Source organism: Pinus tabuliformis, chromosome Q, assembly GCF_031772625.1.
Source record: "Pinus tabuliformis cultivar Carrire ecotype Pingquan chromosome Q, CPIR1, whole genome shotgun sequence".
Classification (NCBI taxonomy): Eukaryota; Viridiplantae; Streptophyta; class Pinopsida; order Pinales; family Pinaceae; genus Pinus; species Pinus tabuliformis.
In genome coordinates this window covers 925380424-925452512 of record NC_142296.1, presented here as the reverse complement: position 1 = coordinate 925452512, position 72089 = coordinate 925380424, and positions in this window count along the sequence as shown.

The following is a 72089-nucleotide window of genomic DNA, read 5'->3' as shown; positions in this document are numbered from 1 at the left end:
CTCCTCTTCTTCTTTCCTATTTTGTAGGTTTTAACCCTGTACAGAAATTACCTGCATACGAATTCTTAAACAAAGAAAATAAACAATGCGAGAGCATAACCCATAAAACACATATGCACAGAGATTTTTCCCTGGATCCCAAAACCGGGACTACCAGCTTGATTTTTCATTATGTTCCTTTCAATGTTACAATACATATTTATACATGCCGAAGCATCCAATACCATGGACCGAAAACCATCGCGTCCAATACCATGGACCGAAAACCATCGCGTCCAAAAAACATGTGCGAAAATCATGCACAAAACCATAGGTGGGTCCGCCCAACCTAACATATGGTCCAAAACCAAAGTGGGGTTACGGGTGCCCTTCAAACCCCCTATTAACTACGTGGAAAGAATATAACACAACCCAACATATTTTCCCTATATATTTCCCAAAATATTTCCTTCTCTCTTAGATGCTCTTGCTTGCTTTCTTCTTTGTTTTCTTTTTCAACTTGCATTCTGTCCATTTTCTGTTGTAACTCTTTCCTCTTTTCCCTTTTTTTTAAATTCATTTGCTCTTTCCCATTCCTTAATTTGTTTCTTGTAGTTTTTAATTTTGTTTCCCAAATATATTGTGGTGATCCTGTTACTCTTGTCTCCCATGGTTGCTTGACTAAATCGTTGATTTCTCCGTTGTTGTCCCAAATTGAGCTATATCTAAATAGGAGCAGACCCTGATTTTCCATTTTTCCCATGACTATTATCACCGGTTCATGATCAGATGCTGTGGTATGTAAAATTTTTGATTTTATGGAGTTGTGCACTGCTGCTATATTTTCTTGTATAAAAATTCTATCCAGCCTTTCTTTTATGTTACTTTTGCCCACTCTTTTATTGCTCCAAGTGTATTTCCCATTGTTTGGTGGGTTATCAATCAAGTTGTGTTGTTCCATTAATTCTTCTAGAGTATCCCTAGATGGGTCTGTGTGATATGTTCCTCCAAAATTTTTTTCTATGCTTCTTACCAAATTTAAATCTCCTCCTAGTATTATTTTCCCATCTTGCACTTCTTTTAGTGCTTCTTTTAAGGTGTCCCGTCATTGCTCTTTTTCCTTGTGATGATTTAGGGCATACATATTTATGACACTGTACTTCTCTTTTGTATTGATTTGCATTAGATCCATTTGGATCCAGTGCTGATCTTTTTTGTATTTTATTAATTCCCAAGTTCTTTTTTTCCATATTATGCATATGCCTCCTGATGCTCCTATTGCCTGCATTGCTTCCCCTTCATAATTTTTGGATTTTTTTTTATATTTTCAATTTCTTGGCTATTTGTTTTTGTCTCTTGAATCATAAGGATGTCTGGGTTTTCTTTTGCCAGAATGTCTCTTGTGGCATTTTCCTTAATGGGCGATCCCATTCCTCTACAATTCCAGGAGACCACTATCATTATTTACTTGTTGGGTGGTTCATGGATCCTTTCCCTCTTGGCTGAATTTTTTTCGTTGTTCCCTAAATTCCTTCCTAAGAAGGTTTCCATAGGTTGTTGTGTTCCTAATGCCATTTCCTTTGCTGTTGCTTCATCCCTAATTTCTTTGTTTGTCTTTCTTCCTGATTTTTTTTGGTATTCTACATTTGGGGTACTTCCTTTGACTGCTTTCTGGTTAGGATTTTGTCTACTAGGGGGGGAGGGGTATGAGTGTTTGAAACCAGAGGGGATGAGGGGGGGTTTGGGGTATGTTGTGGGGATCTGGATTTGGATCTGGATCTTGGTCTAGGGGATGGGGGGACTGAAGGATCCATAGGTTCAAAAGGGTTAGGGCTAGCAAGAAGGTTATTAAATTTTGGTTATGGAGGATGGCGGTCATAGGATGTGGAGGGTTGTGAGGAAGAGATATTTGGTTGTTTGTAGACTGTCTTCTTTCTTTTTACCTGTTCCCATTTGTTTTTGGATCTTCACTCTTTTCATTTTCATTTTCTTTTTTTTTTGTACATCTATTACAAAATGATCGTATTCATGACATACCTCGCATTTGAAGGGGATTTGTTCATAATCCAGCTGTTGTATGTGCGTCCACTAGTCCACTTTGATTTTGATGGCTTCTGGTAGCCCTTTCCCAAGATCCACTTCTACACATATTCTGGTGCATGCGTGCATATTTTCCTTTTTCTCACACCTGTCTATATATTTCCCAACTACATTTCATATTTCTTTTAATTGAATCGTCCCCCCAGCAGTGAAGGGGAAGGTGTGGCAGTCTGACCCAAACAGGGACAACATTGGGAACATCCATTTCTACATCGAAATCCAGCATCCATCTGTTTAGATACAAACCCTTAGTATCCATAAAATAAGGTCCATTCCTAAATATCAGATCCCGATCCTCCTTGGTTTCAAAGTGGAAGGTGAAGTAACCTCTTCCACAAAAACTGATTGAGATTTTCCCATCTATTGACGTAGTCCAGTTCCTTCCTACCCATTTTTGCACAGTTTTGGGTGATGGCCATAACCCAGTGAATTGCCCCACTAATCCATGCTCTGCCAGAGAAAGTGCTGCTCTGTGGGGAAGGGCAGGAGGGAGTGAGATTTCAGGAATATCTTCCAGTCGTTTAACAAACTTGGTGACTGATGGTCTGTTCTTTGTCAGGCCCATTGTAGAAATGAGAGAGGCAAAAGCTTTTGTTGTTCCTTCATTTTCTTGCTGTTGATCTGAAGGAAGCTCTCCATCCTCTAATGCATCCATGGAGCTCAAGCCCCAGTAGCAGGAGGCCACTAGGGGTAGCTGTGTGCAGCTGTGTACTTCTTGCTACGATCATTGGCTAGGGTGCACAGCTCCTTCAGCAAGCGCACTCTCTATTTTTTTTTTTGGCAATGAAAAACTATGAACTATAATACTTATAATATGAAGATTGAATTAATTGTAATCCTCCTCCAAACTAAGAACATAATTGAAGAATTGTTATGGTTGTATCCTTAGAGAAAGAGAATTGAACAAGGTTTTTGTATGCTTCAAATATTTGACTAAAGTGTGTTCCTGATTGATCACCATTATTTTATTGATTACTTCAATATGAATGATAAAAATATTAGATATATTTCATGGTAAGATGAAAGAGATTTTTTTTTATTGTCATATTTTTTATAATTTGAGAAAATTGTGTTATATGGAAAAGGGTATTTGTCAGGGACCTCATCCGTTTGGGGTTATTCACTTGCGAGGTCAATAATATTGTATTCATATATGTATTTTATTAATGAAGTGAATTCAATGCTTATCCTACAATTCAATTGTTCTAACAGTGATATTAGAGCATGTGTATTCTTGCCTTGCTTTATTGTTTAAACTATTAGTTTCATGGCCTTAAATTGGGCACTCTCACCAATATCATCCCCTTTTTCTATCATCCATACCAGTTGATCCATAAACTACCCGTGGATATTCTACTAGATAGTTTGTCACCACATATATACTAAAATATATTAGAAAAATTGAAATCTACACTATGGGGGTTAATTTCTTAGATCTTTAGATTTGTTAATTACTATTTATTTTGTATACATACAATTTATAATTATGTATATAATAAGTAAAAAATAGGAAAACCACTCATAAACTATAATAACATAACATATGACCTAAGAAACGTTTTCAGGAGAAAACCCAGTTGGAAGGTGAGACTGTTCTGTTCTTTCTTTCCATGAATAGAAATGGATGAAAGTACAAAAGAATGAGACATGTGGTTAGTGGATGTTACAATATACAAACCCTCTATGTTTTCTCTCTCTCTATCCACTCTCAACTAGTCTTTTCATCTATGAAACATAATTCCCTCCAATAGAATGGAACTCATTTTCCTCGTAGTGGTTCAGTTATAATACATCCCAATAGCCTACTAGTGGTTAAGTTTGACTCCTTCAACTTTTAACTAGAATTACAATATGGAATCTTATAGCATATTTTTCATCATGATCACATGGTTAGCCCATTTTCCATGAATAATGAGGGCTGACATGGAATTCTCTAGAATCATGGTTGTCAAAATAGGAAGGTCAACTTTTGGGTGGCATAACTTTTTCATATGATCTCTAATTGAGGTTGTTCTTGTATTGTTGGAAATATATTTATGTGTAGAATAGTGCTATGGGGCGAAGCACTTAAGAAACAAAGTTTTAACCCCAAAAAATTCCATATAATACCTCAAATTTCTTTTGGAAGGTTTTAGATCCCAATTCACCAAATTGGGACCCACTGGTAAAAATAGTCATATGAGGTGATTTCTCCACTTTTTCCACTCTAAAAGCATAAATATGGATGAAAAATAATATAATGATCCAATCAAGATCATCAATTATCTCAAACGCTTGTTCTCTACTCATGAACCCACTTGATAACTCCTTTGGCATTATTTACTTACTAGTTATCTACCCTTTGCCAAGAATTTTCACAGCATATAATGTGCTATGGGTGGTTCCTTTCTTCCCTCTCCCTCACATGCATACATCTAGAGTTTTTCCAATTGGGTTCTGTCTTCGACTATTCATCCTGATTGTTGTCAAAAATATTCTGGTAGTCATTTCTACTTCTCCTGCCTTGCATTATCCTATTCCTTATGAATTATCCTTCCATTCTTGCATGATGAAAACCCTAAACATGCATGCTCAACAAACCTTGGAACACTTGTTTTTGTCGGATTTCACTTAGTTGTGGCTTGGGAAATTCATAGCATTTTTATTTTCTATCTTTTCTGAATATGTGAAAACCCAATCACAATTTTCAGCTAGAAGGCCCTATTAGAGATTTTGAACCGCTGATTCTCAAATCACTTTACCATTTGATTGATTTTTTCCTTAAGTCGATCCACAAGGAAAAAGAAGAAGAAGAAGAAGAAGAAGAAGAAGAAGAAGAAAAGATAAATTGAACTTTGATATAGAGATATGACAGAACTAGTTTTACTTCTCAGGTCGTAGATGGTAGGACGAGGGCATTCACAATTCAATTTCCCTTCCAATGGTTTGTATTAGTCCTTGAATCTACAAAGGAGTTCTATTCAACATGGGAATCCAAGGCTATGGGAAATATAATAGGAATCTGAACATGGATTACACTGAATAGAATTTAATAAATTGGGAAACAAATAGACCTTTTCCCTACTCGACAATTTTCACAGTGGCGATTTTCACTGTGCAATTTTGATGGATGCGCAATTCTGCTTTCCTTTTCATATTTATATTTTTCCAGAAGCATGGGGACTCCACAGGATTTTCGACATTTGACAGCTTACAGAGCTGAGGGAATCACTTTTATAGTGGTAATTAGACAAATTTTGGCTGTTGGAGTTGATGAAAAGGAAATATTTGCACTACAACAAGCGTGAAGATCATGAGACTTAGATCAAAACTAGACACTTTTTATACAATGGAGAGTGTTTGAATGACACTTGAGTGCGTTCAAGGTGTGTGAATCATGTGGGAGATATTTGGCACCATAAACTAGGTGCATCTGCAAATATTTGTTGTAACATGCCAGGGCCATTTGAAAATCTTCATGCACAAAATCCCAAGCCTACATATAAACTCGGATTGGGATATCTAGAGTCAGAGCTAGAAAAACTTGAGGAAGCAAGTTGAGCTGACTATGATTATTTCATATCACATTATATTAGCAGGTTATTTTATGTTATTTCATAATCTTAATTAGCTTTGTTTAATATATCGTATAATATGATATAGTAAGGTATATTATTAATTAACTATTTATTAATATAATTTATCATTAAATTATTATTTATAATTTGTGGTTTTCTACATATTTTAGGTGAATTTTCTTTTTTCTTTTCATTTTCTATTTAGCGTTGTGTATTTATGATTTCTTTTTTCCTTCTCATTCACTCTAATGCCTTGATGATGTATCCAATTTTTAGATTCAAAACATTGACTATTTAAAAATGTTTATTATGGAGGTAACTTCAGGCAATCCCAACATTCAATATTAATCCCATAGGAATCTCGAAACTACCATTACAAACCTGTATGCATGGGTTTTCTAGGTTAAAATATGACTTTTGGAGAAGCTAAGAGTTAATATACAAAGAAGGAAATTGAACCTGACATTTCTTATTAGATGTCAAAACCATGATCTAACCCCTACCTTTGCTACAATTGTTCATTGATTATGTAGAAAATGGAACCAATAAAGCCTTTACATAGTTCATTAGGGCTATTGTTCATGGATAAATTAGGAAAACCAAGTTGTTTTATGTAATATATCCAAAAATAATTTGACTAAATATTCCAGAAATTTTCTTTAGAAAAATATATCATGAACCTCTATAATAATCTTTTTAGAATATTTTATATTTTTTCATAAATTTTCTCTTCATATTTTCTTTGGAAATTTCCATACATAAATTTCACATAAAAGTGCCATAGAATATAAAATAAATCAACCAGAGCAAAAGTTATGCAACGATAAGCTCAACTAGTTACTTTATTTATTTTAATAAGAAATTACATGCTAACGATAGCCTCTACTAAATGAAAGATATAATTTATTGGAATTCTAGCTGGTTGATGGTGATGCGAGATGTTGCCAATATACTTCCTCGATACTCTTGGAAACTACTGCAATTGGAACTTCCTTCCTTCATTAAGTGCCAATGGAGAATATGAAATGATTCCTCCTTCAAACAAGCTAGGGTGGATGTTTCACCATTGAAACAAATTTTATTGTAATATCCCTAGGGAGGATAGTCTCATCTTCAAAGAAGATCTATATTAAGGTTACCAACCCTCATACAAATGCTCAGAGTGTCACACAAATAGTTCACCAAATCATTCACACACATCCATACCCTCTATGATATCATGCTTCTCTTTTTATTATAATGGATTATCGGAATACCGTGGAAAATACCATGGGTTGTCTGAATACCATGGATCACTTTTCCTTTATTAAATAAAGTGACTTTTTTTAATATTCTCTTTTCTTAGCCATTTTTAATCAATTAATTCTCTCATAGTCTGCAATAAATTTTTAATTTTTAGCCTAGGATATTGATATGCTCTCCATTCCTAATGCCTAGAAAAGGAACATTACAATCCTCCCTTCCTGATTTATCCCAAGCAATTCCAATGTCAATATCACAATCCCATACTAGTATGGAGAATGGATCCTTACACAATTGTTGTAATATCCTGATCCTACCACACTACCATATTACAATGATGTAGGTTTGACGCAGGGCAACCTGAAACAGGGATACTCGCATGTATCAATGGTTAAGGCCCTTTTCTTAATCCTCGTGGAATAATTCATTACAATAGCCCAGCCTTGAACAATTAGTGTTATCAAAACTTTCTAACACAACCCTTAACCTTACGCAATCCTTAAGCCGCATATAAAGAAAACCCCACTTTATAGCTATGGTAATGTTGGACTTACGCATAAATCCTTCATATTTGCGTTGTTCTTATTATATATCTTTTATAATAGAAATACACCATAAACATGTGTTTTTCGCTTTTAACGCGGACCCTGCACAACTATCGAGGCATACTTTTATCGCAATCGCAATCTCCCGTGGTCCTCTTTAACACTTTCCTCCTCCGCTTCCAATATGCAATAAACACAATCGGACTTCAAGCCATATATGTTGCATTTATAACTCTATCGGGTCCGCCACAACGCATGTCATATCCCTTTTCCGCCGATACAACACTGCTATGTTTTGCGATGCGATATTTTAAATCCCCGTCGTTGATCCTCTTCACAAATCCAACGGTCCTCGCTCTATCGCTTGATCGCAATCAAGCATCGATTAAGGTCAGGGTTATTCATGCCTCTGTTGTCATCCAATTCGATACTTATCTCCTTCGTTAATCTTCCGCCATTAGATCAACGGCTAGTGTCTTCTCCGAACAAACACAACTTGCCCGATAGTTCCCCACCGTAGATCTGCACTTAGTGGATCAGACGGTCTACAAAGATTTCGGGTGAGATACAAGCACGGAGAATACCCACTCGAAATGAGTGGTTTTCTCTCTCCACCCGACTGCTACGTGTCGAACGATAAGTGGAATCAGGTGAACTCCACTAAAAACCACTTACCATTTTTACTCTACCCGAAATTTCGCTTGTAATTTTAAATCCGCCCTTCGTCTTGATTTACACCCGAACTTGTTCAAGTTTTCTATGGTTTTGGGTTTTCTTCAGGGTTTCAGGTTCCTCAATGGTTCTAGCCTTCCACTATTTTGCCGTGCAACTCTTCTCTCCTGAACTGAAACTCTGTGATTCTTTAATCACGAATACTTCAAACATTTCTTTGGTTCTTCCTTCTAATGGATTCAATGATCCATCATGATCCTCTGCCCCGTTTCCATTCTTTCCTCTCTGTTTATTCACTCTCCTCTTTGTGTTCACTTAATTCGCCTGCACATATAAATATGTTGTACAGAAAACCTGACTCACATTACATTCAACATTCAATCACTCGAAACACACATTTATACTGGTTTGAATTAATCTCTGCATATAACAAATAAACAAAGGATTACATATCGATACTCTGTTTCTTTCTCTAGCCTGCTCTTCTAATATCAATGGCCTCTTTTATACTTTGCCCGTAGGCTTACAAACACATTCTAATCTGGCTAAAAAAAGAAGAACCCCTCCCTCTCTCTCTCTCCTTTCTTTTCAATACATTGTTAGCAGTTTCTTTTACAGTTGAGGAACTTTTCCTCATTTATTTTTCGGTTGCTCAACAGTTTCTTCAAACAGTTCTGAACTAATCCTAACTTAATCTGTTTGCCTAATTTAAGAACTAACAATGGCTGAGTGAGCCTTAATTTTAAATGAAACAAAATAAAATAGAAACAAAAATATTTCCCAGCTGTCACCTCTTCATTCGGATGCTCCTGCATTAAGCTCCCGTGGTAAATTAAATTCATGGCTCCTATCCATGAGCTCTTCAATAGAGTACGCGGTGCTTTGAATCTAGCGAGCATCTAACCAAGAACTATCTTCAATAGGGTGACCCTTCCACTTGACTAGGTACTGCAAATATTCCTTCCTTCGAGTCCGTCTGGCCACCTGGGTATCTAGGATCTGTTCCATCTCTAGAGGCTTTGCTGGGGGCATTTGTTTAATCGACGAATCATTCTCTTTTTGGGTGTCCTGTGTTCGTCTTTCCGAACTATCTTCATCATCTACCACAATGTAGGGATAGAGATATGTCACATTGAAAATGGGTGAAATTCCAATACTTGGGGGTAACTGCACTCTCCTTGCATAGGTGAAATTCCAATCATAGGTATTGGAATTTCACCCATGGAAACCTCTCCTTGAATAGGTGTGCTAATACCATGTCTCCTACGTTGAATTGTACCTCCCGCCTTTTCAAATCTGCCTTTTGCTTGTATCTTTGGCTGTTGTTCTGTAATTTTAATTTCACCTATTCATGAAGATCGCTGATTGCCTTTGCGAAATCTTCACCATTAACACTCCTATGTTCCAACTATCCAAATCCTGTAACTCATGTACTCCATGTGGGTGCATTTCATATAGAATCTGGAAAGGACTACTGCCCGTTCTTTGGTTGGGCGAATCGTTATAAGAAAATTCTGCTTGTGCAAGCACATGATCCCACTGTCAAGAATTTTCTCCAACAAAACTCCTCAATAAATTTCCCAGACTTTAGTTCACCACTTCGATTTGACCATCAGTCTACGGATGATAAGCTGAGCTGAAGTTTAGTTTGGTGTCTAATTTTTTCCATAAGGTTCGCCAAAAATGTCCTATAAATTTAACGTCTCGATCCAAAACAATAGACTTTGGCAAGCCATGTAATTTGACTATCTCGGTAAAGAACAAATGAGCTACATGTGTGGCGTCACTGGTTTTCCTGCATGGAATGAAATTTTCCATTTTGGTGAAACGATCCACCACCACCATGATGGAATCGAATCCCCGTTGTGTCTTTGGCAGACCTAAGACAAAGTCTAAACTAACCGAGTCCCATGGTCTGTTCAGAATCGGTAAGGGCGTATACAACCCTGTGTTTTGGTTGTGTCCCTTTGCAAGCTGACACACTTTGCACCTAGTTACAAACCTTTGTACATCTCTGCGCATCTTCGGCCAATAGTAAAAGTGTCTCAATTGATCCAAGGTCTTGTTTATGCCAAAATGCCCAGCTAAACCTCCATTATGCTTTTCCTGGATTAATTTCTCTCTCATAGAACATTCTGGAATACACAACTGCCCTCCTTTGAACATCTATCCTTCCTGCATATTATAGTCCAGCCATGAACTGTTATCTCTCAACAATGGATTTAGGCAAGCTTCATAAGCTTCCTTAAAATTTTCATCTGCTTCATACAAGTCTTTAATATGTTCAAATCCTAGTACTTGTATTGTACTTTCCTATAGGATCAAATTCCTTTTGCTTAACGCATCTGCCACTTTGTTGGCCTGACCCCTGATGTGTTTCAACACAAACGTAAAACTCTGCAACTACTCCACCCACTTCACATGTTTATGGTTCAGCTTATGCTACTACATAATATACTGCAACACAGAATTGTCCGAAAATAAGACAGATTCATTGGCCAACAGATAGTGTCTCCAATGCTTTAGCGCTTGAACCACTGCATAAAATTCCTTGTCATAAGACGTGTATTTCTGCCTACTTTCATTTAGTTTCTCACTGAAATAGGCTACTGGCTTGTCCTCTTGACTGAGTACTGCACCAATGGCTATCCCACTGGCATCACAACGAACTTGGAAAAGTTTGTTAAAATCTGGTAACCTCAAAATTGGTTTTTCGGTAATTTTCCTTTTGAGCAGCTGAAAACTCTTCTCTACCATTTATGTCCAATGGAAAGGCTGATTTGTTTTCTTAATGGTGTCTAGCATGGGTGCACAAATCCCACTGAATTTTTTAATAAATTTCCGATAAAAACTCTCCAATCCATGGAAAATCTGTACCTCAAACAAACTTTCAGGAGACGGCCAGCTAACTATGGCTGCAACCTTTTCCGGATCCATTTTTAGTTCATTCTCAGAAATCACAAATCCCAAATAAATTAACTCTTTCTTGAAAAAAGAAAATTTCTTCAAATTTATCAGTAATTTATTTTGCTGCAATTTTTCCAATACATACCTCACGTGTCGAAAATGTTCTTCCTTCGTCTTGCTGAATATAAGTATATCATCCAAATATACAATTACAAATTTACTAATGAATTCCTTCAACATCTCGTTCATCAACCGCATGAACATGCTAGGGGCATTGCTTAACCCAAATGGCATAACCAACCATTCGTACAAGCCTTCATTAGTCTTGAAAGTTGTCTTCCACTCGTCACCTTCTCGAATTCTAATTTGGTGGTAGCCGCTTTTCAGGTCTATCTTTGAAAAGTACGCTGCTCCACTCAAATAATCCATCATATCATCCATCTAAGGTAAAGGGAATCTGTACCTGATGGTGACATTGTTAATGGCCTGGGAGTCCGTGCACATTCTCCACTCACCTCCTTTCTTGGGAGCTAAAACAGTCGGAACTGCACAAGGGCTTAAACTCTCCTGAATCAGTCCTTTGCCCAACAACTCTTGTACCTACTTCTAGATTTCTTCATTATCCTTTCGACTCATCCAGTAGGTAGCCTTTTTTGACAAACTGGCTCCTGGAATAAAATCAATATGGTGACTAATGCTCCTCTTCGGTGGTAATTTGTCCGGTAGATCGTCTACCACAATATCACTAAATTCTTGCAGCATGTTTTGTATCTCTTCAGGTAAGTCAGTGACTTTAGTATGGATCAATATTCATTTTGCCATTTTGGCCTTCGCATAACTACATACTTCACCTCATCATCCTCCATTTGTCATAGAAACTCCTTTCCGCCTAACAATAGTGCCTTTGTTCCACTGGTTTCTGCAGCATCCTCTTCCTTCATGGGCACTAGGGTATGCTTAATCCCATCTTTAACAAAATTGTAACAATTTGTTTCCCCATCATGGATGACCTTCCTATCATACTGCCATGGTCTGCCTAACAGAATATGGCACACGTCCATAGGCATGATATCACAAGTCACCTTGTCCTTGTATTTTCCAATATGATACTCTACTTCACACTGCTCATCGACCAACAATTGGTGACCTTTCTGCAACCAAGAAACCCTATATGGAGTTGGGTGCTTCAACTACTTCAAACCCAAATTTTCCACCATTTCAATAGCTACCATATTATCAGTACTTCCACTATCTATAATCAATTTGTGGCATTTCCCATGCAACTTGCATACAGTCCGGAACAATGCTTTCCTCCATGTCTGATTAGCTACTTCTTTAACTGATTTTAATAATACCTTGTTCAACACCAAGGCTTCCCCAGTTTCTGGTATATTCTCCAACTCTTGTGGTGGTGCCTCCGCTTCATCAGGCTAAGCAACATATGCTCCCCTCTTCCCAGTTTGTTCATTTTCAAGACATTCAAAGGACCTGTGTCCCCACTTGTGACACTTGTAACATTGATAGGCATCTCCTCTGCCTCTGCCATTACCTCTTCCTCGCTAGTATGACCTTCCTCCTCTAGTGTTACCTTCCCTTTCACTCTGTCCCAAAGTCTTCAAACTACTACCCTCTTCATTGTTGTTGGAAGTTCTACCTCTGCCAAAGGTCTGTCCTCGCCCTCTACCAGAACCATGTCCTCTTCTGGCATTCTGTTTCCTAGCAATATTTTCCTCTGCCTTCAAAGCACTCTGATAAGCTTCCTCCATGGTCGTAGGGGAAAGAATGCTAATCTCGTCTAGGATCTCCATTCGTAGACCATTTACAAACCTTGTTGTTTTCTCAAGGGTACCCTCTACATAACCAGCTCTCAGGTTAATTTAATAAAATTCTTCAGTATATTCCTTCACAGTCGTCATTCTCTGCTTCAGGTTTCGTACTTGTCTATAAATGGTAATTTGATAATCTTTAGGCAAAAACTTGCTCTTCATTTTAGCAACCATCCTGTCCCATTTTTTAATCAATGGTTTGTTTAATCTCCTCCTTTATGCCTGTACACTGTTCCACCATAATGTTGCATGTCCCTACAATTTGGTGATAGCAAACCTGACCCTCTTATTCTCGCTGATTTCTTCATACTCAAAATATTTATCTAATTCACTTATCTAGTCTAACAAGACCTCTGCAGACAAATTGCCATCATAATTAGAGAGCTCTGGTCTTGGCTTGCTACTAGCCAACAAAACTGACCTCAATAGCTTAATTTCCTGTCCTTCGTCATCTGACCCATCTGTCGTGGCTATGTTTTCCTCCTCGCTGTCATCCCCACCTTCCGGATCTCTACGCCTTCCTACTTCCACCGCTGCCAAACGTGCAGTTAAATTTCTAATCTCTTCTCGCAACCCTTCATCTGCTACTCTCTTGATGGCTCTTCCTCGACCCCTTCTTCCTACCTCCATCTTTATTGAGAGAAAGGAACAACCTCCTCTGATACCAAAATTGACGCAGGGCAACCTTAAACAGGGCTACTCATGTGTATCAATGGTTAAGGCCCTTTTCTTAATCCCTGTGGAATAATTCATTACAATAGCCCAGCCTTGAACATTTACTGTTATTGGAACTTTCTAACACAACCCTTAACCTTACACAATCCTTAAGCTGCATATAAGACAAACCCCACTTTATAGCTATGGTAATGTTGGACTTACACATAAATCCTTCATATTTGCTCTGTTCTTATTATATATCTTTTATAATAGAAATACGCCATAAACATGCGCTTTCCACTTTTAACGCGGACTCTGCACAACTATCGAGGCATACTTTTATCACAATCGCAATCTCCCACAGTCCTCTTTAATGCTTTCCTCCTCTGCTTTCGATATGCGATAAACGTAATCAGACTTCAAGCCATATACGCTGCGTTTATAACTCCAACGGGTCCGCCACAATGCATGTTGTATCCCTTTTATGCCGATACAACACTGCTATGTTTTACGATGCGATATTTTTGGGTGAGATACAATCACGGAGAGTACCCTCCCGAAATGAGTGGTTTTCTCTCTCCACCCGACTGCTACGTGTCAAACGATAAGTGGAATCGGGTGAGCTCCACTAAAAACCACTTACCATTTTTACTCCACCTGAAATTCCACTTGTAATTTTAAATCTGCCCTTCGTCTTGATTTATGCTCGAACTTGTTCAAGTTTTTTATGGTTTTGGGTTTTCTTTGGGGTTTCGGGTTCCTCAATGGTTCTGGCCTTCCACTATTCTGTCATGCAACTCTTCTCTCTTGAACTTAAACTCTATGATTCTTTAATCACGAATACTTCAAACATTTCTTTGGTTCTTCCTTCAAATGGATTCAATGATCCATCATGATCCTCTGCCTCATTTCCGTTCTTTCCTCTCTGTGTATCCACTCTCCTCTTTGTGTTCACCGAATTCGCCTGCACATATATATATTGTACAGAAACCCTGAGTCACATTACATTCAACATTTAATCACTCGAAACACACATTTATACTGATTTGAATTAATCTCTGCATATAACAAATAAACAAAGGATTACATATCGATACTCTATTTCTCTCTCCGGCTTGCTCTTCTAATATCAATGGCCTCTTTTCTACTTTGCCCGTAGGCTTACAAACACATTCTAATATGGCTAAAAAAAGAAGAACCCCTCCCTCTCTCTCTCTCCTTTCTTTTCAATACATTGTTAGCAGTTTCTTTTACAGTTGAGGAACTGTTCCTCAGTTATTTTTCGGTTGCTCAACAGTTTCTTCAAACAGTTCGGAACTAATCCTAACTTAATCTGTTTGCCTAATTTAAGAACTAACAATGGCTGAGTGAGCCTTAATTTTAAATGAAACAAAATAAAACAGAAACAAAAATATTTCCCAGTTGTCGCCTCTTCATTCGGGTGCTCCTGCATCAAGGTTATTCTCCCAGTTGTTCCTTCCTACTCAGTCAAGCCCTTACACGTGATGAGTTGATCCACCTAGATCCCACTATCATATGGGGTGGTCAAGCCCTGCCATAACATGGTATGACCCACCTGGACCCCACTATCAAATAGGGACCTTATCATTCCCAACATCCCAAGTTTTCTACTATGTTGTACCCCTGGCTAAAGGTGTCACCCACTCAGTTGGATACCAATTCATGACCTCCCTTCAATCCAACTATTAGGGACCTATGTCATAGTAGGTTTGAATTGCAACCATAACACCTTTGGATTCTGTGATTTCCCAGAGAGTGTCTCTCCCACTGAGCAGCAACAATCCTTGAAAAATACCACCATGTTGACATTGTACCTCTTTGACTATAATTGGGAAGTTGATATGCCAAAATTCTATCGCTTGATCCTTCATTGTGATATAATATCCATCATGCTCAAACAATCTGCAAGCTTGTATTCCTACTTCCTTGTACCATCCATCCATCCCATGCTTATGTGTCATCATTTTCTCTCTATGGGGGTTAAGCAATAATGTGCAAGGTTGCTCATTACTCTCACTTTTACCCCCCTGCAATGTGCTGCAATTCTTTCTTATGTACTTCTTAAGAGAGTTGATGCATGTCTAACCTCTTGTTCTTATTAAATACAACTCAAGAGCGTGTTTCCTTTGTTTTCCTATCAAGGGTTTTAACTACTCCTCAATATTAAGAATCTTTATAGCTTCACAACACTCCTAATCCTCCATTTCTAAAGCTCACTATCCTTATTTATATTGCTCCCTTTATCCTCCTAAGTTTCTCCTTCATTGCTAAGAGGTCTTCTGCAATATTATTAATCTTTCCTTGAATGTGCTCCCAGTGACCATCATTTGGAAGCCCTATAAAGATTAGAAGCTCTCATACCACTTTATTTACTTGAATTTAACCAATGGTTGGTCCATAATATGAATTCCCAACCATTTCACCAACCTCTATTATTGGAGCCTTTGATTAGTTCTTTGCAAGAGATGATTCATGATCCTTCTATTGCAAAGTATATCTCTCCTCAATCCCTTTCAAATCCATAGATTCTTTGTTCCCATTAAGCTTACCTGTCAAATCTTCAGTGTTAATGCTAATTTCATCCTCCTGAGTTATCATATGTAGATGATGAGGAATTTTCTTCACTAACTCGCTATTTTTTTACTAGTTCCTCATTAATTGAAATGTTCTCTTCTTGTGGTATGGAATTGTCTTCACGCTCTAGAGTTCCACCTGCTCCTTTGTCTTTAGCACCATTTGACTGCAAAAAATCCTTTCCTTTACCAATTCCAACCTAGTGACCGGTTGTACTCCTTTCATGTTGTGATGAACCATTTTTCATCCTTCACTTTTGGTTCTTACCCATGTTGGCATATCGTGTGGCCTGCAACCCCATTAAATTTAGCTCTCTTTAAATTAACTACCTTTTAAACCATTTAAGGTTAAGCTTAACCAACCTTTCTAAGAATTCACGAGCGACAAGTGAAAAAACCTACTCTTTCCTTGAAATATCCAACAATTTTGATTGTAGCTAATCGCAAATGGCATCATCATCACCAAAACTTAAACACAAAAACTTTGCTTGATGGTTTTTACAATGTGCAAATGATGTTCTTTGATGTTGGTGAAGAAACAATGAAATATTTGAACACTAAAATTAGTACATTCTAGATTGAGCATAATGACACAAATTCTAGTTCTTCCCACCATATCCAAGATCTTGAGTTTCTTACCAAAGGTAAGGTCCTCGATATCTTCCGTTCCTTGGAAACTTTCCACAATCAGCTGTAAACCCCTTCTTAGAATGTTGGCGTTGTAAGGGGGAACTTGACCAGTTATCCTTATGATCTCGCAAAGGCAAGAATCAACTGCAAGTCTTGCCTCCTGTTGTAGCTGCTACAACCCCCCTACAAAATGTTTCCTATGCCTTGATTTTGGAGCCTACCTTCTATTCATAAGAGATTATTTTTCACGTTCATCAAGTATTCCACTTGTTATTTGCTGTTGATTTAACTTTTCTTTTCATGCAGTGCTTGTGATGACTTGATTAGGTTGTCTTGATGATGACTAAGTCTTGTCGACAACAATTAAACAACTTCTAAACACAATCCAAACCCTGCCTTGATCTTGCACCAACTGGCGGTCTTCCATCTAGGAATTGTGCAATACATTACCACTAGAGACTGTGATATGCCTTGAGGATCAAAACTACACAATCCCAAAAGATAGGCAGTCACTGAGCATGCAAACTGTGATATCTCTCTCTCAGAGTCAAGACTGTGTAATCCATTGAGTTAGTGAATGACGCAATCCCTTATTGATGGGAATTTCACAGTTCCTTCCTCTAGTGTGATTGTGTAGTTTCTTGAAGTAATCTAATTCTTATCCCTGGAAAATATAGAGTGCAAAAATCATTGTTTGATAAGTGGCACACAGTTTCTATTTTTTATCTTAAGACAAGTGTTGCTTCCTCCTTGATTTTATGCATGCACATCATAAACCCTAACCTAACCACATGGGGGCTGGATCTATATAATAGGTGAACTTAGAGCTCATTTTCACACTCGAAATTGGAGCTCTAGCCTCCCCCATGAGATCAAGGAGCTTTCGACTTGGTTTGTAGCATATTTCCGGGTAAGATTTTCACGTGTCACTTTTTGTTTCTTTTTTTGTTTCTTTTGTCGCTTTTTCTTCTATGAGTTTTATTTTTCCCATTTATTTTCATGGTAGCTGGAATTTATATTATTATTAGCTTGTACAAGTATTGTTTCGGTCCGTCGTTTAGGTTTTATAAGTGTCACATCGCCTTCTTTCTTTTTTCCTACCAACAGTTGTTGTTACTGGGTCATTTTGTACATGCATGTTTCTCCTGTTGCATGATATTTTCTAGCCCATGTTATTGACTAATCTAACTTATCTTAATGTTGATATACACCTTTTTCGGCCCCAGAATCATACCTTGAAATTTTTCTATCTCTTTCCTGGTCAGAACTGTGCAATTCTTGAGCAGTTGTTGCCTCTCCAACTATGCAATTTGCATTTGCAAGGCTCAAGTCCATTCCTTGGCCTATGAGATTGCATAGTGCATAGTCACTAGCTTGCCCAACTGTGCATTTCACAGTCCCAAGCCTCAGTCCTTAGCCTTGACTTCTGAGATTGCGCAATGCGCAGTCTCTTCTCTCTCCTGCCCAACTAAGACTGCACATTGCACAATCTCAAGCCTCAAGTTTCTTCCTTGCTTGGTGACGCTACACAATGCACAGTTCAAGAGCCCAGTATGCCTCCCAAATCCCGAAAACTATTCTTCTCATTAGTTAGTATTTTGTTTCTTTAACTTTTCTTAATGAATTGATCTACTTGATCTAATCTGTTTTCACTATGAGAGCCTCTTTTGGTTATAGGTATTGCAAGTTTTGATCTCATCTATCTTTCATTAGTTTCCATCATCATGCCTTCCAAGAGATTAGCCTCAAAAGAAACAATAGAGAGTAGTACTGATTAAGTGGTTGAGAGAACTCCAGTTACCATGCCTATCCTATCTGATACTCAACTATTCGTTGAAAAAGACTCAGATATTACATGGCATACAGTAAAATATGCATTCACAACTATTGAATTCAAATCATATTTGTAGGGAAGATAGGTGTACATGAACATCCATTGGTTATGTTTTCATAGATTTGGTTGCAAGTTCCCAATCCGACCTTGTGAATATGTCATCAAGTGGATCCTGCCACACTTGGATACTAAGAGAATGACCCTCAGTAGTGTCAGTGGACAACAAATTGCTTCATATTTGGCCCATGATATTCACTTGATGTATCACTTTCCTAAGCCAGAGGCATATATGGATTCACATTTTTATGCAGTCACCAACTATTTGAACACCAACGATGTTATCAAAATATGGGTGAAATATTTGGCTAAGTTCTTCCAGACACCGAGTAATACTTACAAGACTAGATCTTTTAGAAAGGTGTTCCGGTACCCAATTGTGTTATGCTGCCAGACATATGGACAAAAGAGTACTGAAACCTTCCCTAGAGGTTGGGTTTACATGTTGCATCAGATTGTCAATGAGGGGAAGATATTCAAATGGTTGGATATTTTGGCTCAACATTTTAGGGTTAATGTGACCAATGAAACGAATCCACCTAAGGGAAAGAAATCTAGATTCTATATGTCTACATATCTATTAGATGGTATATGTGCTCAAAATGCTTTTCCTAGAATGAGCTAGACTTGGACACCCAAAGAGCCTACTATTCATATCTATTGCAAATTTATTGCAGAGTGTAGTTAGAAAGGAGTCATGGAAAAGTTGGTTGACCACTTCCTCAAAGTATTGCACCAAATGAGTTTTGAGGAGGAACCACCTTGCATGTCCTATGAGGCTATAAAATCAATAGAGAAACTTGTCGATTAATTTGTCTCACCAGAAGACACTTACCTCAGGGTGTTCGACTAAAAGAAGTCATCACATTTGTTACTAAGGTATGGCATAAATAAGTTGGTCCTGCATAAATAAGTTGCATATCATTTTTCCATAGGCTTATCAACAACATTGAAAAAGAAAAAGAAAGCACCCTATCCTAGTCTTCCTTTGCAGGTGGGATCCTATGAAATAAAGAACCTAAAGTTAGCAGAAGATTAAGGTAAAGAGTTGGAGAAATTTAAGTTTCATAGGATGGAGTATTATTCGTATGATCCTAAAAGCATTTTCAAGTAGCATTGTTCCAAGTTACATTTGAATGTCTTGTCTTGTGGGACCTACTCTAGACTAGAGGAGGAGAATATCAATAATTGCTATAATGCCTCTAGCTCCCACACACCATGCATCTAGAAAGGTCCTTCTCATGTGACTCCAAAACAAGATACTACTCCAGAAGAAAGGCAACCATAAAAGCACAACCAAGTGAGCATAAGAATAAAAGGAAGGTTGCTCACTATCTAGCAGAGGAGAAAAGCCTCAAGTTTAAAGTGATCCATCTATTCTGAAAGTAGCTATGGTAGCTGAGAGGAAGAAGAAGCAAAGGCGAGATGAGTAGAAGAGACAGGAAGATGAGAAAAGACAAAAGGAAGAACAAAAAAGAGAGAACATGAAGAAACGCAGATGCAAGAAGAGGAAATAAGAAGAAGGAGGGAGAAGAAGAAAGGTTGAAGAAAGAAGAAGAAGAAGGACATAATCAACTACAGGAAGAAGAAAGTAAACAACAGTAGGATCAACAAATTTCCCAAGAGATTGAAGAGTTAATAGTTATTCAAGACATGGAGGTAGAGCAAGAGCAAAAATTCAAGATATTGATCTTATGCATAGTACAATACAAATCATCATTCAGTCTCCACCTCCTCCTACAGATGGGAAAGCTCCAGGTGATGAAGAGGAAATTTCTCCTCTAGATGATAGTCCAATCATGGATATTTGTAGCTTAACTTTCAATGAGATTCAGAGAAAATTGTGCAAGTAAGAAAGAAGCATTTCCCCGATGACCTCACACATCCTTCTTTCATCAATACAAAATGGATAATTGTCATAGACACCAGAAAGAATCTTGAAACTATTGTCGTAACTAACTTTGCCTTTGCAGGAGCTTCAAAGGAAAATTTATAGTATCTCATGACAGAAAATAAACAAATGGCAAAGAACTTGGAAGCCACAAGACAACAAATAGAACAACTCCAGGCAGAAACTAAAAAGTTGGCTCCCACGCGTGTATTTGAAAGAGCTTCAGGAAAGCATATTTGGTCAAGTGAAAGCATTGGGAGACACTATGATGAACCTTTATGAGGAGTTGGCCATTGTGCATAAAAAAATTTCCCCTTGCATGATATGCAAAAGAAATCACGGGAGAATGTAAAATATATAAATGCCATTCATGCAGTTAACACTAGAGTTCATGAATGGGGGATGAAGTATAGAGGTGCATAATCGAAGTTGGTTAAGGAAGGAGAAAACAATCTGAGTTGGAGAAAGATGAAGTAAGAATGCTCATACAAAGCAATAAACAACTCAACACTTTCATAGCCAAAATCTTGTCTTCTTATGCATGGTTGTAGAATAGTGTGGATTCCCTGGTGAAATCTCATAAGATCCCTTTAGTTGGGACATTCACAAAAGAAAAGGGAAGAAATGTGGTATGGAAGGAAGTTTTTGAGTACTTGAACCAGCTGAAGTAGATTTCTACCAAAGAGGACTTGGAGATCAATAGACACACCATGCAAGAAATATATTGGTGGCCCTGCTAAGATCAATACTATGTTGTTCTTATTAAATAAGGAGACACAAACTAGTTCCAAAATTGTCTACCCAGATGCGATGGAAGCTAGTGTCCTCTTTTAGCCTAATATTGTTGCAAAGTTTGAGGAAACCATCACACAGTAAAAAAAGATGGCATCACTATGTGACTAAAGATCTACAAATTGAAGTTGATGAGCTAGAGTTTCCTCAAAATCAAGCTTGATATGTTTAGTTTGTCTTATTACACTTGTCTTATTAGGCTCTACCCATTTTTGTCTCATATGGGTTTTTGTAATATTGTATTTGACATCAATATGTAAGTGGAATTCCAAGTGTCAATTGTGGAATATTAAAGGTCATTAGTTATTAAAATACAAAGGATGTCAAAGAGTCACGAGGGCATCTCAAAGGTCACAAAGGCAGATGAAGATTCATCTCATATGTTATAAATACACCTTTATAACTCAAGAAAAGGGCTTGGAACTAAAGGCTTGGAAGCTTTGTTTTGAAACCTCAGATTCTCTAGTTTAGCATAGAAGGAATATCATTCTTTGGAGAAGCAAGTTTTGGCTTCATGTTCCACTATTGGGGTGAGTGTCTTGTCAATTATAAATGTATGTCTGGAACTTTCACTCTTTAATAAAATCTCAAAGTTGGCACGTCTTCATGCATATGTCGTGGATGTCCTAAGACTATTCTTCTTATATTTGTGATATGTGTTGTTTCATTTACGCTAATGCTCATGAAATAATGTGTTTGCTTTAGTATGAATCTTGTTGAATGTGTGTTATTATGTTATTATGATTGTTTTTACCTTGTGAACTATTTTGCAGGTCAAGTAATGATTCTCTTTTGTGGTTTGTGTGTCTCTTTTAAGATAAGTACAATTACATGCTTCTAAGGGGCTCACTCATTTCCCCTCTAGTTTGATGAAACCTTTCATGCATTACATTTAATACTACACAATGTTCATGCACATTCTTTCATGAAAGCCATTCATATCTCATTCTATGTATTTATCGCAGCTAAGGCACACCTTTGAAACCACCACTTTGGAAACCGATAATTTTCCAATTGGGGCTCCTACTCCAAATGATGTGGGATGTAATTGGGACTTCACATTGGGGGGACCCCCTCCCATGTTGGTGGCTTCCAGCATCATCAACAAGTTTTTGGCACTAGAAGGAGGGTTGAATGACAAGCTAAGCCTGTGAAGTCTGTTTGAAAATTTCTCATCTCAATATGGCTTCTTCCCAAATATTAACACAAACACGTTTTTCCACAGTTGCAAATCTAAAAGTGCCCTTGGGGACTTATTCACGACTTGTTGAATCTTAAATTTGACAACGAGGGTGGACAACCATTCTTGAGCACACCTCTTGTTGTCTTGAATTTTGCACTCATCATGAAATTAATTGTGAGGATATTGGTTGTACCTTGTTCATCCTTACATTTGAAGAACACATTAAACAATGGTGTTATACATCATCAACCACCTCTATTCATTCTTTCAAACATCTTGTCAAGGAGCTTCATCACACCTTCAACATGTATGATTATGAAAGTGTTTATGATAAAATCATTCATCTTAGAAAAGAACCTGATGAATTTCTTGAAGATTTTCATGATTGTTTCATTCACTTCTATTATGAATTTTTTGAAGATGACATAGATTGCAATTTTATGAAAGAGAAATTTGAGTCTCTTGTTCATATTTCTTTGAATCCATATGAATATAAATATTTTGAAATTCTCCCAACATTTCTTGTTTATGGAGCTCTCAAATATGCAAAAGAATAATTTGTTTTTCCATGTGACTTTTCATCTTCTTGCGATTAAACAAATCCATGCACACAAGTTGTGGTTGGAGAACATGGAAACAAATTTGCTGATCTAACACCATCTTCTACATCCTCTCCTATTCAATATTTGAACTTAGTTCCAATTTTTAATCTGATCTAATCAGTGACATTATTTCTTCTCATTCTCTATCATTTATTTCTCCTAATCCTCCCGATCTTGAGCTATTACATCAACCTGTTATAACTATTTCTTATTATTCTCAAGAGGATCAATTTCAAGATGGAGTCAACAGAGACCAAGGATATTGCAATATCTTTCATAATAATTATGTGTGGGATTCTGATGTTGAACAAGATTCTGTGATGAAAGATGACCTTTCAAATTCTTCCTCACCTTCCACCCATTATCCTGGCCTATTCAATGAGCCTATCACACCTGTCACATCTTTCAATGAGTCAATTTTCCAAAACATTAATTCCGGTTGCATTCGGGAGTGGTAGAATGTTGATTCAAATCAAAAGAAAATGAGGAATAACTCACTCATTACAATCTATCTCATTCCTCATTTTTCGCAAGTGAAGAAACATAAAATGTAGCTTCATGTTTCTAATCAGTCCATCTCTTTGATTCATTAGATCACGAGGATTCTCTTCTCTTGAAAAATAAATAATTTTTTTATCATGGTTGTCTTCATATATTCATCGATTCATCCAGTAATGACTCTTTGTCTTTAGCTATTGATTATTCCAAGCCACTAGTTTTCGGTGACCTATCTTTAGATATATTGGAACCATGTCAAGATGTAGAGGCACTTCAACCTACGTTGATAGTTGTGTCTAGATCTCGCAATCTTGATGGTTGTTCCAAGTATGATCAGATTGATACTTTTCCTCAGAATAATTCTCATTATTTGATTTCAAAAGTTGAAAATGAACTTATCTTTCAGTCTCATGATCCTTCACCTATTTACCGCGATTCTATTTCTCAATGGTTGGAGGAATCATACTTGGCAAGCCCTTTTGGAAAACACAAGTTCTTGTATTTCTTCATGTTTTCCAAGATTGAAAGTCAGAATGGATACTTTGATATGAGAGTCTATCACGATGTTTATAAACATCATGATGCATCAACAAAATGTTTAGAACATGCTTTCTTATTATACTTTTTTTCTTGCGTTTTCTGTCTTTGAATTTTGGAACATGTTGTGGTTTATCTTTCTTGTCATGATTTATTCTTGATAATCTTTGTTTGCATTAGTTTCCTTGCTAGTATAGGTCAACTAATGCTTCGTTGGTTGCACTAAAAATTTTAGTTTATGTAAGCCGAGAATATCTTTTGTTAGTTTAGGAGTAGGGTTAGCTTAGTTAAGGTGTTTTTCTTTTGTCTTTGTTTTGTCCTTCCCTTTATTTTGGTCCCATCATAATATGCCTTGTATGAGATCATGTTCTACTTTTGAAATGAGCATGGCAAAGCACTAGAGGACATTGTACATCTATCAATGCTTGGATTTCTATCTATTCCTTTTCTTTTCACAAGCCTTGTATCTTTTCATCTATGATGCTTAGAAAGAAAATACATTCTTTCTCAAAGAAAACCTTAGTGTATATGTGATGCTCGAATCATAACTAGTACCCTTTTTTTTAATAAAATTTTTATGTTTGATTGGTTCAATCTTGTCAACTTAGTCAAGTAGAGTAAGGAGGGAAGGAAACTTAAACAAGTGAACTATATTTTATAGGTATATAAACATCCTTCTCTGAAGGGACAACCTCTCCTAATATTAATAAGTCGATATCCCTCTTTTGCCCCATAAAATAAATAATTTTTGAAGCACAGATCTATAAACAAAAATAAACAAAGGGTGAAATAAGAGAAAGGCTTCCTACGTAGGGATGTGAAGTAAGAAACTTCGTTGGGGTATTGTCCAGGCTCACTGGAAGCGAAGAAATGTTTGTGTTACTAAAGTGACTCTGTCAAGGTATTGTCCAGACCTGTTGGTAGTGAAGCAACAAAACTAAGTCTCCGATAATAATTTTCACTTGCATATCTATAATAGTCGTTTTCCCCAATCGAAACAACTGAGTATAAACTTGCTTGTGTTAGTGTGTTTCCGATGAAGAGAATGAAGGAACTATATCTTTAAATCAAGATAAGTAAAAAATATACGGTGATCAATGATATGGAAAATAATTCATGAAGAACTAGAACTGGTTTATAGAGTTAGACCCATACAGAGAGCTAAAGTTCTATTAGTTTGTCACCAAGTGTTGTAGCTGCTACAACTCCGCTACAAACTTTTGCCTATGCCTTGATTTTGGAGCCTACCTTCTGTTCATAAGAGCTTATCTTTCACGATCATCAAGTATTCCTCTTGTTGTTTGTTGTCAATTTTACTTTTATTTGCATGCAGTGCCTGTGATGACTTGATTACGTTGTCTTAATGATGTCCAAGTCTTGTCGACAAAAACTAAGAAACTTCTAAAGACAAACCAACTCTTGCCTTGATCTTGCACCAACTGCTGGTCTTCCCTCTAGGAATTTCACAATCATATACCAATGGAGGTTGTGTTATTCCTTGAGGATCAGAACTATGCAATCCCATAAGACAGGTAGTCACTAAGCATGCAAACTATGATATCTCTCTCTCAGAGTCAAGACTATGCAATCCACTGAGTATGTGAATGACACAATCATTTATTTTTAGGAACTGTGTAGTTCCTTCTGCCAATGAGATTGCACAATTTTCCAGAGTAAGATAATTCTCATCCCTAGAAAATAGTGAGTGCAAAATCATTGTTTGACAAGTAGCACAAAGTTTATGTTTTCGATCTTAAGACAAGTGTTGCATCCTCCTTGATTTTAGGCATGTGCGTTATAAACCCTAACCAAACATTGAGGGGGCTAGATATATATAATATATGATATTAAATCTCAATTTTACTCACAACATTGGAGCTCTAGCCTCCCCCATGAGATCAAGGAGCTTTGGACTTGGTTTGCAATGCTTTTCTAGGTAATTTTTTCGTGTGTCGTTTTTTGCTTCTTTTTTTGTTTCTTTTGTTGCTTTTTCTTCTATGAGTGTTATTTTTCCCATTTGTTTTCATGGTATATGTCATTTATTTTATTATTAGCTTGTACAAGTGTTTTTTTGGTCCGTCATTTAGTTTTTATAAGTGTCACATCACCTTCTTTCTTTTTTCCTACCAACGGATGCCGCTGCTGGGTCATTTTATACATACATGTTTTTCCTTTTGCATGATCTTTTCTGGCCCATTTTATTACATCATCTAAGTTACCTTAAGGCTGATCTACACTTTTTACTACCCTAGCATCATATCTTGAAAATTTTCTCTCTCTTTTGTGGTCAAAACTACGTAATTCTTGAGTAGTTGTTGCCAATCCAACTGTGCAATTAACATATTCAAGGCTCAAGCCCATTCCTTGGCCTCTGAGACTACACAATGCATAGTCAGTGGCTTTCCCAACTATGCATTGCGTATTCCTAGACCTCAGGCCTCAACCTTGACCTCTGAGACTGAGCAGTGCACAATCTCTTCTCTCTCCTACCCAATTGAGATTCTACATTATGTAGTCTCAAGCCTTAAGCTCCCTCCTTGTCTACTAATACTATGTAGTGCATAGTTCAAGAGCCCAGTCTGCCTCCCAAAGCCCAAAAACTATACAATCCTTCTCCTCATTCAATGTGTTGCTGCTTTAAATTTGGTTGATGAATTGATCCTCTTGATCTAATTTTTTTTCACCGTGAGTGCATCTTTTGGTTACAAGTATTGCAGGTTTTGAGATCATCTCTCTTTCATTATCTATCAACGTCATGCCTCCTAAGAGATCAAACTCAAAAGAAATATCAAAGAGAAGTATTGATGAAGTGGTTGAGAGAATTCCAGTTACCATGCCTATCCTATCTGATACTCAACTCTTCATGAAAAAGACTCAGATATTACATGACATACAATCAAATATGCATTCACAACTACTAAATTGAAAGTAGATATGGAGGAAATACATGAGTACATGAACATCCAACGTCAAGTTTTCATAGAGTTTTGGGCAGGTTCCTAGTCCTACCTTGTAAAAATGTCATCGAGTGGATCCTATCGCAATTGGATACTAAGAGCATGACCCTCAATAGTGTAAGTGGGAAGTGACTTGCTTCATATTTGGCCCATGATATTCACTTGATGTATCACTTGCCTAAGCCAAGGGCATATATGGATTCACATTTTTATGTAGTCACCATCTATTTGAACACCAAGGATGTTATCAAGACATGGGTGAAAGAGTCAGCTAAGTTCCGCTAAACACTCAGTAATACTTACAAGATTAGATCTCTTACAAATGTGTTTTGGTACCTGATTGTGCTATACTATCGGATATATGGATAGAAGATTACTAAAGCATTCCTTGAAGGTTGGGTTTACATGTTGTGTTAGATTGTCAATGAGGGGAAGATATTCAACTGATCATATCTTTTGACTCAACAAATTAGCATTAATGTGACCAATGCAAAGAATCCACCAAAGGGAAAGAAATATAGATTCAATATGTCTTCATGAATGTTGGATGGTATATGTGCTCATAATTATTTACTTGGCATGGGATGGACTTCGACACCCAAAGAGCTTGTTGTTCATATTTATTGCAAACTGCTTTTAGAGTGTAGTTACAGAGGAGTCATGGAAACGTTGGTTGACCACTTCCTCAAAGTATTATACTAGATGATTTTTTAGGAGAAGCTACCTTGCATGTCTCGTGAGGCTATGGACTCAGTAGAAGAACATGTCGATTTCTTTGCCTCACTAGATGGAACTTACCTTAGGGTGTTCAACTGTCGTAAGTCATCACATTTGTTACTGAGGTATGCCACAGATAAGTTAGTCATGCAGGAAGTTTCATATCATCTTGCCACATGCTTATCACTATTACTGCAAAGGAAAAATAAAGCACCCTGGCCTACTCTTCCTTTGTAGGTGGGATCCTATAAAATTGAGAACCTAAAGGTAGTAGAAGTTGGAGGTAAAGAGTTGGATAAATTTAGGTGTGGCATGATGGAGTATCATCCATATGATCCTAAAATAATTTGCAAGCAACATTGTGCCAAGTTACATTTCAACTGGCTAAGTGGGACGTACTCTAGACTAGAGGAGGAGAAGATAAAGAACCATTATAATGCATCACATTAGGAAGCCAGGTAATTCCTTCTCATGTGACTCTAGAACATGATATTACTTCAAAAGGAAGGCAGCCAGAAAAGTGCAACCAAGTGAGGATAAAATATAAAAGGAAGGTTTCTCATAGTCCAATAGAGGAGCAAAGCCACAAGTTTAAAGAGGATCCAACTATTCTGAAAGTGGATATGGAAGTTGAGAGGAAGAGGAAGCAAAAGAAAGATGAGAAGAAGAGACAGGAAGAATAACAAATACAAAAGGAAGAACGTGAAAAGAGAGAACATGAAGAAAGGTATATGCAATAAGAAGAAGAAGGATATAATCAACTATAGGAAGAATAAAGTAAATAGTAGGAGGATCAATACATTTCCCAAGAGATTGAAGAGTTAATAGTTATTCAAGACATGGAGGTAGAGAAAGAGTAGCATAATCAAGATGTTGATCTAATGCCTAGTGCAAAACAAATGACCATTCAGTCTCTGCCTCCTCCTACAGATGGGCAAGCTCCAAGTGATGAAGAGGAAATTTCTCATATAAGTGATAGTTTGGTCATGGATATTTGTAGATCAAATTTAAATGAGCTTCAGAGGAAAAAATTTCAAGTGAGAAAGAAGAATTTTCCCGATGACCTCACATATCCTGCTTTCATCAATACAAAAAGGGTATTTGTCATGCACACCAGAAAGAATCCTAAAACTATTGTCACAACTAACTTGGTCTTTGCAAGAGCTTCAAAGGAAACTATAGAACATTTCATGGCAGAAAATAAAATATGGAAAAGAACTTGGAAACTGCAAGACAATCGATATAAAAAATCCACGCAGAAACTCAGAAGTTGGCTCCCATACATGTGTATGGGAAAGAGCTTCAGGAAGGTATATTTGGTGAAGTGCAAGCATTGGGACAATATATGATTAAACTTTATGAGGATTTCATCACCTTGCGTAAAGCAATTATCCCCTTGCATGATATGTAGAGAAATCACGGGAGAATGCAAAAGCTATAAAGGTTGATCACACATCTATCAATACATTTCATGAATGGGGAATGAAGTACTGAGATTCACTGCCGGAGTTGATTAGGAAAACAAGACAACAAGAAGATTTGGAGAAAGTTGAAGTTAGAATTCTCATACAAGGAAATAAACAACTCAACACTTTCATAGCCAACATCTTGTCTTGTTATGCACAATTGTACAATAGTGTGGATTCCCTATTGAAATCTCATAAGATCCCTTAATTTGAGACATTCACAAAAGAAAAGGGATGAAATGCGGTCAGGAATGAAGTTTTTGAGTGCTTGGACCAAATGAAGTAGATTTCTACCAAAGAGGACTTCGAGATCAATAGACACAACACACAAATATATATTGGTGGCCCTACTAAGATAAATACTATTTTGTTCTTACTAAAGAAGGAGACACGAAATTGTTCCAACATTGTCTACCTATATGTGATCGAAGCTAGAGTTCACTTTCATCCTAATATTCTTGCAAAGTTTGAGGAAACCATCACACAGTACAAAATATGGCATCATTATGCGACTGAAGATCTACAAACTGAAGCTGATGAGATAGAGCTTCCTCTAACTCAAGCTTGATATGTTTAGTTTGTCTTATTAGGCTCTACCAATTTTTGTCTCATATGGGTTTTTTTGATATTGTATTTGAAATAAATATGTAAGTGGAAATCTAAGTGTCAATTGTGGATATGAAAGGTCATTAGTTAGTAAAATATAAAGGAATTCAAAGAGTCATGAGGGTATCTCAAAGATCACAAAGGGAGATGAAGATTCATCTAATATGTTATAAATACACCCTCATAACTCAAGCAAATGGCTTGGAACTAAAGGCTTGGAAGCTTTGTTTTGCAGCCCCGGCTTCTCTAGTTTAGCATAGAAGGAATACCATTCTTTGGAGAAGCAAGTGTTGACCTCATGTTCCACTATTGGGGCTAGTGTTTTGTCAATTGTAAATGTATGTCTGGAACTTTCACTCTTTAATAAAAGCTCGGAGCCAACACGTTTTCATGCGTATGTCGTGGATGTAGTAAGACTATTCTTGTTATATTTGTGATATTTGTTGTTTCATTTACGTTAATTTTTATCAACTAATTTGTTTGATTTAGTATGAATCTTGCTAAATGCATGTTGTTATGTTATTACGATTATTGTTACTTTGTGAACTATTTTGCAGGTTAACTAACGGTTCTCTTGTGTGGCTTGTGTGTCTATTTTAAGCTAAGTATTACTACATGCTTCTAAGGGGCTCACTCATTTCCCCTCTAGTGTGATGGAACCTTTCATGTATTACATTTGATACTACACAAAGTTCATACACTTACTTTCACCAAAGCCATGCATATCTCATTCTATGTGTTTATCGCAGCCAAGGCACACCTTTGAAACCACCACTTTGCATGCAACTGGTCATTTTCCAATTGGGGCTCCTACTCCAAACAATGTGGGGTCTAATTGGTAATTCACATCAGGGAGAAACATTCCCTTGTTGATGGCTTCCAGCATCGTCAACACCTCCTCCGTAAATATATGATGGATCAAGGCATGCATTGATGGATTCACTACCTAACTTAATATCCTCTAATCATATTGGGATACTTTGGAAAAACAGGGGTCTAACTCCAATTTAGAGAGTGCATCCCCTATCTTTGTAAACTTAAAATCTAATCCATGTGCAAATATTCAACTCCCCACTTCCGTTTCTTTCTATAGATCCCTTAACTACTTGTGTTGAAGAGTAATATGGACTACTTTGGAGAAGGGTTTGCTGATATGTTTTGTTCTTTGCTCCATATGAACATCACTATCCAAAGAACCAATTGATGTATTGTTGAAATATTGCTTCCTTCTTGACAAGTTATTTATGGAATTTTTGATGCCTTCTAAGACACATTTCCATTTGTCGTCAATGAATTGATAAACATGGGAATAACTACAATTTGCCTTCCAATCTTTCTACAATATTGCAGCCTTCAATTTACTACTGAATCTTTTTTTACCACTTAATATAGTTTTTTTTATTTGCAGATATATCTATCTATATATATATATATATATATCTATATATATATATATATATATATATATATATATTTCAAATTTTCTTCCTAGGATTCAGACAAACTTTTTTGCAAGAAAATATAATGCAAATAAAGAGTTCCAACACAGCTAAATTATTAAACCACTGATAATTATTTTTCTTCTCGATAAATCCATGCAATAAAAACCAAATGCTCCAACTAATATTTATTAAACTACTCCAAGATATTACATGCAATTTTATTTGTGGAACCTCAGATCTACTACAGTGATGGATCCCACAATAATTATTTTGGCCTCCTTATTTATTATGGTCTTCAGGGTGAATTTAGCTCCCTCAAAGAAGAGAGTAACCTCCCAAATTAATTTTGTTTCTAGCAAAATAATTTCAACCTTCGAAATAGCCTCAATTTCTTCTGATAAAATCTATTTGTTTCAATAATTTCGTCCTTCAAGGGATAATTCGACCTCTGTGATAAATTGAACCTCAACGAGAAACTAAAATCCTAACAAGTAAACTCCCTCACTTCCCCCTAGCAATAAACTTGGCCCAATAGAATTAATTTGGACCAACAAATTTATTTTGGCCCAACAAGATAAATTTGTCCTAGCAAGATAAATTTGGTCAAACAATATAAATTTGTCCTAGTAAGATAAATTCATCCTCGTAAAATAAATTTGGCCTAGAAAAATAAATTCGACCCAATAAAATAAATTTGTCCTAACAAGATAACTTTGGCCTCGTAAAATAAATTCATCGTAATAAGATAAGTTCGGCCCAGTAAAATAAATTTGTTCCAATAAAATAAATTTGGACTTTAGTGTAGCCCTTTCTAATTTGATGCCATGGACCAAACTCAGCTTCTAGATAATTGATCTGTAATTCGACAGTGTGTCATAGAGATTTTGATCAAAGGTTCAAGAAATGTTACAGTCTTGTGATTGACAAAACCTGCGAGACAAAGATATGTCCATTTCCAAATAGAGAAATTCACATCCTGTTATGGGATGGTTTGTATGAGTCTTTGTGCCATGAGTTGATGGGGCGCGATGTGGTTGACAGGAGCTACAAGATTGAATATTGAAATAATCTAAGCAATGGAATTTACCAAGAATTAACATCTCGGGTCATTTTCAAATAAAAAAGGAAACCAACGAAATACACAGAAACCTTGGCCCCTCCTCCTTACCTAATGAGGTGGCACAATGACACGTGGTGGAATATAATTGGATGAAGAGGATGATGTGGCAATCAGTTGGTAGGAAAATTCAATGTAGTGACGACATGTCAGGGGACACATGGCATGATGAGGAAGGTGACATGTGGCATGTATATTTGGCACTTTTAGGTGTCCAAGTGGCCCTTTGAGTTGAGAAATAAATCTAGGTAGAAATTAGGGTTTTGATTCCTCTTTGCTTTATAATTACTTATGGTTTTTTGTTTTCCTTTAATTCTTTATTATTTCTTCTTTCATCAAGCAATTACCAAGTCATAAATGTATGAATATCACAAGAACAAAAGACACAAGATGTAGGATCTCATCCAGGGAAAAACCCCTCTCCTAGGGGAAAACCCATCCAAACTCTTCTTATTCTTATAGAATCAAGTCAAAATGAGACATCCAAAACCTCTAGACCAAGACCAAGACCTTCTCCAATCACCAAGTCATCCCTCTAAAATATCCTCCATATGAGTCAAAGTCTCCCAAAGTCAACTAAATTCAACTCTATCAAAATATGATCCAGTCAAGGTTTCGACGCTCTTGAACAGCTTTGAAACTCAACCTACAATTTTGGCCCTGAAACTCACACAGTAACCCTAGAAACTTCACACGTGTGAGAGAGAGGAGGCTCAACAACTCGAATTTCTTCTTCTCCTAGACTTTTGCTCTTTTTATTCACCTTCACACTTGTATTTCTCTTCTTCTTTGTTGCAAATCGAACTTGTGATAGATAGATGCCAAAGAAGTCAATGTCATCATCAACATATATCCTTTTTATGGGATCGAATAGCGCTCCACAAGGTTGACTTCACATAGGTAGGGTTGACTTGGTGATGAAGGTAATTTTGACTTACTTAAAATATTTTTTTCTTTCATGATACAAATGCCTAAGAAGGGTTTTATACATATGATAAGGACTCTTTTGACTCAAGTAAGCCCTAGAAGCATGAATCTTGAGCTAGTTGACAAATAAAAGGAGAATGAAACCCATGCTTCAAAAATATTTTCTTTTTCTTTTTCACTTTTACAATAAATATATAATGATATAATAATAATAATAATAATAATAATAATATAAATAATAATGAAGATGGAGAATAGTTACATTTTCAACTCTCCCTCTTAACTAGGGAGGTATTCATAATTGTACAAATGGTACAAGGATGAACTCAAGTTGAAATGTTCTAAGAAAATTATCATAGTCAACATATACAATGCTAGGGATATAGATACCATGTAGGCTAACTGTCAAGGTATCAACCCACCAAGGGATCTAGCTACCATCTAGGCTACTACCAAGGTATCGACCCAACAGGGATCTAGAAACCCTCTAGGATACCTACCAAGGTACCAACCCTAACAAGGATCTAGGCATCATCTAGGCTACTACCAAGGTACCAACCCAATAGGGATATAGGTACCATCTAGGCTACCTGCGAAGACACCAACCCTAATAGGGATCTAGGTATCATCTAGGCTTCTTGCCAAGATACCAACCCTAATAGGGATCTAGGTATCCGCTAAGCTACCTGCCAAGATACCAACCTTAATAGGGATCTAAGTATCATCTAGGATACATGCCAAGATACCAACCCTAAGTACCATCATATAGGTTGTTTAGCCTAAGGTAGAAAAAATCATCATCTCTCCCTCTCAATCAAATAGGAGATAACAACTAATCTAAGTTTTCTTCTCAAATATTCAAGCTTCTTATTGGGAAGATATTTAATTAAAATATCAGCTACCTATTCATCTCTCAAGATATATTGTAGCTTTATGATCCCATATTGTACCAAACTTCTAATATAATGGTACTTATTATTAATGTGCTTTGTTCTAGCATGAAACATGGGGTCCTCAGTCAACCTTATTATTAGAGAAATTTTGAGGTCTAAAATGGTCATCCTAAGGAATATTATAAAATAATAATGGAAATAATAAAATAAGATTAGACTACATCATCAAAATTTAGAGGGGAAAAAGAAAAAACTACTTTTCAACTCATATTTTCAACTTATCTTCCTACAGCTACTCAAATTTCGAGCAGGAGCATTCGTTGGATGCATAATTTAATTCCTCATCCAAGGATTACCCATGTTGCATACTTTTGATGGACCTTGCTACATGAAAAATGGGAAATACATGAAAAAACCTGATTGCAATCACGTTTTTTCATGCATTTCCCATTTTTCATGTAGCAGGGTCCATCAAAAGTATGAAACATGGGTACTCCTTGGATGAGGAATTAACTTCCGCATCCAACAAGTGCTACCACTGAAATTTGAGTAAAAAAGTAGGGAGATAAGCTGAAAATACAAGTTGAAAAAGTAGTTTTTTATTTTTAATGTTTTTATGTTTTTACTGGAAAAATGTTGAATGACCCCCCATGGTTGACATCATCATCTTGAATCCTATCAGTTATTATAAAGATGATTTTGGTTCTGCATTTTTGTTTTGAGGCCCATTGTGTAGCTCAAAAATTATCTAATGGCTACTATGGTTGTATAGAAATATCATGGTGGGATCCATCGATCCTCCAAATGGGTATGTCAAAAGCTTCCTAAGCCAAGAAAATTATTTTCCAACCTCACAAGCTGCAACATATTCAGCTTCAACACTACTTAAAGAAACAAAGTCTTGTTTTCGACTCAACCATGACATCATATCAAATCCCAAACTAAAGAAACCACTAGTAATGCTTCTTCCATATATCTTATTGCCACCCTAATCAGAGTCTATAAAGCCTGACAATTGTATCTCATTTCTATCATATTTTAGACAATGATGAATCGTCCCATGTAGATATCTCAAGATATGTTTGAAAACTACCAAATATTCATGACATGACTCCAACTGAAACTGACTGGGGACATTCACGACATAAAAATATGTCAGGTATAGTATTCACTAGGCACATTAGGGAGCCAACCAGCTTGTGGGATCAACAAGGCTAGAATTTAAGTTGTTCAATTTCTTGGAATTTGTGATCATGGGAGTTGTCATGGGCTTACTATCCATCATGCCAAACTTTTTCAAAATCATGATCACTTATTTTCCTTGACCAAGATATATTTCACCTGGCTTCTACCAAACTTCCAAGCCCAAATAATAATGCATAAGCCCAAGGTCATTCATTTCTAACTCAATTGCTAACAACTTCTTACACTCTTGAATTCTATGCTCTACACTTCTAATGAGTAAGTCATACACATATAATAGTATGACAACAAGTTCATTCTTGACTACCTTGATGTAGATTTTACATCTACAAAGCTCTTGAAAAATCCAATTTTAACAAATAGGCATCAATTCTTGCATACATATCTCTAGGAGCTTGTTTCAAGCCATATAGTGCCTTCTTCAATCTACAGACGTGATTCTCCCTGTTATTGATCTCAAATTCTTGAGGCTACTCAATATATACTTCTTCATCTATAGTCCCATTCAAGAATGTTGTTTTGACATCTATTTGATGGATATTCCATCCCATAGTGGCAACTAAAGAAATCAAAGATCTAATAGTAGTGTACCTAGCAGTAGGAGCAAAAATTTCTTCATAATCAATTCCTTCCTTTTGAGAGAAGCCTCTAGCTACAAATATTTCCTTGTATTTATCAATGATCCCATCCACTGCATGTCTTATTTTATAAATCCATTTGGAAGTGACAATTGATTTGTCACTAAGTCTAGGAACAATTTCCAAAACTCCATTCTGCATAATAGATTGGTACTCGTCTTGTATTGATTTCCTCCATTCTATATTTTCAATGACTTTTTCATAGGTGGAGGGTTCAACTTCAATGAGCTTTGTCATATATGTTGCATGCAGCATAACCATAATACCTTTTAGGTCTTTTACTTTCTCTGAAGGTTCCTTTTGTTTCTCCATGACCTTCAACTTCTTGTAAAGTTTCTCTTAACCAAGTTGGCATTTTTCAAACTTCTGGAATGATAGTTTACTAAATAGGTTCACTTGGTTCTTTAACTATTATATTAATTTTAGGTACTTCATTGTTGTCATGATGTTCTTATTCTTCAAAGAGTGGTACTTCTTCTTCATCAGAGTCAATGAGAATGTCCTTGGACTTTTTGTATGCAATATTTCATAAAAAATGACATCTATGCTAACTTCAATACAATTATCTTTCATAATATAGACCCTTTAGGCCTTTTTTGACAAGCTATAGACAACAAATATTCCTTTCATACTAGTGGAGTCTAAATTCTTCCTCTTATCTTTTGGAATGTGAATGTGAACAGGGCATCCAAAGATTCAAAGATGATCTATATTAGGCTTCCTTCCTGAAAATGCTTCTTCCATAGTCATATTTTCAAGAATTCTATGTGGGCTTCTATTTTGGATGTATATTATTGTCACTTCTACTTCTCCCCATAATAATTTAGGAAGAAATTGATCATGGATCATGGATCTAATGTATTCTTCATTTGTTCTATTCTTTCTTTCAACCACTCCATTTTGTTGATGATTATAGGGAACTATGAGCTCCCTCTTAATACCTGATTCCTTGCAAAAATATATAAGTTCCTTAGAGGTGTATTCCCCAACATTGTTAGATCTTAGAGTCTTTATATTCACTTATATCAAGATCTCCAATTCTGCCTTGAATTCTTGGAATTTTTCAAAAACTTCATCCTTATATTTGAGGAAATAAATCCATGTTTTCCTTGAATGATTATCAATCAATGTCACATAATATTGATGTCCTCCAAGATATTTTTCTGCCATAGTTCCACATATATCAGAATGGATGAGGTATATTATTTCTTTAGACTTGGTATGACTGCTTGTAGATGGATTCTTCACATTTTTTCCTAAATCACATCCCTTGAAAACTCCTTCATGGTCTTGTTTCAAATTAGGGATTCCTTTCACCATTTGACTTAAAGAGGGCAATATTTTATAGTGAAGGTGGTCATACCTTCTATGTCGTAGTTCAAAAGGGATAATATCCAAATGTATAAGAGCTTGAGGAAGAGGTGTTAGTAGCCTATACAAACTCCCCTCATGAATCCCAATAACCTTAGCTTTATCAATGTTGGAATCCTTTCCCCAAACAAGAACCTTGTCATCTATAGAATCAATTCTATCCCCTTTATCTTCTAGACAAGAAATAGAAAGTAAATTTTTCTTCAAACATGGAATGAAGAAAATGTTATTGAGATGAATTTTTCCACCATATTCTAGCTCTAAAGATGTAGACCCAACACCTTTTACCATATAACTCTCCTTGTCCCCAAGCTCCACTGAATGAGAGGTGGTTCTCTTTGATATAGTTTGTATTTGTCCACGTTCTCCTGTCACGTGTCTTGAGGCTCCACTATCAATTATCCACATGTTGTCATCTTCAAAAGTACCTGTGAGAGAATAAAAGAATCCTCCATCTTTGAAACCCTTTGATAGTATGGAGATGAACTTGATAACATATTTCTTTGCAACTTCCAAGAGACTCCAAAGAGTCTTGAGACCCTTCTTCATGTAGTTTTCCATGGATGAGAGATGTTGAAGTGATCTTTCTTGAAGGATGTCTTTCTTTAAGAGAGTGAAAACAAAGTGATCTACAAGTAGTACTTCCTTCACCTTAGCTCTGATATCATGTTGAGAAATAAATTTGGGTTGAAATTAGGTGTTTTGATTCCTCTTTACTTGATAATTACTTGTGGTTTTGTGTTGACCTTTAATTCTTTATTATTTCTTCTTTCATCAATAAATTTCCAAATCATAAATGTATGAAGATCACAATAACAAAATACATAAGATGTAGGCTATCATCCATGGAAAAACCCCTCTCCTAGGGGAAAATCCAGTCAAAACCTTCTTCTTCTTATAGAATCAAGTCAAAATGAGACATCCATGACCTCTAGACCAAGACGAAGACCTTCTCCAATCACCAAGTCAAACCTCCAAAAAATCCTACAAATGAATCAAAGTCTCAGAAAGTTAATGAAAGTTAACTCTATCAAAATATGATCTAGTCAAGGTTTCGACCCTTTTCAACAAGTCTGCAACTTGGCCTGCAATTTAAGCCCTACAACTCACACAATAACCCCATCAAATTTGCACATGTGAGAGAGAGGAGGCTCAAAAACTTATATTTCTTCTTCTCCTAGAATTTTTCTCCTTTTCTTCACCTTCACGCTTCTATCTCTCTTCTTGTTTTTCTATATCAAACTTGTGATATATTGATTCCAAATAGGTCAAAGTTATAATCAATATATAGCCTTTTTATGGGGTCGAATAGCCCTTCACAAGGCTGACTTCACATAAGCAGGGTTGACTTGGTGATGGAGGACTTTTTGACTTACTTGACTCAACATAGATTTTTATTTCATGATTCAAATTCCCAAGAAGGGTTTTATACATACGATAAGGAATCTTTTGACTAAAGTAAACCCTAGAAGCATGGAAAACATGCTTGACCTAGTTGAAAAATAAAAGGAGCATGAAACCCATGCTTCAAAACTAGTTTTATTTTTCTTCTTTTTCACTTTTACAATAAATATATAATTATATAGGTATAATAACGATTATGAAGACCGAGCATAGTTATATTTTAAACACTTTATGGGGTGACACATAACAGAGTGATCAAGTAGCATGACATGTCACCGTGCCATAGAGGTTCAGTAAAAGGGTTTGCAAAGGTATTTATTTGGAAACATATGCAATTGAAGGTCTCTTAGAGATGGAGATATGTTTATTACTAGAATTGAAGATTCACAACATGCCATAGAAGAAAATAAAAAGGGCTTGCGAAGGTTTAACAATGGTGCAATGTCACAATTGACGAACTCTAGGGGACGAAAATTGGTCTATCACTTGTCAACTAGTTTCTTGGCATGCCCAAGAGGTTGTGTATGAGTGTCTTGGTGTGAAAAAATGGTGAAATGAGTGTGAAACTAGATGGAAAGTATGAGATGGAGATGGAGATTTAAATGGGTATAAAAAAATGGAAGTGAACGTGAATTTCATGCTCTGGGGAAACTTTAAATAACAAAGAAAAAGGTTGAAAATCACAAAATCCAAGGGACCCCTCCATACTGGTGACAAGTTTATGCCATGTCAGTGTGACACAATAGTAAAAATATCATTGACCAATAAGGAAGAGACAAGTGGAAGTGACATGACACACACATTGATGTGGCACCTCGACAAGGTGACATGTGGCATGTGGAAATGGCCTTATTGGATGGCCAATTGGGTTAAATTTAAGTGACATGTGGAAAAAATTGGAGGCTTCCATGTGGAAATTGATTATTTTAGTAGTCAATGTGGAAAAACTATGGAATCCACGCCAAGGGTTCATTGTGTAAGACCTCCATAGTATAAAAATGTTAAGCAATTTTTTGCTAAGGTTTGGTTATAGCCCTTGGGCATACAAAACGTTAGATCCTTATAATACTAGTTTATCCCCTATATCGTTATTGTTTATCCCATAGAATCCCACTATTTTTATTTTTGTTCCCTTACATTATTATTGTTATGTAGGCCCTAATTATAGTTTTACACTTTAGACTCCTAGATATACCAAGGAGGTGTTTTTATTTGAATTATCCAAGAATTTTTCATTTATGTGATGTAAAAAGAGGATTCCGCCCTTAAAGTGGATTATTATCATGGTGTTGATCTATATTTTCTTATGTTTTTGCATTATTTTTATCTGGGTACCTAACATTTAGAATCAGAGCAGGCGAATCTTGGGATTGTCTCCCTCAAAACTAGTCGTCTTGAAATTTGTATAACCTCATTTTGGCTTGGGCCAAGGGTCGAAATATTTTACAGAATGAATATTATAGCTTGAAGTACTTTGGGTTCAAGTTTTAGAAAAACATTCATTGTTTTTTAGATATTATGAGCATTATAAATTAGGGTTTTTACAAGCCCTGAATTGAATTTGAAACAGGTGCCCCAGGGAAAATTATCATAACTTCCTCTTCAAGAATCCAATTTGAATTCTCTAAAAATTTGATTGAAATTTCACGAAATGCATATTTTTAGCTATAAGATTCAAATCCAAAGGTTGAAACAATGAGATGTGGCAACCTATAAAATTTCGCTATACTGAACTAGTCCATAATCAGGTCATCATGGGAGGTTTGGCATAACTTTATCTTGAATAATCCAATTTAGGTATGACTTGTGGGGTTGGAAAGAAGACACAAAAATATACCTCAGGATAATGTTTTAGGCCTTGGGAGGTCAAAATCACATAGATACAACAAATTCAAGGTTGGTCAGAGAAATAAACTCAAAATCAAGCTCTTAAAGTAAAAAAAAGTGTGTATTTTTAAAATTGCATAACTTTTATTTGAAAAAATAGTTTGAAGTGATTCAAAGGGAATAGTGAAGCATATATATCATTATTTCTCCCAAAAAAATAAAATTCTACACCCATTAAGCCCCCTGTTGTTGGGAAAAGTATCCAATTCGGAATGCCCCTATCCCACTCTAAGAGGTGATAGTGCCTTAGCAACAAACAGGTAAACTTATTTGAGTATTCTTCTTTATGAAATGTAAGTGAGGAAGGAGGATCTAACTAACCTGTATCTTCCGCTAGTTTTTCGATCCAAATCACTCCTCTCTTCAGTAGCTCCCAGCTTCTTGCTCCTTCACTGGCCCAGCTTCACCGAATTCCTGCAAGATCACAAGAGAGAGAAACTACACAAAGATACAGATATACATTCATAAAAAGCTCAAGATCAGATTAAGCTAAACATGTAAGCATAACAAAACATCATTGGTATACAACATGTAGGAGAAACCCAAATAGTTTATTGATATGATAATAAGGTCCAAGAGGAGATACAACCAAGTGAGTTCCGATCCAGCATCTACCTCCCAGCAAAGGAATCCCTTCCTCTCCTCCAACAAAGCATAAATCACCCAATGTACTAATCTCAATCTCAAACCAACAGCAATTCTCTGCAAAGTACAAAATTCCAGCCTCTTGAACCTCTGGGTGAGAGATCCATATATAGATGTAAGCAGAGAGGATGAGTCAGCTTATGTTTTGACTTGTGGCTTCTCTTTGTCAGTTCTTGCTTCCACTTGGAGGTTGAGAACCTCTTACTCATCACTAGTCGAATTCATTGAGGCAAGTGTCATTGGAGAAGATTCTGGAAGCTTCCAGGGTCTTTCCACCTCGTTGAATGAGCTTGCCATTTGTCATTTCCCGCTCAGCGCACCCTGGTAGTGCTTCCACCTGCGTTGCAGTGCACCTAGCTAGTGTAGACTCTGCATTTCAACGCAGGCAGCTAGTGGAGCCTCTGAATTGATCCTGAATTGACTGTTTCTGAGTGGTTTTTGGTGGAGAACTTCTGGGAGAAGCTGTCATTGGTTGACCTTGTTCCTTTAGGAGCTGTAACAACATCTTTAGGGACTTTGGATCCCTTGAATTATGGACATTTCATGCTTATAGCTGTAAGGCACAAAAATGTCTATAACAGTTGCCCCCTAAAGTATGAGGCCGTTTATCGGGTGAAATGCTTTATTAGGAGGATCCGAAGTTCATTCAATGCTGGGAGGAGACCTGTAATAAGATACAATACAATACATTATTTTTCATACTGTTTTCATGATCTAGCTGAGGCGGGCATTCCCATGCTCAACTTTATAAATTCATTTTTGTGTACATAGGACAGATAATTGTCTGATGATAGACTGATGATCCTGCTGAAATCATCATCCTTTGGTAGGATGATTGTCTGTGCTGCAATGTTGTACATGTCAATGTCTTTATTTTTCCTGAATATATATCGCAGCCCAGATGGATGAAACTAGATCCGGGGTCTTCAAACTCGTTCGATCTTCACTCTAAGTACAAGTCGATCCATGTGAGAAATGTTCTGAAGTCGAACATGGAAAGACATCGCTTGATTACCGGTCAATGAGGTAAACCATTAACAAGCACGAGAGGAATCACCGATAATGATAATGACCCTCAAGGTACTGCAATACAATTCACGTGGTGTGAATAAAGGACTTGGCGTCAAACACCACGCAAAATCTTTCGGTCGAAGGTCATTGATGTATACCTGTCGCCGGAAGTGAGAAACTTGCCATTGAGGCATGCAAGCTTCAAAGTACTGAAGGGGTTGTTCCTAGATCAACTTCTTGGATAATGAGCTGATGTCGACAAGAAGCGATCCGTCAAAGGAGGGCCTTAATGTATCCCACATCAGTGACACGGAACGGAGCAAATGATTTTGATGGAGTTGAAAACGATCTGATGATATATGATTCAGGGTGGCGGTCATGAAAGAATGAAGGATAATGTATGGTAGTGGATGGGACACGGTTGACTTCTCTGGATGACTTCTCTTGAACATATTGGCGACATTTATGTGATGGATTGGTAGCATTTACCCCAAAGATGGATGGTATGGCGAGACCATGGCGATGTGACCGGTGAATGAAACAACCCAACCCGACTCAGGCACGGAGTGGAAGTGTCATGTTCAAGAGCGACTTGCTACCAATAAAGTTCTTTGAGTTTCTTCCCAATTTTTCCCCAGTCATTGCTGACCAGTACCTCTTTATTTTTTTCAAGCTTGAGGAGGATAACATATGCTTGTTCTATAATTTGCCCTTCGGGCAAACCCATCGCTATGTTTTAACGAGCCTAGCGATAGTGAAACTCGTTCTCGTCTAAAGACAAGTTTGTCGCTATTTAATGCTTTTAACGAGTCTAACGACCAAGATAACTCGGTCCTTTTCATTTTTAGAGAGTCTGAAAAGGTACGTAAAGTCGACTCTGAAATTCCTTTTTCGTCATCTAATCCCTTAAGTCCGAAAAAGTATAAAACAATACAGAAGGGATGAGTTTTCGATAGTTTTAACGAGCCGAACAAAACAAGCGCTCGATCTTTTTGTGCAATAATCCCTCAGGTTCAAAAAGATTAAAATCTAGAGGAGGGATAGCACTTCCGGTCGCTTTAACGAGCTGGAAGGCCAAAACTCGGCAATCTTTTCATATTTTACGAGTCAGATGAAAAGAGCTTAAAGAAGACTCAACTTTTGAGGAACGAGTGATAAAACGGGTTAGCAGTTGATTCCAGGTAAGGGTTGGAATTTTCCAATCACGGCAGTGTCACAAGGATGGCTAGTGAAATCACTCTTCGCAGCTGTTCCTCAAAATGGGTAAACAATCATATGGAGGTGAACGATCGGCCAATGGAAAAGTGGAGGTGATGGTGCAAACACGACCAAGGCTTTAATGGCTAATAATGTTATGTTCACGGTGGTTATTTACCGGAGGGTAGTTCATTTTTTAACGAGCTTAAACGCGGAAAAACACTGCTCGATCATATGTTTATTTTTTAACGAGCATGAACTATGTGCTAAAACTGCTCGATTTTCCAGTCATATGATAAGAATGTCTCATGTAAGATGCCATTTTTTATGGAGCTTGCGCCTTACCAAAGCTATGCCCCGCATCCTTTCTTTATGAAAGTTCGGAAATGACTAATCCTACGAGTTTAAAGGGTTAGACCTACAGGTTTAAAGGGAGGACCTAAAAATTTAAAAAAAACATAGCCGCCCCTTGCTTGCACTCCAAAAGGTTTGCATGCCCCCAGGTATAAAGTACGATTTCAAGGTTACCCCTCAATTTGCAGATAAAACATTTGTTCTACCAGGAAAGGCCTACCTCTTTCAGGTCACCCAAAGATTGTTCCATTAATCTTTCAAACAAAACACTTCTTCGGCAATGTCTACCAAAATAGACAAAGGTGAGAGACTCTGTCTGTCAACTCACATAACTTTGACAAAAGAATCTTATTCTAGAATAACCCCTCTTCCAAGACAGACGGGGTACAGACTAGTCATATTCTCCCGCGGAAACCTACCCTATACCCAAAGTTTTTTTCTGCCGAAGCAGACCAGGACGCATGCCCCTGGGTTCCAGTCATATCGTTCCGAATTACTCGCGCTCATCGGGAGGACGGACCGTGGGTTGAGATATTTCTTGCATGAAGAGACCATTTAGGGAAGGTATATGACTATTTGCGATGCGTGATCCGGGAAATGAAAGTTGGTCCACGAGCTTGACCACTCTTCCTTCGTGCGGAAAACACATTACTCTAAAGAGTGAGGAGACGATGGCTCCCATGCAATATATATAGTCTCGTCCAAGGAGTAGGTTATAATCCAAGGGTCCTTGAACGACCATCACGTTCGTTTGAATGGTCTTCCCTTTCAATGTGATAGGCACATTGGGGAGGATCCCTAAAGGTCGACTAGTTCCTTTATCAAAGCCTGTCAGATTTCTCATTTCAGGCAAAAGCGCTGGCGAACCAAGTGCTTTCCAAGCAATAGAGGAAAGGATACTCACAGATGCCCCCTCATCAATGATGGTGCCAGCCATGACCATTCTGTATATTTGGACGATAATTCTGAATGGTATGCTCGCTGGCAAACGGGGTCTGCCTAGTTGGTTCCAGTCGAAGGAGGCAACTAGGTTGCTTGGTGGTGGGACCGAGTAAACGGCCGGGTATCGCTCTGACGAACTTCCTTCCTGCGATAAAGGAATGGGGGAATTTCCCCCGTGCTCGTCGGAGTCTGTGTTGATGAAGAGAATTTGGATGGTGTCATCTTTATCCTCTTCAGTGACTGTATCATTCGAAGATAAATCCTCTGAAGGCAAGACCAGGTCAACTGCCGCCTCGACCTTTTGACTTTTGTCAGGTATGGATTCAGCTGGTTCATCTTCAATGACTGGCGCTTCAGCTGACCACTTGAGCGGGCCAGCTGGATTTTCAACTAACGAAGGACTCGGCAAGAGTTTTTTATATCCAGGAGGAAGTCGTAACGGTGAAACCGGACGATCATCCAAAACTCTTTTTGCTTCGTCTAAGAAGGGACAACGGTGGATGGCGTGGTTGCCTTCGCACAGTCTACAGGGAGATCTATCTCTCCCTTTTTTTCCAAGGACTTCACTCTCGCTAGTTGACGGTATGCATTCAACATGGCTATCAGAGGTTGATGCCATCGGATTGTGCAAACGAGGAGACCAGTCCCTTAGTATCTGAGGGATGCAGGGACAATCTCTGTGGAAGTGGTCTCCCTTGCATATGACACATGGCGATTTAGGCCTAGTCAGTGCTGTGTGTGGATTTTTGTCAGACGACACTTGTTTTTCCCCAGTCGCTTTTGGCTCCTTCTTCTTCTTCTCTTTCTTCTTCTTTTCCTTCTTCTCCTTAGGAACCTGGTTTTTTGTTTTACCAGTTCCGTCAAGCGAAGAGGAAGGAGGAGAGGAAGAATTAGAGGAAGTATAAGGCTGGTGGGAAACTCTGGACTGGTCTAACTGTTGATTCGACTGTTCAGGAATAGTGGTGTTCTGAACGACATTGGTTGAGAAGAGCCAGACCGGCAAGCCAATTTTCAGTCCTGGAAGCGACAATGTGGCCATATGGGGCGCACCAACATCTCCCCAAGAGGAGAAAGGACTAGGATTTCCACCAAGGGGAATTCCTTGGTTGGTGGGTTCCATTTTCTCAACTTAAAGATCAACGCAGGAAAAAGGGGTGATTGTTCCGTTTAAAATAAATTTTAACGACGCTTTAGACACAACTTGCTTTTTCAATTTTAAAGAGTCGAGAAAAAGCTAAAGATGACTCTAGTCTCCTTCAATGTTTTAACGAGCCCGAAGTGACAAATGCTCGGATGGACTTTTTCCGTTATAGAGTCTGAAAAAGGCCAAAAGGAACTGATCTGGAGTTCTAGGTAGAGGGTGTGCCAAACTTTTCGCAAAACCGCAGAATACTTTTTAATGTACGGGCGGTCAATCTTCCCGAATGCTGTGTTCAGTGCATTGCAATCAGTAGGGCGGCCGACACGGCTTCCTAAGGATAAAGGCTTTATTCCTATAGGGGTCTCCCAATATATACTCGACGGTACGTGGGAGCACAATCCGTACTGGCGCTATCGTCTCTCAGGAGGAATCACCCAACCATCAGCGAGATCGACAATCACCAGGTTTTACGACGCCAGAACACGTCTCTAGCCTAGACCTCTATGTTGTGCGTTAAGTTACAAAGCGTTGTTAAGTTCATTCAATTTATTTTAGGTTGATCTTTCTTAGAATTTTGCCTTTTTGGATCACCACGAGATGTATGATACAATTCCTAAATGCAGTCTAAAGATGATAAGCAAGCTTTTATATCTTTTCAACAATGAAAATCCTAGCTACAAGGGAAAAAGGAAGACACAAACTTTTCTCAAAGAGCATAGAGCACACTGTAATGCACTTTTCCCTCAATCAAAGCATGCAAACTATCAAAATGCAAATGCACAAATGCATGTATTTGTTTTCGCTTTCTTAATATTGATGCCTAAAAAGAAAGCTGTTGTACAAATTTGAATTCGATTTCAAGTGAAAACATAAACAAGTTCCTTTTTCAAAATCAAAAAGACGATTACGACACTTTATGATTTACTTGTTTCGACACTAGAAATGCATAAATTCAAACCAAACGACAAAAGTAAAAGCTCAATCAACTGTGAACAGCAAACAAACTCACTCCTAAGATCAAAACGACACTTACGACAGGTCTAGATCTAAGGGCGACAGTATGATTAGTTTACTTTTGTAATGGGAAACTGCAAATGATGTAACAAATACACAAAGAACAAATACAGTTTCTTTATACAACTGAGGCGGAATTGAGGCAAAGAAAAGGGGTTTCAGATAGGTACACTGACTGATAACAGGCTGCAAAAACAGAGATAAAACTGAGCAAAAGGAAGCAGGGAACCACAGCTGCACAAGGAAAGGGCTGATCAGCGCACCCTCAGCACAGAGAAACTCAACTTCAGCGCAGGTATCCTTCACGGGACCTGCGTTGAAATTCAGAACCTCTTCACAGAGTCTGCGCTGAAGCAGAAACGAGAGTTGTTTCTGGGTTCTAGGTCACGGTTTGCAGTTAAATCTACAGTTTTTGGCCGGATCAAAGCTATCAATTAGGTACAACTAGGAGGATGATTTAAAGGAGGACTAAGATCTATCACAAAGGTCTGTTAGAGCACTTTTGGATCAGTTTGTTCAGATCATAAAAACAGGCCCAGTGAGTGGGCTAGAGTGGCAGATCTCTACTTTGCATTTGAAAATGGCAAATGCATTTCGATTCGGTACTCCTGAGTTTATGAGAAGAACAACAATAGAAACACAAATAAACTAACAAGATACTTTCCCCAGCGGAGTCGCCAATTTGTTGTTGGGAAAAGTATCCAATTCGGAATGCCCCTATCCCACTCTAAGAGGTGATAGTGCCTTAGCAACAAACAGGTAAACTTATTTGAGTATTCTTCTTTATGAAATGTAAGTGAGGAAGGAGGATCTAACTAACCTGTATCTTCCGCTAGTTTGTCGATCCAAATCACTCCTCTCTTCAGTAGCTCCCAGCTTCTTGCTCCTTCACTGGCCCAGCTTCACCAAATTCCTGCAAGATCACAAGAGAGAGAAACTACACAAAGATACAGATATACATTCATAAAAAGCTCAAGATCAGATTAAGCTAAACATGTAAGCATAAAAAAACATCATTGGTATACAACATGTAGGAGAAACCCAAATAGTTTATTGATATGATAATAAGGTCCAAGAGGAGATACAACCAAGTGAGTTTCGATCCAGCATCTACCTCCCAGCAAAGGAATCCCTTCCTCTCCTCCAACAAAGCATAAATCACCCAATGTACTAATCTCAATCTCAAACCAACAGCAATTCTCTGCAAAATACAAAATTCCAGCCTCCTGAACCTCTGGGTGAGAGATCCATATATAGATGTAAGCAGAGAGGATGAGTCAGCTTATGTTTTGACTTGTGGCTTCTCTCTGTCAGTTCTTGCTTCCACTTGGAGGTTGAGAACCTCTTACTCATCACTAGTCGAATTCATTGAGGCAAGTGTCATTGGAGAAGATTCTGGAAGCTTCCAGGGTCTTTCCACCTCGTTGAATGAGCTTGCCATTTGTCATTTCCCGCTCAGTGCACCCTGGTAGTGCTTCCACCTGCGTTGCAGTGCACCTAGCCAGTGTAGACTCTGCATTTCAACGCAGGCAGCTAGTGGAGCCTCTGAATTGATCCTGAATTGACTGTTTCTGAGTGGTTTTTGGTGGAGAACTTCTGGGAGAAGCTGTCATTGGTTGACCTTGTTCCTTTAGGAGCTGTAACAACATCTTTAGGGACTTTGGATCCCTTGAATTATGGACATTTCATGCTTATAGTTGTAAGGCACAAAAATGTCTATAACACCCCCAAAAAAACCTACTATGATGCATGAAGAAGAGGAAGAAATGCAACATAATATATCAAAATTACGGGACCATGTGCAACAAATTTCACTCTCACAAAGAACAACCAAAGATGAACTGGAAGAAACGATGAATGTTAATATATATGGTTTAAAAGAATAAATAAAAGGGGACATCGAAGGTTTTAAGGAAGGTTTAATAAAGTTGCTACAAGAAATGTTTCCTACTAGAAATAAGATATTCCATGAAAATCATGATGAGAACAAAAGGAATGTGTATCATGATTTTAGAGACTCCAACTTTGGGTGGAAGACCAACCACATTCCAAAGATTGATATCAAAATTTTTGATGGAAAGGATCTAGTAACATGGATACTACAAATGGAGTAGTTCTTTGATCTACACAATGTGCAACATACACAAAAGGTATGCATTAAATGCTTATATTTAGAACCCAATCAATTTGTGTAGTATCGATGGCTTTGTTCTTGTAAATCACTAGTCGCTTAGACACTTTTTATGGAGGAATTGACAATACATTATGAGGATACAATAGGGCAATACCTTCTTTATCCAATTAATAAATCCCAAACAAAGGGGTTTAGTTTTTTATCACATTGAGAACTTCCAAAGATTGAATATCAAGGTAACTGATATTCTAGAGGAACATCTACTGATGTCTTCATATGGACTTTAAAGGATAACATCCAACATCTAGTTTTCCTTTGGGAACCTAAGTCATTAGAGAATGCATTTGGAGTGGTGAGGAACGTTGAAAGGAAAACGATGACAATAAGGAGTTGTCACTCCTAGCCTCCCATAGCCTACAAGGTTGACACCACAAAAACTGGAGGAAAAAAGAGCGAAAGGGATCTGTTACAGCTGTGATAGCAAATACAATAAAGTCCATAAGTACGCCAAGAATAAATTATTTTACATATATTTTAAAGAGGAGGAATAAAAGGAACAAGAAACATCAAAAGAAGAAGATCTACACTAGGAACCAACTCCAGGGGTTTATAAGAAAAAAACATGAACCAATGTTAGGGGTTCAAAAATTAAAAGACAAGAAAAAGAGCCATATTAAAGTGAAAGATTAGAAATATCACTTGAAGAAATAATTATCCAAGAAACAATAGAATATGGTCCTAAGTACATATGAAGAGGAAATTGTATCACTAAAAATTCATCTGGAAGTAGGAGGAAAGAGGAGGTTCTCATGACAAGTAGCTGAATGGGAAAATAAATACCAAAAGTTAGAGGCATAAGTAGTAACTTTGATAATATATCTTGAAATTTCCAAATCCAAGATGGATTTGAACCTTAAATTTGTTAAAGGGATAGAGACCATGAACAATGGTGTCCAAATATCTCTTGAAATTATGGCAATTTTGGGATACACGTATCCCCAGTAGACATCAAAAGGTGATCCCAACAGTAGATCCTCATGAAGCGAAGGTCCTCAAAGCTATGAAAAATAGCTTAAAGCAAAATTTAGCAAAGATAAAAGAAAGACAAATCAATGTAGAAATAATAAAATTGCTAATCTATCTAAGCTACAAATACTCCTCAACGTGGACCTATAAATCAAATAGCAAGGCAATCAAATTTAAATTGATCTACCCATGCACAATGATTATACAACTTTGGGTATCCTAAGTATATTTTTGTAAATTGTTTTGTCTATCATAATTTTGGACACAAACTTTTGAATTGTAGAATTAATAGTTTTGACAAAGAAGATGCTAAAATCAATTACTTTCAAAACTCTAAATCTAAAATTTCCTTTAATGGAAAAATAAACTCGTTCTCAACTCTTTTGAATGACATTGAGTGTTTCAATCATAAAAATTTTGGTCACAAGGTATATCTGTGCAGAAATAAGTTTTTTAATCCTCCTACACAACAAATTAGAGAGAAATCTTCAAATTAAAGAAATATAAAGAAGTGGAAGCAAAATAATGAGAGGACTAAAGAATGTGGGTTTTCCCTGTATGCACGTGACCAAGAAGGAAAATGGTATGTGGATAGTGGATTTTCTAAACATAGGATTGGAGATAACAATAAGTTCCTATTTCTAAGACAAAATGGAAAAGGCAGTGTCAAATTTGGGAATAATGCTCTAGCCGGAATAAAAGGAAAAGGAACAATTAGCTTGGATGAGAAGATCAAATCTTAAAATGTCCTATATGTGGATGTTGTTAAACACAATTTTTTAAGTTTGAACCAGATGTTTGATAATGGCTATGATGTGACTTTTTGTTCTAGAAGAGCAAAGAATGGTAAGTTGGTTGGAAAAACAATCAAAACCCTAAACAATGTGTATGTGTTTGATGATTCAAGAGTAAAGTGTAGTTTAATAAAAATAAATGAAACTTGGTTATGGAACAAGAGGATGGGGCATGTAAATTTTGACAACTTAGTGAAAATCAACAAGATAGAGGCAGTTAGAGGTATGCAAAAACTATCTACACCTAACATCTCCATAAGAAAGTCTGGTCAATTTGGTAAGAAGACAAGAGTGCACTTAAAAATAAAGGAGTACTCATCATCTAGACCTATAAAGTTGGTCCATATTGATAGTCTTTGTCCCACAAGGACACAAATCCCAGGAGGAGAGAAGTAATTTATTTTTTTCATTGATGATTTCACTAGAGCTACCTGGATACTATTGTTCAGAGAAAAGTCAGAAGCAATGAGTAAATTCAAAGTGTTCAAAGCTCAGGTTGAAATTGAGAATGGTATAAAAATAAAATGCTTAAGGTTTGATAGAGGGGGAGAATACACTACAAGGGAGTTTGGGGAATTTTGTGAAATGCACGGAATCCGAAGGAAATATTCAATTGCTACAACCCCTCGGCAGAATGGGGTGGTAGAAAGAAAGAATATATTTATTCAAGAAATGGCTAGAGCAATGATGGATGAAGGGAAGGTTTACAGCACATTTTGGGGAAAAGTAGCTCAATCTATTGTTTATTTGTCTAATATAACTTAGCTTCAACCTAATAGTGATAAAACTCCTTATAAGTTGTGAAAATGAAGGCCAACCTTTGTGAAACATCTCAAGGTATTTGGGGAAAATGTTGTATCAAAAGAAATGATAAAAAAACTAGGAAAATTTGATTCTTGAGTTGATGAGGGTATCTTCCTTGGATATTCCTTTAAAAGTAAGGGATACAAATGATATAATAAGAGAACCAAGAATATCGAAGAGCGAATTAATGTTAGGGTAGATCAATTCTTTCCTCATTCAAAAAAATCCAAGGAGAATGAGAAATTATATAAGGAAAATGATAATATTTATAAATTTGTAGAACCTAATGAGATAGAAGAGGAAGAACAGACTCCTCAAAGGCCCAATACCCCATCTAAGTATATGGAAAAGTAGTCTAGAGGGAAAAATAACCAAAGACAAGGAACTTGGAGTTCAAACTAGAAGAATATTTAAAGGCATCCCTAAACAATCAAACCTTGATTTTCTCTCTCAAATAGAGCCCAAAAATTTCAATCAAGTAAGTGAAGGTCAATTTTGGATTAAGGCAACGAATGAAGAGTTGGATAAAATTGAGAAGAACAACACTTGGGAAAAGTTCCCTATGCGAAAGGATAAGGATGTCATAGGTACCAATTGGTTATTTAAAAAAAAATTGAATGAAGAAGGGAAAGTAGTAAGAAACAAAGCTAGGCTGGTCTACAAAGATTAAGCTCAAGTATATTAAGGTATAGACTTTGAAGAAAAAATTTCCCCTGTAGCAAGACTAGAAGTTATTAGGATGTTCTTGGAATTTGATAGTCATAATAAGTTTAAATTCTATTAAATGGATGGCAAGTCAACATTCCTAAACAACAAATTAGAAGAGGAAATGTACATTGAATAGCCAGAAGGCTTTAAGCTATCAAAAGATGAAGATTGTGTTTGCATATTGAGAAAGGCACTGTATGGGATAAAACAAGCTCCAAAATCACGATACATAAGGTTGGATAAGTATCTACAACAAAAAGGGTTTAAGAGAGGAATATTAGATGGAAATTTATACATTAAATCTGAAAATGATAATTTGTTGCTCATTATTGTGTATATAGATGACATTATTTTTGGCAGTGATTTGAAACAAATGGGACATCAATTTGTTGAAGAAATGGAAAAGGTAATTAAAAATTTTAATAATTGGTAGCTACTTGCATATATTTTTCAGACTACCTTGAAACAAAAATACATTCCTCAAGTTGATAATTAATGTCTAGGTGATTATTTGTTTTATTTATTAAACAAATAATTTCCCCAACATTTTGGCATCGTTTCCAGGGAGGTAGTCAAATAGCACTACCACAATAACATTTGTTTGTAGATGCATTCCTGACTCCGAGAGGGTTGGATACTAAATAAGGGAGGTAAGAACCTATGCACACACCCTAATAACTTGTGGTGAGGTATACCCTCTATAGGTAGTTTCAGGTCATATAACATGCACTAATAGAATTAGGAAATTTTAAAGGTAGAATTTTGAAAAGGAAAAAAAAATAATTATGATTTCACTCAAGTGGCGATGTAAGCACCACCCATTTCACTGACCAATTGGCAGGAAATTTTGGAGGAGCCTTGGAGAAAAACATGAAGAACACCTTCTGTTTTGGAAATAAATGGCACACATTGCTACTTTTTACTTCCCTCTTAGAGATCTAGGAGGAGTGACACAAATGCACATAATTCCCCCATATGTTCTACCAAATTTTCATGGTTTTGAAAATGAAGATCTAGATACATTCTTATTCGAGTTTGAATTACTCGGTAGAGGATATGATTATTGTACTAATTCTCAAAGGTTGAAAATATTTCATCTTACTCTAAAAGGAGCAGCTCTCCAATGGTTCATGAGCCTTGGTGGGAACTGCATTCAAACATGGGAAAACATGAAGAATGTATTCTTGAAAAGGTATTAATACTATTGGAAGGCCAATGAAGATATTTTTAGAATTACACAAGGGGAAGGTGAAATCATGGAGGACTATGTGGAATGGTTTCAATACAAACTTCAAAAATCAAATCATAAGCATTTGGAAAAAGAGATCTTGAAAACACTCATTCTTAAAGGAATCAAATATATAGAATTTAAATTGAACGGAAAAGGTGATGCTTTTCAGCTATCATATGATGATGTTTGTGAATTATGCATAAGGTATTCAAGAGGAATCTCCAAGGCTGGTAAGAATTATAGAGAACTTTCTTCTTTCTTTTCCAAATCGCTAAAATAATAGGAGACATAGGAGCTAAAATCAATGATTTATTTGAACATTTTAAAATTTATTTTATTAGCTCTCTAAATTCACAATTGCATGTTTTGTAGGTTAAGAAAAATCAGGAAAATTTTAAAGAAGTGTTTTTCCCTCATTGCCGAAAGGAGCATCCCATGGATAATTGCTCTTTCTTACCTAGGATGAAAACAACGTATCAAGGAAATCGAGAAGCTACATCAAGCTCACAACCATGGAAACCGTGGCCTACATGTATGCTTCAAAACACTTCCTCTCCATTTTCTTACTTGTATAATTCATTATGGAATACTCCTGTGTTAGGGCAACCATATCAATCTCAATATAACCCCCATCAATATTGTCCACAATTTTGGCATGACTTATCTTATGATTACATGACTACTCTCCCTCATCTTGTAGTACAAACACATTATCCATATTATTCACCATCTCTTCAACAACATCTTTCTTAGCTATCAAAATCATCCACACAACCCAATCAATTACATCATCAAAATCCTCCATGCCCTACACAATTTCTTGCTCAATCCATTACATACCCTCACAACAATAAATCGATAAATCATGCTTAATGTGTTGAATTGCAACATTTACCCAACCTTCCCACCTGTTCTATCTCACATGCACCATTACAGAAAAATTATATTGTGGTTGGGAAGGTTTCAAATCCAAATAGTGCAGAAGTTATGGAAAAATGAGGTTTCTTCTAGTTTGCATCAACATGTCATTGAGATAAATAAGACATTAAAAACTCAAGAAATGCATGATATGACAAGTATGAAAAATCAAGAAAGAAATGACTATATTGAATATTGGTTTCACTCAATCATTTGCTTGCAACATCACTCCATACTTCAGCAATTCTTGGCACCATCCTTAACAGTGAAGGTGGTCTATCTTACCTTGGTATTTATTAACATGCATTTTTCAAATTCGCGTATGTATATCCTTGAGGCCTTATTTCGAAAATGGATCCACAAGAAGTACTCTTATATGTAAGCATATTTTAATTTTCAAAGTAGAGTAAGCTAGTGTAGAAAATAGAATAAACAAGGAGATAAATAAATAAATTTCTTTATGTGTAAAAATAGTTGTTTTTTTTGCAACACGCTATGAAAATTAACATCGGTGATCAATATTTGAATTTATTTTTGTATGTATATGTATTATATTGAAAAAACCATTTCTACAAACTATCAATTTCGATCACCAATTTGGAAAACATGTTTGTTTATCATATTTTATGGCCTGCGGGCTTGATAACATTTCTAAAAAATAATCAAGATAGTCATGTTTTGAGGGAACAAATGGGAATATTTTCAAAACATGTTTCTATGCTAATGATCTATTTATGTTTACCTTCTAATCCAATTTGAATAATTCAATTTGGATTTTAAACAAAAAGGTTATGACCAAAACATTGACATGGTGTCTAGTAAGCAGCTCAGGGACAAAGTTGGGACAGTCAATTTTTGTAGGCCTAAATGACTAGATATTGCAAACCTATTTCTATGGTATATTACCATATGAATATAGTTTACAAGAAAATTTTAATCACTCTATTTTGATATCGTATGATAAAGTTATGACCAAAATATTGACTGCCTACCGTAAATTAACATTCTTAAAACTTTGTTTTTATGACTGTTTACTAGCACATTTGACCCATCCATTCTTATTGCCTCCAAAACATGGTTCTATTGGAGATATATATATGAAAATAATTTAATCTACAATTTGAATAAGTTCAATCAGTCATCAAACAAAAAATGTATGCTTAAAATATCATTGTTGGTCTAAGCTGGGAAATCGAAAATGACTCTATTATGCAAGTTGTTATAAGTAAATTTGACACAACATCACATGGAATTAAAAAAAAAAAAAAAACCATGTTCTATTGGAGATATCCCTCTGAATTCACTTTCATTTGGCTTTGGAATCACACAAATAGGACGAAAAACAAAGTAGTTATGATTAAAACATTGCTAGTTAGTATGGTTGGCCACCGCTCTCCCGCAGGTAATTTACTTTGTTATTTTTTTCGTGGATTTATTTTATAGAGTAACAACTTGTTTTTCTTCCATATTTCTTGGATTAAGAGAGCTCATACACCTCCCTTCTTCCATGATTTTATGTTTTATTGCAAGTAAATGCTCATTTTTTACAGGTCCAAGGAGAATAAAGGAGGTCCATTTATGAAAAAATGATTCTTGAAGACAATGTTAATGAAATAAGGGCATTTCATTGTTAGGAAACCAGCTCACAAAAAGATAGAAAAGATAGATCAACGCCTCAGAATTCAGCCTCTTCGAGGGGGCAACCTCCTTTACATTACACAAATGAACAATTCTTGGATGATACAAATGACCAAACCTCCCTTCTATATATAGGAGTCTAAGGGGTCACAATATAATCAAGCCAACATAACAGTAATAACATAAGGGCACAAAAATAACAATAGTGGGTTTCTATGCGGCATACTAATAACAATATGGGGACAATAGGGGCACAATAATAACAATAAGTGTTATAAACATTTTTGTGCCTTACAGCATTGAGCATGAAATGTCCATAATCTAAGGGATCCAAAGTCCCTAAACATGTTGTTCCTACCCCTAGAGGAACAAGGCTAACAAACCACAGCAATTCACAGAAGTTCTCCACCAGAAACTGCTCAAAAACAAGTCAATTCAGGATCATTTCAGTGGCTTCACTAGCTGTTTGCGCTGAATGTCAAAGCCAACACTGGCTACCTGCGCTGAATGTCAAAGGCAACACTGGCTACCTGCGCTGAGCGAGAGTGGACATGTGGCAAGTTCATTTCTCAAGGTGTCAGAACCCAGGAAGCTTCCAAAATGACACTTGCCTCAGGGAATTCGACTGGTGATGAGTAAGAGGTTCCAAATCTCCAAGTGGAAGCAAGAACATCCAAGTGGAATCAAGAACTGATAGAGGGAGAGGACACTAGTCAGATCTCAAGCTGACTCATCCTCTCTCCAAACATCTATATATGGATCTCTCCTCCATGAGATCTAGAGGCTGGAATTTTGTTATTGCAAAGAATTGTTGTTGGTTTGAGATTGGAATCATTGGGTGCTTAATGCTTTGAAGGGGGTGAAGATAGGAATTCCATTTGCTGGGAAGGAGATGCTGGATTGGAGCCCTCTGGGTTGTATCTCTTCCTGAACCTTGTTATTCATCAATAAAGCTATCTTGGTTTCTCCTATATACTGATGTATTTTTTATGTATGATTGCATTAGTATGTTTAGTTTATTTCTAATCCTGAACTAGTTATGAATATGAATCCATGTCTTGTGTAGTGTTCTCTTCTTGTGATCTTGCAGAAACCTCTTGAAGTTGGGCGAGCGAGAAGGCAAGTAGCTGGGAACTCTCCAAGAGAAGAGAAACTGGATCGAGGGACAAACGGAAGACACCGGTTAGTCCATCCATCTCTCTCTTCATTCTTAATTCATAAAGGAAGAACACTAGAATAGCTGTCTCTGTTTGTTGCTAAGGCACTGTCACACCTTAGGTGGATAGGATCGTCCTGCATAGGCATTTTTCCCCACAACAAATTGGCGACTCCACTGGGGAGATCTGTTTAGTCATTTTATTTGTGTTTCTATCATTGTTTGTTTCATAGACTTGACAGCAAAAATCGAACTGCATCTGCTATTCCCAGATGCAAAGTAGACAGTTGCTGCTTTGATCCAATCACTGGACTTGTCTATGATCTTAACAATGGACTCACAAATGATTTGATGATCCTTTGTGATAGATCTTAGTACTCCCTCAAAGCATCCCTTTGATTGCACCTTGCTTGTTGCTTTGATTTGGCTTGAAACGGTGGATTAAATAGCAATCTGTGACCCAGAACCCAGTGAGAAACGAGAGTTTCTCCTTCAGTGCAGACCCAGTGAAGGGATTCTGCATTTCAACGCAGGTCCCATGAAGGCTACCTGCGCTGAATGTCAAAACCCCTGTGTTGAGGTTGCGCTGAACCAGTTTGCCCTTGTGCAGCTGGGGTTCTCTGCTCTGTTTTGCCTTGTTTTGATCTCTGATTTTTGCAGCCTGTAACCAGCATAGGTACCAGTCTGATAACTCCTTTTCTCTGCTTAGATTCCGCCTCCTTTTGTACAAAAAGGCTGTGAGTGTTTTTATGTGTTTGTGGCATCATTTGCAGTTTTCCTTTGCATGAGTGAAATAATCATCCTGTAGCCCTTGATTCAGATCTGTTGATTGTGATCTTAGGAGAGAGTTCATTGGCTGTTTGCAGTTGATTATACATTTACTTTTGCATTTGGTTTGAGTTTGTCTCTTTTAAGTGTCGAAACAAGTATTCATTTCGAAAATCGTTAAGTGTTGTAATCTCTTCTACCCTCTCTGATTTCGAAAAAGCAAACTTGTTTGTATTTGTCATTTAAAAGAAAATTCAAAGTTGTACAAAAAGCTTTATTTGTAGGCATCAATACTAAGAAAGCGGAAAACAAACACCTGCATTGTGCATTTTCATCTTGATAGTTTGCATGTTTGATTTAGGAAAAGTGCATTAGAGTGTGTTGATTGCTCTTTGAGAAAAGATGGTGTCTTTCTTTTCCCTTAGTAGCTAGGATTTTCAAAGTTGAAAAGATATAAAGCTTGCTTATCATCTTTAGACTGCATTTAGGAATTGTATCATACATCTCGTGGTGAACCTTGAAAGGCAAACTTCTAAAAAGATCAACCTAAAATAAATTGAATGAACTTAACAACGCTTTGCAACATAACGCACAACATAGAGGTCTAGGCTAGAGACGTGTTCCGGCGTCGTAAAGCCTGGTGACTGTCGATCTCGTGGATGGTGGGTGATTCCTCCTGAGGGACGATAGTGCCAGTACGGATTGTGCTCCCACGTACCGTCGCGTATATATTGGGAGACCCCTATAGGCATAAAACCTTTATCCTTAGGAAGCCGTGTCGGCCGCCCTACTGATCGCAATGCATTGAACACAGCATTCAAGAAGATCGATCACCCGTACCCTAAAAAGTATTCTGCGGTTTTGCGAAAAGTTTGGCACACCCTCTGCCTAGAACTCCAGAGCAGTTTCTTTTGGCCTTTTTCAGACTCTATAACAGAAAAAGTCCATCCGAGCATTTGTCACTTCGGGCTCGTTAAAACATCGAAGGGGACTAGATTCATCTTTAGCTTTTTCTCGACTCTTTAAAAGTGAAAAAGCAAGTTGTGTCTAAAGCGTCGTTAAAATTTATTTTAAACGGAACAATCACCCCTATTCCTACGTTGATCTTTAGGTTGAAAAAATGGAGCACACCAACCAAGGAATTCCCCTTGGTGGAAATCCTAGTCCCTTCTCCTCTTGGGGAGATGTTGGTGCGCCCCATATGGCCACATTGTCGCTTCCAGGACTGACAATTGGCCTACTGGTCTGGCTCTTTTCAACCAATGTCGTTCAGAACACCACCATTCCTGAACAGTCGAGTCAACAGTTAGACCAGACCAGAGTCGCCCACCAGCCTTCTACTTCATCTAATTCTTCCTCTCCTCCTTCCTCTTCGCTTGACGGAACTGGTAAAACAAAAAACCAAGTTCCTAAGGAGAAGAATGAAAAGAAGAAGAAAGAGAAGAAGAAGAAGAAGGAGCCAAAAGCGACTGGGGGCAAACAAGTGTCGTCTGACAAGAATCCACACACAGCACTGACTAGGCCTAAATCACCATGTGTCATATGCAAGGGAGACCACTTCCACAGAGATTGTCCCTACATCCCTCGGATACTAAGGGACTGGTCTCCCCGTTTGCACAATTCGGTAGCGTCAACCTCTGATAGCCATGTTGACTGCTCACCATCAACTAGTGAAAGTGAAGTCACAGGACAAAGAGGGAAAGCTAGATTTCCCTGAAAACTGTGTGAAGGCGACCATGCCATCCACCGTTGTCCCTTCTTAGATGAGGCCAAAAGAGTTTTGGAAGATCGCCCGATTTTACGAGTGCAACTTCCTCCTGGATATCAAAAACTCCTGCCAAGTCCTTCACTAGTTGAGAACCCGGCTGCCCGCTCAGGTGGTCAACCGAAGCACCTATCATTGAAGATGAATCGTCTGGATCCATGCCTGACGAAAGTCAAAAGGTTGAGGCGGCAGTTGACCCGGTTTTGCCTTCAGAGGCTCTATCTTCGAATGATACCATCACAGAGGAGAATAAAGACGACACCGTCCAAATTCTCTTCATCAACACAGACTCCGACGAACAAGGGGGCAATTTGCCCATTCCTTTATCGCAGGAAGGAACTTCGTCAGAGTCATACCCGGCCGTCTATTCGGTCCCACCACCAAGCAACCTAGTTGTCTCGTTCGACTGGAACCAACTAGGCAGACCCCGGTTGCCAGCAAGCATACCATTCAGAATTATCGTTCAAATATACAGAATGGTAATGGCTGGCACTATCATTGATGAGGGGGCATCTGTGAGTATCCTTTCCTCTATTGCTTGGAAAGCGCTTGGTTCGCCAGCGCTTTTGCCTGAAATGAGAAATCTATCAGGCTTTGATAAAGGAACCAGTCGACCTTTAGGGATCCTCCCCAATGTGCCCATAACATTGAAAGGGAAGACCGTTCAAATGAACGTGATGGTCGTTCAAGGACCCTTGGATTATAACCTACTCCTTGGACGAGACTATATATATTGCATGGGAGCCATCGTCTCCTCACTCTTTAGAGTAATGTGTTTTCCGCATGAAGGAAGAATGGTCAAGCTCGTGGACCAACTTTCATTTCCCAGATCACGCATCGCAAATAGTCACATACCATCCCTAAATGGTCTATTCACGCAAGAAGTGTCTCAACCCACGGTCCGTCCTCCTGATGAGCGCGAGTAATCCGGGAGGATATGACTGGAACCCAGGGGGCATGCGTCCTGGTCTGCTTCGGCAGGAAAACTTTGGGTATAGGGTAGGTTTCTGCGGGAGAATATGACTAGTCTGTACCCCGCCCATGCTGGAAGAGGGTTATTCTAGAATAAGATTCTTTTGTCAAAGTTATGTGAGTTGGCGGGCATCGTCACTCACCTTTGTCTATTTCGGTAGACATTGCCAAGGAAGTGTTTTGTTTGGAAGATTAACGAGACAATCTTTGGGTAACCTGAAAGAGGTAAGCCTCTCTCGTTAAAACAATTGTTTTGACGGAAAGAAGTAGAGGTAACCTTGAAATCATACTTTATACCTGGGGGCATGCAAACCTTTTGGAGTGCAAGCAAAGAGCGGTTATTTATCTGTTTTTTGGATTAGCCGTTTCCTAACTTGCATAAAGAAAGGATGCGGGGCATAGCTTAGTGAGATGAAGCCCCATAAAAAATAGAATCTTGATGAGACACTCTTATCATATGACTGGGTAATCGAGCAGTTTTAGCACACAGTTCATGCTCGTTAAAAAATAAACGCAAGATCCGAGCAGTTTTAACGCGGACTTCATGCTCGTTAAAAAATAAACATAAGCAATGAGCAAGTGTTTCCACCAGCGTTTAAGCTCATTTTAAAATAAAAAATGAACCTATCCCGGTAAATAACCACTGTGAATGTAATATCATCAGCCATTAAAGCCTTGGTCGTGTTTGCCCGTCACCTCCACTTTTCCATTGGCCGATCGTTCACCTCCATATGTTTGTTTACCCATTTTGAGGAATAGCTGCGAAGAGTGATTTCACCTAGCCATCCTTGTGACACTGCCGTGATTGGAAAATTCCAACCTGTACCTAGAATCAGCTGCTAACCCTGTTTATCACTCGTTCCTCAAAAGACGAGTCTTCTTTAAGCTCTTTTCAACTGACTCGTAAAATATGAAAAGATTATCGAGTTTTGGCCTTCCAGCTCGTTAAAGCGACCGGAAGAGCTATCCCTCCTCTAGATTTTAATCTTTTTGGACCTGAGGGATTATTGCACAAAAAGATCGAGCGCTTGTTTTATTCGGCTCGTTAAAACTATCGAAAACTCATCCCTTCTGTATTGTTTTATACTTTTTCGGACTTAAGGGATTAGATGACGAAAAAGGACTTTTGGAGTTAACTTTATGTACCTTTTCAGACTCTCTAAAAATGAAAAGGACCGAGTTATCCTTATCGTTAGACTCGTTAAAATCATTAAATAGCGACAAACTTGTCTTTAGACGAGAACGAGTTTCACTATCGCTAGGCTCGTTAAAACATAGCGATGGGCTTGCCCGAAGGGCAGGTTATAGAACAAGCATACGTTATCCTCCTCAAGCTTGACAAAAATAAAGAGGTACTGGTCAGCAATGACTGGGGAAAAATTGGGAGAAACTCAAGAAAACTTTGATGGTAGCAAGTCGCTCTTGAACATGACACTTTTCCTCCGTACCACAATCGGGTTGGGTTGTTTCATTCACCGGTCACATCACCATGGTCTCGCCATACCATCCATATTTGGGGTAATGCTACCAATCCATCGCATCAATGTCGCCATATGTTCAAGAGAAGTCGTTCAGAAAAGTCAACCGTGTCCCATCCACTGCCATACATTATCCTTCATCCTTTCATGACCGCCACCCTGAATCATATGTCACAGATCGTTTTCACCTCCATCAAAATCATTAGCTCCGTTACGTGTCACTGATGTGGGATTCATTAAGGCCCTCCTTTGACTGATCGCTTCTTGTCAACATCAGCTCATTATCCAAGAAGTTGATCTAGGAACAACCCCTTCAGTACTTTGAAGCTTGCATGCCTCAATGGCAAGTTTCTCACTTCCGGCGACAGGTATACATCAATGACCTTCGACTGAAAGATTTTGCGTGGTGTTCGACGCCAAGTCCTTTATTCACACCACGTGAATTGTACTGCAGTACCTTGAGGGTCATTATCATTATCGGTGATTCCTCTCGCGCTTGTTAACGGTTTACCTCATTGACCGGTAATCAAGCGATGTCTTTCCATGTTCGACTTCAGAACATTTCTCACATGGATCGACTTGTACTTAGAGTGAAGATCGAACGAGTTTGAAAACCCCGGATCTAGTTTCATCCATCCGGGCTGCGATATATATTCAGGAAAGATAAAGACATTGACATGTACATCATTGCAGCAGATAATCATCCTACTCAAAGGATGATAATTTCATCAAAATTATCAGTCTACCATCAGACGATTGTCTGTTCTATGTACAGAAAAATGAATTTATAAAGCTGAGCATGGGAATGCCCGCCTCGGCTAGATCATGAAAGCAGTATGAAAAATAATGTATTGTATTGTATCTTATTACAGGTCTCCTCCTAGCATTGGATGAACTTCGGATCCCCTGATAAAGCATTTCACCCGATAAACAGCCTCATACTTTAGGGGACAACTGTTATAGACATTTTTGTGCCTTACAGCATTGAGCATGAAATGTCCATAATCTAAGGGATCCAAAGTCCCTAAACATGTTGTTCCTACCCCTAGAGGAACAAGGCTAACAAACCACAGCAATTCACAGAAGTTCTCCACCAGAAACTGCTCAAAAACAAGTCAATTCAGGATCATTTCAGTGGCTTCACTAGCTGTTTGCGCTGAATGTCAAAGCCAACACTGGCTACCTGCGCTGAATGTCAAAGGCAACACTGGCTACCTGCGCTGAATGTCAAAGGCAACACTGGCTACCTGCGCTGAGCGAGAGTGGACATGTGGCAAGTTCATTTCTCAAGGTGTCAGAACCCAGGAAGCTTCCAAAATGACACTTGCCTCAGGGAATTCGACTGGTGATGAGTAAGAGGTTCCAAATCTCCAAGTGGAAGCAAGAACCTCCAAGTGGAATCAAGAACTGACAGAGGGAGAGGACACTAGTCAGATCTCAAGCTGACTCATCCTCTCTCCAAACATCTATATATGGATCTCTCCTCCATGAGATCTAGAGGCTGGAATTTTGTTATTGCAAAGAATTGTTGTTGGTTTGAGATTGGAATCATTGGGTGCTTAATGCTTTGAAGGGGGTGAAGATAGGAATTCCATTTGCTGGGAAGGAGATGCTGGATTGGAGCCCTCTGGGTTGTATCTCTTCCTGAACCTTGTTATTCATCAATAAAGATATCTTGGTTTCTCCTATATACTGATGTATTTTTGATGTATGATTGCATTAGTATGTTTAGTTTATTTCTAATCCTGAACTAGTTATGAATATGAATCCATGTCTTGTGTAGTGTTCTCTTCTTGTGATCTTGCAGAAACCTTTTGAAGCTGGGCGAGCGAGAAGGCAAGTAGTTGGGAACTCTCCAAGAGAAGAGAAACCGGATCGAGGGACAAACGGAAGACACCGGTTAGTCCATCCATCTCTCTCTTCATTCTTAATTCATAAAGGAAGAACACTAGAATAGCTGTCTCTGTTTGTTGCTAAGGCACTGTCACACCTTAGGTGGATAGGATCGTCCTGCATAGTCATTTTTCCCCACAACAATAAGGGATATAATGACAACAGTAATGGGGGAATCACTAGTATTATAAGGGCCTAACATGCCCCTCTCCTTCTGAAAAGCGTTGTCCTCAATGCTTGAGTAGTTCTGGATGCTTCTGTATAAAATTATCATCCTCCCATGTGGAATCTCCAGCTAATAAGTTCTTCCACTTGATAAGATACTCTGAAATTGGTCAATTTCGTAGTTGTCGAGTTCTTGTTTCTATGACTGCTTCCGGTTCCAATATGATTTTCCCTTCCTCATAAAATTCTGGAAATATTGTTTGAACTGGGAGCTTGTCACCTATAACCGTCTTTAAACATGAAACATGGAAAACTGGGTGCACTCGAGAAGCTGCAGGAAGCTCCAATTTGTATGCCCTAGTATCAATCTTTTGCAACACCTTGTATGGACCATAATACTTTGGTGATAATTTATTATCCTTCTTAGCTTGCTTGAGGGACATTTGTTTATATGGTTGTAACCGTAGGAATACCCAGTCACCTACATCAAAACTTATTTCGCTACGATGTTGATCTGCCTGTTGTTTCATTCTATTTTGTGCCAACATGAGGTTATTCTTTAAGAGTTGGAGAACTTGTTGTTGATGCTCGATGTGATGTTCCACTGCTTGAACCTTAGAATTTTCTCTTAAATATGAAGTGATGGATGGTGGATGATATCCATAAAGTGTCATAAATGGGGTAATTTTTGTTGCAGTATGGAAGGAAGTGTTGTACTACCATTCAGCCAGAGGCAACCATTTAACCCATTGTGTATATTTATTAGATACAAAGCAACGAAGATATCCTTCCAAACATTTGTTTACTATCTTAGTTTGCCCATCAGATTAAGGATGATAATATGAGCTATGAGCTAACTGAGTACCGAGACAAGAAAATAATTCTCTCCAAAAATTTCCAGTGAAAATGGGATATCTGTCACTTACAATAATATTTGGGTTTCCATGTAGCTTTTGAATTGTTTCCATAAATGCAGTAGAAACTGTACTGGCTTTAAATGGATGTGATAATGCACAAAAGTGTGCATACTTGGTAAGTTTGTCAACTACCACCATGATGACACTCTTTCCTTTGGACTTGGGTAAACTTGTGATAAAATCCATTGAAACATGCTCCCAACATTGCCTTGGTATGGATAAAGGTTGTAATAGACCTAGGGTCTTAATTGTTTCAACTTTATTTTGTTGGAAAACCAAACATTCTGCCACAAAATTTTGAATATCCGACTTAAGGCCATCCCAAAAAAATTCCTTTGTAACCCTGTGGTAATTTTTTAAAAATCATGAGTGCCCTCCTAAGGGAGAAGTGTGCAATTCCATAAGAATCTTTTGTTTGAGTTGGGAATTATTACATAGGTATAAGATATGTTTGTACCATAACGAATCATTTTTCCAGCTAAATGTATCAGATGTACTGGGACCTTATTGTATCTTTAAAATGAGTGACCACACTTCTTCTTCATTCTTCCATTCCTCCCTTGCTTCGTTTATCCAATATGGTTGGATAATAGAAATGGCGCACAACAATGCTTCCACATCCTCATCTTTTCTTGAGAGTGCATCTACCACAACATTTTTTTCCCTTTTTTGTAGATGATATCAAAGTCAAAACCCAACATCTTTGTGACCCATTTTTTTTGCTCTTCAGAGGATAATCTTTGTTCTAAAAAGTATTTAAGACTATCATGATCCTTTTTTACCTTGAAGTGTCTTCCCATTAGGTAGGGTCACCATTTCTTAAGTGCATGTAGTATTGCCAACATTTCCTTCTCATAAATATCTTTGTGTAAATGCTTTCCCTTGATTGGATGACTTTTGAAAGCAATGGGTCTTTCATCTTGCATTAAAACAACACCAATTCCATTTCCTGAAGCATCACATTCCACAATAATGGTTTTTGTGAAGTCCGACATAGCTAAGACTGGTGCTTGGCACATTGCCTCTTTAAGATGTTTGAAGGCCTTTGTTGCTTCTGGAGTCCATGAAAATGCATCTTTCTTTAATAATGTTGTTAGATGTGCTACTATTCTCCCATAATTCTTAACAAACTTGTGATAATACCCTTTCAACCCGAGAAATCCTCGCAGATGCTTTATGGATGTGGGGATTTTCCATTCCTTAATGGCTTTAATTTTTCTAGGGTCTACCTTAACACCTTCATGAGATACAATATGACCCAGATATTCCACTTCTTATACTCCCAAGAAAAATTTGGAGCTTTTTGCATATAATTGTTTCTCCTCAAATAGTTTGAGCACCCTGTCAACATGTTCAACATGATCCTTCCAAGACTTGTTGTAGATTAGTATATAATCAAAAAATACTAACACAAATTTTATAAGGAAGGGTTTGAAAATGGCATTCATAAAACCTTGAAATGTAGAAGGTGCATTGGTAAGGCCAAAAGGCATGGCCAAAAATTCATAATGACCCTCATGAGTTATAAATGTTGTTTTCAAAATGTCTTGAGTCTTCATTATGATTTGATGGTATCCTGAATGAAGATCCAACTTGGTGAAGTAAATTGATCCTTGCAATTCATCCAATAATTCATCAATGATAGGAATGGGAAATTTATCTTTAATAGTGAGCTTGTTGAGCTCTCTATAATCTGGACACATGCACCATGATCCATCCTTCTTGTGCACCAATACTACTGGAGCAGAGAAAGAACTTTGACTAGGTTGAATTATACCAGCCTCTAGCATTTCTGCAACCATGCGTTCAATTTCACTCTTTTGGGCATAGGGATATCTCTACTACCTGATGTTTGGAGGAACACTTCCTGGAATCAAATGAATAGCATGATCATGATCATGAATAAGTGGGAGACCTTTGGGAGTCTCAAATACCTTGGAATGATTGTCCAAGACTTTTTGGAGATCTGGAGAAATAGATGATTTCGATGTGGGAACCTCTAGCGAACATAATTGTGAAATTACACCTCATTGTTCCTTATTTAGAATATTTGTCCTACCATTAGAGCTTATTATCTTTCTAGATTTCCCTATAATACCCCTTAATTCAACTTCCTTTCCTTCCGCACAAAATTTCATGAAAAGTTCTTGAAAATTAAAATCTATTGTACCCAAGGATTGTAGCCATTGGACTCCTAGTACAACATCAACACCAGCCATTGGAAAGTAAAGCATTGGGATATTCAATACATATTCTCCTATTGATAGCTTGATATTATGGCACTTTCTAAAGAAATTTATGGTTCTTCCACTTCCAACCATCACTTGACACTCTGGTGCTAGATATAGGAAGCAATTCAATTCCTTTTCTATCTTACAATGAATAAAATTATGGGTACTTCCTGAATCAATCAACATATTACCTTTTCTTCTTGATATGTCCTTCTATCTTGATAGTTTGAGGAGTAGTAATTCCAGCCAATGCATTACAAGATATGGTCGGATTCATTTCTTCTTTATCTAGGGTTTGTTCCTGGAGTATATACTCTTCTTTTGACATTTCTTGTTCCTTTTCTTCCTCCTCTTCACAACCTATGTAGAATAATTTCCTCTCATCACACTTATGACCTTTAGTGTATTTTCTATCACAACTGTAAAAAAGCCCTTTTGCTCTCTTTTCTTCCAATTGTTGTGGTGTCAACCTTGTAGGTTGTGGAAGGCTAGGGGAAACAACACTTCCATCTTTATAGTTTTGAGTGGTAGGCTTCCTGGTTGCCATAATTTTTCCTTCCATTTTTCTTGCTAACCTGAATGCCTTCTCCAATGAATCAGGTTCCCAAAGGCAAACCTCATGTTGGATATTATCCTTTAAATTCCCTATGAACACATCAATCCTATGCTCCTCTGGAATATCTTTTACCCTTATGTTCAATTTTTGGAAGTCCTCAATGTGCTCCATCATTCATCCCTTTCGTTTGAGATTTATCAATTGGCTAAAAAAGGTGTTGCTTTTTGTATCTTCATAATGTGCTATCATTTCTTCTATAAAAATTTCCCAAGTGACAATTTGTTTATGAGAGCAAAGCCATCGATACCATACAAACTGATTTGGTTCCAAATATAAAGTTGCAATACGTACCTTTTGTGTGTTTTCACATTATGGAGATCGAAAAATTGCTCCATCTGTAGTATCCATGTTCCGGGATCCTTGCCATCAAACTTCCTCATATCAATTTTTGGAACATGGTGGGCCTTCAATCCAACATTAGAGTCTATGAAATCATAATTAACATTTATTTTGTTCTCATCATGAGTTTCCTTTACTACCCTTTCACCATTAGTGACCATTTCTTGTAGCAACTTATTCAAATTTATCTTCAATTCTTCCATCTTATCATCCATGTCATTCATCTTAGCTTGCATGCCATCCATCTTAGCTTCCACACCATCCATCTCAACTTCCATGCCATCCATCTTAGCTTCCATGCCATTCATATTAGCTTCCACACCATTCATCTTAGCTTCATTTACCTTTAGTGAGAGTGAAATTTGTTGTACTTGGTCTTGTAATTTTGATATATCATGTTGCATTTCTTCCTCTTCTTCACAAGTAATGTTAGATCTTTCAGGTTGCTTACTAGGTGTTTCCATTTTCTTTCTTTGGGGCATTAATTAATGCTAATAATTCATCACTATTACCTTTGAATTCCTTCAAACTAATTTTTCAAACCAATCTTATGCAAAATTTAGAAAAAACTACACACCTTTTTTTTCACTTTGTAAGAGCTCGATATTGAATCTGTTGTATCTCTATAACTGTGGATCTCGAATATCTGAAATCTCATCCTGCAAAAGCCTTTTTAGTCCTCTTTCTAACCCCACAAGTCTGATCAAGATTGGATTCTCCAAGGAAGATTTATGCCAAATCTCCCACGGTGACCTGATTATAGACTAGTTCAGTAGAGCGAACTTATACGACATGCCACGTGTCACTGTTTCGACCTTAGTACCTGAAACTGATACACATAAAACTACAAGTTGTTCTCTTTCTAAAACTTCTTACGAAATTTCAATCTTATGCTCAAAACAAAATTTATGACAATTTTCCCCAGGTCACCTGTTTGGAATGTCACTCGGGAGTCTGCCAACACCCTAACTTCCTCAGGTCATACCTCTAAAAAATGTAGCGAGACAAGCTTTGAAATTCGGTCCTAAAGTTTAGAATGATTTAGGCTCAAATGGGTTTTTTTGTAGCTTCTAAAATGTCAGAGAAAAAATTATAGCAAAAATGTCACAATGACCTGTTTGGAGCAGCGAAACACTGGAATCCAAAGCTCTGATACCAAATGTTGGGAAACCAGCTCACAAAATATAGAAAAGATAGATCAATGCCTTAGAATTCAGCCTCTTCGAGGGGGCAACCTCCTTTACATTACACAAATGAACAATTCTTGGATGATACAAATGACTAAACCTCCCTTCTATATATAGGAGTCTAACGGGTCACAATATAATTAAGCCGACATAACAGTAATAACATAAGGGCACAAAAATAACAATAGTGGGTTTCTATGGGTGATGCAGGAGGTCAATTATTTTAGAACTTATCAACAATCGGTCCTGCATTTATCTTTTCCCTTTATGTTCATGTCTTCCGTTGTGCCACTCTGATTCCCTCTTATAAGCCCAACAACTGATATTCACTGATCAAAAGAGCATCTTGGTAGTATTGTACTGTAGATCACAAACATTTGATCCAACGGTCCACAACTTATCACAATCGCAAACCGAAATGGCAAGTACTTAGGGCTCGGTGCATCCACATGAAACATTGTGATGTGATTTAATCAGTGATCGCGTTAGGTATCGCATATCTCACTTCCCTAAAGCTTGAGGCCCATTCACATGTCAATGAAATATTTGCAATGCAATGGATCTATCGCACATCGCATTTCGTTAAGGCCTAAGTTTCGTCCCCTTACAAACAAATATTGTGGTGCGATGCAGGATAATCCAACGGTCGGCTTGATATCGCACCATTGTTTGGACTTTAGATCGACGGCTAGGATTTAATGCGGGTTTCCGCCACTGTTATTAACTAAGGACCACAAGTAACCTTTGAACGCTGATATTTATGACTTAAAGCATAAAATAGAGAAGAATGCTTGATTTCGTTCGGAATGTAAATAAACAGAGGCAAAATGAGAATTTCCACAGAATCGATATATAATCGCACACGGAATCAATTATTCATTACAATAATGGTTATAGAGTCTCGTCCCTCTAGCTCGATTACAACAATTTAAATACCCCTATTTTAATCTTGAAATCCTCTCCATCACTCCACTCTCGCTTCGCTCAATCCTGTATCATCTCTCCAAATCCCTTTCCATTACAATTTCTTTCATTATATGAGTTGGATCCCTATTCTACCTCTGTTAACAACTCAATATTTTATTTTAATTATTCTAACAACTCAATCTCTATTTTCAAGCTCCATTACACACCTATGCTAATAGCTTATCCCTTAATCTAAAATAAGACAATTTCCTAACTATTACAATAATGAAATACAGATCATTTTCTTGAGAGATCCAACCCTCTCGGTTAAACTGAATTTTGACCACTCAGGTCAATGAAATTCAATTCATTTAGCCACAGCATGTGAACAAACCTTCACATTGCTGGCTAAGTCCAGATGCTCTTGCATCAGACTCTCGGGGAAGAAAATAATCATCCCTCAGACTTTCAGGGCTTACTCCATACTTCTACAACTCTATTGTTGTCAACCAGCTAGCATCCTCCACTGGTTGTCCTTTCCATTTGACTAGATATTGAAAATAAACCTGTCCTCTAGTTCTTTTGGATACTCTTTTCTCCAAAACAGCTTCCACTTCTTTCTTAACTGTCTTTGGCATTTTTTCTTCCCAGTTCAAAGTTTGAACTTCATCTCCTGTAGTTTCCTCCTGTAGCTCTGTCTTTGTCTCTTTGTATGGATACAAATCTGCAATATTGAAGATAGGTGATATTCCAATCCCTTATGGCAATTCAATTTCATAAGCATTAGCTGAAAACTTTATTACCATTCTACATGGTCCTATCTTTTTCATTTTTAGTTTATTGTAAGTCTTAGCAGGAAATATTTCTTTTCTCAAATACACCATCACTAAATCTCCCACTTGGAATTCTTTCTCTCTTCTTTTCATATATGCTCTCTGTTTATATTTTCCACTTCTTTCCTGCAATCTGCAGTTGACATCTTCTTGTAGTCTTTGCATGTACTCTGCAAACTCTTCAACTTTTGCACTTCTTGTCTCCTGTTTACCCAAATTTCTGAGCTCATACACACCTCTTGGATTCCTCCCAAAAACATTCTAAAATGGACTCATTCTAGTACTTCAGTTTGGAGTGTCATTCTAAAAAAACATAGCCTGAGCTAGTTCTAAATCCCACTGCTCAGGATTTTGATACACTAAACTTCTCAATATGTTTCCCAAGCTCTTGTTTACTACTTCGGTCCATCCATCTGTTTGAGGATGGTATGCTGAACTGAAATTGAGGTTAGCTCTTAGTTTCTTCCAAAGAGTTCTCCATAAATTCCCTACAAACTTTGTATCTCTATCAAACACAATACTTACAGGCAATCCATGTAATCTTACAATTTTTGAAAAAAATAGATTAGCTATAT